At 37.6% G+C, this 72,089-nt stretch overlaps 3 protein-coding genes and 1 long non-coding RNA gene across 4 annotated transcripts; 3 read left to right on the top strand and 1 right to left on the bottom strand.

Moving 5' to 3' along the window:
• Window positions 1-11,326: 11,326 nt before the first annotated feature.
• Window positions 11,327-14,039, top strand: LOC109178508 (PI-PLC X domain-containing protein At5g67130). The gene is made up of 8 exons (XM_019328134.1): window positions 11,327-11,735; window positions 11,829-11,951; window positions 12,095-12,232; window positions 12,353-12,451; window positions 12,544-12,847; window positions 12,927-13,150; window positions 13,275-13,361; window positions 13,587-14,039. The coding sequence occupies exons 1-8, from the start codon at window positions 11,598-11,600 to the stop codon at window positions 13,770-13,772; spliced, it is 1,299 nt and encodes a 432-aa protein (XP_019183679.1). The 5' UTR covers window positions 11,327-11,597; the 3' UTR covers window positions 13,773-14,039.
• A 774-nt stretch (window positions 14,040-14,813) lies between these two features.
• On the bottom strand, window positions 14,814-16,934 carry LOC109178509 (F-box protein At5g67140). The gene is made up of 6 exons (XM_019328136.1): window positions 16,759-16,934; window positions 16,552-16,723; window positions 16,289-16,435; window positions 15,849-15,984; window positions 15,455-15,553; window positions 14,814-15,270 (listed from the first exon to the last, which is right to left on the bottom strand). Exons 2-6 carry the CDS (start codon window positions 16,665-16,667, stop codon window positions 15,058-15,060), a joined length of 711 nt encoding a protein of 236 aa, XP_019183681.1. The 5' UTR covers window positions 16,668-16,723; window positions 16,759-16,934; the 3' UTR covers window positions 14,814-15,057.
• Window positions 16,935-41,034: 24,100 nt separating this feature from the next.
• On the top strand, window positions 41,035-42,151 carry LOC109178474 (zinc finger BED domain-containing protein RICESLEEPER 2-like). The gene is made up of 2 exons (XM_019328107.1): window positions 41,035-42,069; window positions 42,137-42,151. Exons 1-2 carry the CDS (start codon window positions 41,035-41,037, stop codon window positions 42,149-42,151), a joined length of 1,050 nt encoding a protein of 349 aa, XP_019183652.1.
• Window positions 42,152-42,197: 46 nt separating this feature from the next.
• LOC109178482 lies at window positions 42,198-52,503 on the top strand. The gene is made up of 3 exons (XR_002053719.1): window positions 42,198-42,327; window positions 49,601-49,612; window positions 52,494-52,503. It is a non-coding gene; the product is annotated as an uncharacterized LOC109178482 (long non-coding RNA).
• The last annotated feature ends 19,586 nt before the right edge of the window (window positions 52,504-72,089 follow it).

Below are 72,089 nucleotides of genomic sequence, written 5' to 3'. Positions count from 1 at the left end.
AGAAGTTTTTAGAGCTGGCGCGCTTCGCGAGGGTGTTGGTGCCTACAGAGCTTGCCAAAGTTGAGCGTTTTGTTGCCGGTCTGAATTATGAGGCACGAAAAGCGTTGACGGTGAGTAGACCCAGTTCCCTCAAGGATGCGTATCTGTGTGCCGCGGATCTGTTTCATGTTCAGCAGCTTCAGAAGAGTTCGCTTGAGTTGGCTAGGAAGAGAGTTGAGAGTGGTGGTTCTTTTGCTTTCAAGAAGCCCCGACTGAGTTTTCCGGCTAGAGTTGTGTCATCTTCTTCTCAAGGACCAGTTAGGATGGAGCCTCCGGTTCAAGCTAAGTCGGTTGGTTGTCGCAAGTGTGGGAAGGTGCATCCGGGCCAAGTTTGTTATGGCCAGGCGTTTAAGTGTTTTCGATGTGGGGTTGTTGGTCAAAGAGTTGCGGAGTGCCCCCAGCTTGTCGGTCAGAGAGCGTTGCCGCCACCCCCGGGAGTCGGAGGAGCATCAGGAGGGAGTTCGAGTCGTGGAGCTGTTGGAGTTAGGCCGCCTGGGAGAGTTTTTGTGATGGCGCGTTCGCAGGCGGAGTCGGAGGGTCTGGTGGAGGAGGAGTTAGCAGGTAACCCTTGTTTTGAGTCTATCCTTGTGTCCCCGAGCCTTGGGTGCTATCTTGTGTTTCGTAGTTGTCTTTGTTTGGCAATCCTTGGCTTGTTTCCCTTTGGATGCTTAGTATAGACTCTTTTCTTGCTAAGTGTTTTCTTTAGTTGGCATCTTGTTTGTGGTAGCCATCTATTCTTGAGTTATTTGTGCTTAGCCCAATTCTTCCACCTTTGGACTTGGTTGTTTTTACAACAATTCCTTGTGTTTTTTCCTAAATTTTCCAAGTATTCTTTGATTTGGAAAAAAATAGTCAATCCCTACCAAAATCTTTCCTTGTGTAGCCTAAAAGTTGAGCTTAATGTTCCTTTGTAGCCTTTGAGTTTCGAACCTTAACCTATTTCTTTTCTATCCAACCTCTAAACCACTTGAGCCAATTATCTTTCTTAGAACCTAACCCATTTTCATTCTTTTTAAACCTTAAATTCCACTTTGTTCAAAATCCCCAAATTTAATCATCTTTTTCCCCAATCTCACCCAAATCCCTAATTTCTTTTCCCAAAATTCTCTTCATCTTTTTTCTTTCTCCCTACCCGTGAGCTACCCGACACACCACCCCACCCCGTCGTTCCTTCGCAACCCGCCACCACCAACCTGCCCATCGCCGTTCGCCGCCGCCTCGCCGCCGGAGCTTCGCCGTCCCGTCGCCACCGCCGTCTGCTGTGCCGTGTCGCCGAGCAGCCGCGAGAGAGAGAGAGAGAGAGAGAGAGAGAGAGAGAGAGAGAGCCGCGAGAGTGTGGTAGAAGAAGAAGAAGTTGTGGGTTTTGTTTGTTGAGCTTTGGATCATCTTTCACCATGCCTAGAAGGTCAAGCTTGGCTATAAAAGCGGAATGGGTGGATGCCCACTACCTTGTGCTTGAAGGTAAAGCTTTTGACCCGGAATCTTTTCCAAGTTCCTTGTTGGATTTGCTTAAGTTTCAAGGTTTGCTAGATGGTTTTCTCGTCATAAGGGCCGAGACTTACCCGAGTTTGGTGAAAGAGTTTTACCGTCACATGGTTGTGACAAAGGAAGGTGAAAGGCTTGAGATCACCTCTAAGGTGAGAGGTGTGAAGGTTGTGTTGTCTGAGAAGATGTTAGCCCAGTTGTTGAGTTTGTCTGCTTCTGGAGTGGCTCAGTACAGTGGCCATTCTTGGGTTAGTACGGATACCATGGGGTACCGTGACTATTTGAGTTATCTGTTTGGCCGTACGAGTGGTTTCACTCAAGCTTCGAGGCCGGAAAGGAAGTGGTTGTCTGCGGAACAAAGGATCTTGGTTATGTTGGTGTCAGATTGTTTGTTGCATAACAACAACAAGAGCAGTTTGTTGGGTAAGTTGGAGTGTACCTTTGCTTTCTGTTTGAAGAATATGGTTAAGTTCAATCTGCCTGCTTTGATGATGCAACACATGGTGTTTTGCCGGGATCACAACCAGAAGAGTTTGCCGTATGGAATGTTGCTAAGTTGGATCTTGGTTAAGAAAGGTGTTAGTGTGGATGGTTGTTCCTTGAAGGCTGTGGGAAAGATGGTGTTGGATACCGCCAATCTCCGGAGTTGTAATCTTTTTCAGTTGGATAGTGGTGAGTACATCACGCTTGAAGAGGTTGCTAGGAAAGCACCTGTTGAGAGAGCAGAGTTAGCTGCTGAGCTTGAGATTCATGCCAGGAAGTTGAGCCTTGCAGTTCAGAGTTTGGGTGGTGACGAAGAAGTTGAGGAGGAAACAGATCAGGAAGAAGAGGAAGGAGCACCGAAGACCGCTGAAGCTGAAGTAAGTGAATCAGACGGTGAGGAACGCCGTAGAAGGGAAGAAGTTCGCACCAAGAGAGGGCAGGATGTCGCCTCTTTGCTTCGTCAGCAGAACAGTTTGATCGCCGAAGGTTTTGCGTTTATGAGGTCGCAGTTTGCCGCAGTGCATCAGAGGCTGGATCGGTTTGAAGCTAGTTCTAGTCACAGAGTTGAAGCCGAAGAAGAAGAGTCTGAAGAGGCCGAAGAGTCGGAGAGTGAAGAGTTCTAGTGGTGTTGTGGTAACCCCGTTCGCTTTTTCCTTGTTGTTTCTTAGCCTTTGTAGCTTGGTGTTTGGTTGTTGTGTGCTTTGTGTGCTTGCTTGTTTTGTTTGTTTCCTTGTTGTTTAGCTAGTTTGTTAGTTGGTGTTTGGGTTAGTAATTTAGTTCTTGTTGTTGTCTAGAAGTTGGTTGTTGTGTTGAGGTTAGAGTTCTTGATGCCAATCTATCTGTTTGTTGACCTCTTACCTATCCTTGAATTCGTAATGTCTTTCTCTTTGCCTTGTAACTTTGTGAGAACTTTTGGAGTTTTTGACCAAAAGGGATATTCTTGAAATTCTTGTCACAATTTTGTTTCCTTGTTACCTTTCGTTCTTAATTCATTGTACCCAAGTTTCGGGGACGAAACTTCTTTGAAGGGGGAGAGGATGTGACACCCCAAAAATCCACACTCCAAACCATGAATTAATTGAGTAATTAATTCTATTTCTCTTGAGGAATTGATTCCTAAAATCCTGATTTTTGATACTCAAGGACTAGTATTTGACTAGTCAATCTTTAAGTTGTGTTGTACCTTGTGCTTGAGAGGAGTTCCCTTGTTCCTTACACTTTCTAAGAGTTAGTAAGGGTATCCTTGTCTTTTCACCAAGAGCTAGTTTTGTAACCTAAACCTAGAAGACTTCTTCATTTTTCATCCCTTACATTTCCTAGAAAATATATCTACCTTCTCTCTAGAAAACAAGAGTAGCTTGTTCTTCAAGCCAAAAGAAGCCTTTGTCAAGATTCCAAGTTTTACTCCCAAGATTCAATCTTTCCTCTATTTTGGCATCTAGAAGGGTAAGATCTAAGCTTGTCTAGTCTTTTTGGTTCCATCTTAGTTGTCTTTTTCTTAAAGGTTGGATCTTTATGATCTTTTGGTTTAATCTTGAAGTGGGTTTGGCTAGTGAGCTTAGTGGAGAGCTTGTTGTGGTGTAAGAAGAGTCTTTTGGTCTTCAAGAGGTAACCCATGCTCTACAAAACCTATTTTGCTTACCTATATATGATTTCTTGGCTTCTACATGTGTTTTGCTATGAAATGTGAGAGTTTATGCATTTATATTGTGATATTGCATATCTAGAGCTTATGTTTAGGTTTCCTTTGTGCCATTGCTTGGCATTTTCCTTGGTTCAAGTCATTTTGTTGTGCTTGGTGAGATTTGGCATGTTTTGGACTTGAATTTGTGTTTGGAGGAGAAAATCCCCGAAGGGATTTGTGGTGGTACAGGGACGTACCCGCGGGCGGAACGGCGGGCGGGGCACCACCCGCCGGCCTACCCGCGGGAACGTATGCCTTGTGGGTGTTGTACCCGCGGGCGGGACCACGGGTGGGGCACTACCCGTGGGTCCACCCGCGGGGAACACGTCGGAGTCGAGTGGGATTTGTTCCCCGTGTTTTGTTTGTCTCAGTCTTTGATCTTTTAGCCTCCCGTTATTCTTTTGTGGAACTATTTGAGCGTCTTCTTGATGTTTCGTAGGTCTAGAGCTTTATGGTAGGTATCCATGTAGGATCTTTGGTGTTGTGAATCGTTCTAAGTGTTCAACATTGTGTTTCGTTGAACCGTGTGGTGTCTTGTGTGTTCCTTGGAACTATCTTGAGTTTCCTCGTTGTTGAGCTTACTAGTTATTATCCTAATGCTAGCGTCGTTGTTGTCGATGGGTGGTGACCTGTCTCTTGTTTGAGTATGTTTCGTACCTCTTTTGCAATCCGTTGCTTGTTTCTTGTGAGTGGTGTTGCGTGTGTGGCTTTACCTGGATTGCACGATTAGTGGTATGGGACGCTAGTCACCAAGGTATTGCAGCAGTCCCCGTGGTGGCCGTGACGTGATTTTATGAAGTTGTGGCTGAGTCCACGTGTTTGGGGGATAACATTGTGTTATCCGGGCATGTGTTGCCGTGAATTGGTGGGTTTTCGTTGGTGGTTATAGGTGGGGGACTACGGTCCCGGAGGAATAAGGTTGGACTTGGCTGTACAGGGGCTTTCTGGAGGTAATGGTTGGCACCGAAGGTACAAGGTTGGGGGTAGCCATAAGGTTGGAACAGGGCATAAGGAAGGCATATCAACTCATGATGTGTGATGTCACGAGGGCTTGTGTAGCCGTTGTTGTGGTGAGTTCTCTTCTCTAGTGACGTGTGCAGTCACGGAGGCTTGTGTGTGGTGTTTTGGCATGTGTTGCCGTTCGGTGAGTCTTTATCCTTGTGTGTGGTTAACCTTTGTGGTTGGGACGTGTTCTCGGTGTTATCCTTGTGAGTGATGAGTCTTGTGTTGTCTTTTAATCTTGGTTTTTGACTTATATATACGTATTCCGTTTCGAAAATGGTTTTCATATTATATATCTACCTATTTATGATACTTAACGGTATTGGTGGGTTACCAGGATCTCTCGCTGACCGGGCGTCGCCCCGATGTTTATCTTTGTATCTTTCAGGTGATGCGTAGTCGAGCGCGATGTCTAGAGCCGGTAGCTTAGCACCTGTATCTTTAGACTGTGTAGTTGAGGCCTATGTGCCAATGTCTCTAGATTGTTCTAGTTTGTTGTCTTTGGGATAGTGTTACACTTGCAGATTGTCGCCGTAGCGTATGCCAAGTGTGGTATACGTGGCATAACACCCCGTTTTGGATTCCTTTTATCCAGTTATCTTTCTATCTTCCGTTGTGCTAGTGTTTTGTTATTAATCTGCATGTGTTAAGACTCGTTTTAAGTCTTGTTGTTGTGGGGGGTGTTACAGTATACCTTTTGGGCTTTTACCCTGTTTTGCTGTTACTCCATGGCCGAGAGTCTGAGAAAGTCACTCAATCGAAAGAGATATCCCGAGAGTCCAGGCCTAGGGTTTCCTAGGCAGAAAGGAGAGATGTGAAATACTGAAAGAGTGGGATGATGTTTGAGACTTAAAGAGTTAAGGGGACGTACAGGAAAGGAAGATAAGCAGAGACTGGTCACGAAGTCACGAACCTACAGAGAATCGGAGGTAGAGACGAGGGTGATGGACTGATGGTGTCTGCTTGACTCACGGACTCACGATCCCATAGAGAGGCGGAGACGGAGCTGCTAATATGGACAGATGCTCAGAGGCGGAGAGGCAGAGGAGACGGAGAGAAAGTCTCTGGAGTGAGAGTGAAGGGGAAGGGTGAGCGGCGATAAAATGAAAGCTGAAGTCTCTGGAACCCTAACCTAATATTTATATACCTAGATACTTCGGGTTTCGGGTCGGATTCGAAATTTAAAACAAGGACCCGAAACCCGAATTGAATAGATGACATTTTGCTTAGTTTTTAACGAGTTCAACCCGTCTGTGTTCGAATCCGAACCGAATTGGGTCTGACGGGTCAAACCCGAATTATGCCCAGCCCTAGCTAGATGGATACGAGGACCTAGCTTAGATAGTTAGTATTTGTTGGTTGGTATGTGTGCCTTGATTTGTTCTCAATTATGAATTTATGATTGTATGCTTTGTTTAGTTAGTTTAGCCTGTGCGTCTAGGTTCTCAGACCTAAACGTGTCATAGCACCCCGATACTTATGTTGTTAGTTCCTCTTTGGTTGGATGGATAATGATAGATTTGTCTTTATTTCATAAGTTTTAATTGTTTTAAAAATTAGGGGTGTTACAACGGCCGTGGAGAACCAGAGGTTTGCACGGCGATGTCGGAGTGGCGCACCCCCGCCACGGGTACATATACTACGAGGAAGAAGAAAGCAATAAAAAATGACTTAAATACCCCACTACTTAACGCCAACCAAACTCCTACTTAACGGAAGGACCATTGTTGGAACAAATCTGATAGTCAAGGGTTTATTTTGTTCAAATTAAAAGACAAGGACCAATTTTAGAAAATCACAATAGTCAGAGGACCAATGCTGGAATTAATTCTTTAATTATTTATGATAATTATGATTAGAGAAAATTTTTCCCTAATCATTTGGCTTTAATAATAATAATAATAATAATAATAATAATAATAATAATAATAATATAGAGATAGATAGAGATAGAAATATAGAAATAGAGAAGAGAAGAGATAGAGGTATAATATATAATGTAATATATAATATATGTAATATTTTATAAATTAATGATATAGACATGTTATGTTGATTAATTTAATAATTATGTTGATGTTTATTTGATTTGTAATTAAAATTATATGAATTTATAAAGTAATGTGAATACAATAAATGTTCTTACACTTTGAAGGGAAAAATTTTTTCCTAATCATTTTATTTTAATATAGAGTTTTTTCCACTTTTGGTCCTATGACTTTAGTGTCTCCGTCAATTTAAGTTCACAAGTTTAATTCCTGACATAAGTAGTGCTTGACTTTGATATTTTTTTCACTTTTAGTCCTTTTGGCAATCTAAACGATTACTTTTAATCAGAATCAATAAATTGTCTTTTATATTTAAATTTAAGAGGGGTAAATAAGTCACCATCATCTTGTCTCCAAGAATAGCTTCACTGACAGGCCACAGATTGCCACTTCATCATCTCCTCTCTATGCCTCGAGCGCTAAGAACATTTCCAGGCTACTGGAGGGGTGGATGAGAGCTTCATCCTCGTCTTCTTCGTCCAAGGGGTTGACGGCGACGACCTCCCATGGCGGCGGCCGGGAGGAGGAGGAAGACCAGAACAGCCCGGAGGCGGCGGATTAGCGGGGAGCAACGACAACAATGGGGCGATCTCGAAGGAGGAGTATTTGGATTCTATTCTGATGTTTGGGAGCTTGATGAATGGAATGGAGAGTGAGAGTTGCAGTGGGAATAATAAGCAGAACGTGTAGGAAAGTAATGATAATGATAACCCTCCTCCATTAACGTTTCTTGAGAAATGGTTGTTGGATGAAAGTGCAGTGCAGGTTGAAGAAGAAGGAGGAGAGGATCAAGGTGCAGTCATGGAGCTTCCAACAATCTTTTCATGACAATAAAATATGCACTAACCAATAACCCCCAATACACCAATATTATACTTGTTCTTCCTTGAATTTGTCCAAGCCTGGCTGATTGAGAAGAATATTTTGTAGAGGTTTTGTTCACATGTGTGCTTACAGTAAGAGAGGGAGATGAAATACGGGAAGAAGAAGATAATTAAATAGTTTTAATTTTTTTGTTTATTATTTAAGTGATGGTAAAAGACTTATTTACCCCTCTTAAATCTAAATATAAAAGATAATTTAGTGATTCCGATTAAAAGTAGTGCTCAGATGACCAGAAGGACTAAAAGTGGAAAAACATTCAAAGTCACGCACTACATATGTCAGGAATGAAAGTTGTGAACCTAAGTTGACAGAGACACTAAAGTCATATGACAAAAAGTGGAAAAAACTCTTTTAATATATATAGAGATAGAGATGAGTATTTAAATGGTGGTTTGAGTTGGATTACCTAGAGATTAGTATGGTAATTGTAGATTACCTACATCGTATACCCTGAGACAGCCGGAGTCAATAAATGAATAAATGAGAATTAAAGATACCTTAGATTACGTTGTCGTGTTGACAAAATGTGAATTGTGACATGCAACATCTAAAATCTAAAAGATAAAAGGCACTAAATGATAGGCTGTCCCACCATGTGAAAACCAATTTCGTATCCACTCCTATAAAGAAGTGCCATAATGTTGGGAACACTATACCCTACGGTTTTTTTTTTTTTAATAATTTTATTTTTAAACCGTTTTTAGATTTTTATCCGGTAAATAATACTCGATACAATAAATATACGGAGTATCAATTTAGTTGTACTCTGTACTATTAGCATCATAGTTTTACAATATATTATTGAATTATTGTTATTTGTAAAAAAAATCTACTTTTTTTTTTCAATTATGATGTGCAAAAAAGTCTAGGAGTGTGAGATAAATAACTGTTAACTGATTGGGTTAGTGAGTTTGACTGGTTGATTTGATAACATTAGCTGATTATAGAAATATATTTGGTAAATTAGCTGGTAGCTAATTACATGCAAAATGAATTTCTTGAAAAGTTTATTGAAAAGAAATGTTTTGAGTATCTTTTTGAATTTTAGGCCATGTTTGGTAACATAGTTAGCTTATCAGACAATTTTGACTTATTTTACCACTATTAACCATTTGAGTTGGTTAAACAGCCAATATAAGTGTTTGATTAATTAGCTTTTTGCAACAACTTATTACTTCAAAACACTAAAATTCAAAAAGCTCATCAAAGTAGCTTTTTTTCGATAAGCTTTCTGATAAAGTCATTCTGCATGTAATCAGCTATTAGCTAACAACTAATTTACCAAACATCTTTCTACAATCAGCTAATGTTATCAACTAGCCAAACTCACTAACTCAATCAGCTAACAACTATTTACCAAACACCCCCTTAGTGTTTTGGAGCAATAAGTTGTTACAAAAAGCTAATTAATCAAACATTTATATTCTGCATGTAATGAATTGCATAGGTTCGAAATCAAACATCTATATTGACTATTTGACTTGCGGTCAAATAAACTAAAATTAGCTGATAAACCAACTATGTTACTAAACATGACCAAAGTTTCATTTCATTTCATAATTTTTAATATTAATATCATAAATTAATATAAGGCGTGTTACTTTTTACTAATGGGGTGTTTGATAAATGATTGTTAAATGATTGGGTTAGTGGATATGATTATGTAAAGAAAAGTATGAACTGTCTATTATTCTCTGTTGTTCATTACAGAAGATGTACACCCCTATATATACAAACTATAAGGTACAGAGAAAGGAAATAGAATCAATAAGAATAATAATAATGAAATCAAGATTACAAGAGAAAATATTTGCTAGAAGAAATATGTGATTTCTTGTGATTTCTGTGATTTCTTTCCCATAATGTGATTTCTGTGATTTCTTTCCTTAACACCCCCCCTCAAGTTGGAGCATGTAACAGAGAGATGCCCAACTTGGGAATAAGAGACTCCATGCGTGTCTTGCCCAACGCCTTTGTATGGATATCAGCCAACTGTTGTGTCGTAGACACATGCTCCGTTTGTATTTTGTCTAAAGGAGCGTCAATTTGGCAAGTGCATTTTTTGCACACACAAGTAGGATAACAATCCACATCAACAAGATCGTCCCACAATTTCTTCATTTTACCATAGTAGGCCATTATGGTGAGACCCCTCTGTTTGACCTCCGTCAACTCGCGCTTAAGTTGTTGAACCCGTGGCCCATTAATTACAGAAAAACGAGCCTTCAAATCATCCCAAAGAGTAGATGCAAGTTCAACATGAGAGATCGTGGAACGCAACGTTGGTTCAATTGTGTTACGTATCCAGGATACCAACAATGAATGGTTCGTCCACCAATCATCCACATCATCAGAAGTCGGTACAGGTAACCGGTATAGATCCGTCAACGAATCCGAACTTCTTTCGGGCACGAAGAGCAAGTCTCATAGATTTAGACCACTCATCGTAATTATCCCCTTTCAGAACAACTTGAGTTAGAAGCATACCCGGGTTATCGCTGGGAGAAAGATCGTATAGAGAGATACGACTACGACGTACCATCGTGACATCGTCGTCGTTGTTGCTAGCGTCCCTCTTGTCAGCGTCGACGACCTCCGTGTCTGTCATGGCGGCAGCGGCACACGGCAGGAACAATGCAAGGAGAGAGCGTCGGTCAAGAACCTGGGAATGATACCATGTAAAAAAAAGTATGAACTGTCTATTTTTCTCTGTTGTTCATTACAGAAGATGTACACCCCTATATATACAAACTATAAGGTACAGAGAAAGGAAATAGAATCAATAAGAATAATAATAATGAAATCAAGATTACAAGAGAAAATATTTGCTAGAAGAAATATGTGATTTCTTGTGATTTCTGTGATTTCTTTCCCATAATGTGATTTTTGTGATTTCTTTCCTTAACAGATTAATTGATAACATTAGCTGATTGTAAAAAAATATTTGGTAAATTAGTTGTTAGCTGTTAGCTGATTACATACAAAATGATTTTATCAAAAAACTGATCGAAAAAATTACTTTGAACAGCTTTTTGAATTTTATCATTTTGAAACAATAAGTTGTTACAAAAAACTAATTAATCAAATGCTCATATTGATTGTTTAACCAAGTAAAACAACTAATAATGATTAAATAAGTTAAAATTAACTGATAAACTAACTATTTTACCAAACAATGCCTAAATCTCAATTTATGTCATTATCAATATACAATAATACAGGAGTGATGATACATGATTTTTTACTCTAAACAAAGCTGCATATTATGGATGGCCCCTCACTACCATATTTGCTCGTGATTACATCATTATTTATTTATTTATTTGGTGAGGCTATGTTTGATAGAGCGGTGAATTTAATGTGATTAAAGCAATGAGTTATTTGAACCCCTTATCGTTTTGATTGAAATTTCTGCAATAGACTGATCTAGAAATTATAATGACATCTGAACGTCCATTTGGACAGCAGTGGACTGTCACTCTCCTAAAAATCAATTGTTTCAAAATCGATAAATATAATGATGTTGTTGAAACATATAGCCAACTGTTATAAGTTATAACAGCCCAACCTGCTTTGTTTTTGTCCATAATTGTTGGCTTTAACAATTTCAAGATTTTTCCTTTCACCAAAAAAAAAAAAAAAAAAACAATTTCAAGATTTCATTTTTAGACGAAAACATGAATGATGAATAAAATAATGGCGTAAAAAAGTAAAGTAGTTGCTGGGAGAGGTAAAGGAACACGAAAATTGGCATCTTCTGCTCCCTCTATCTCTCTCTCTCTCTCTTTCTCAGTTACACTCATCTTTTGCTTTCCCTATCTGCTTCATCATGCGACACTTCTTTTACTTATAAACTTAATAATTAAGGGATTTAAGGCTGCTCCTATAAATACTATGACTATGTCGTAGAATCTTTTCTCATTTTGTGATTTAATCTGTGTCGGGGTTTCGCGGCGGAGCGCATTCTCAGCATGAAGAATCGCCGGAGAATCAACTGCGGAGGAGCTCAAGGTCCCTCTTCAAAAGGGTACCTTCTTCTCCTATCATTTATCCTCTCAGATGTCTTCTTCATCGCCCCATCTGCCGCCTGCTTTAACGGCAATTGCCAGGTAACCGTACATTTTTTTTTCCCCAGATTTTGCTGTGAGGATTTTAGCTGAAACTTTCTTGATTTTTTTTTTATTTTTTTAATTTTTTTGCAGCTTCTTGATTCGTGTGCTTCGGCCACGGACTGTGGGGCTGGGCTTTACTGCGGGAATTGCCCGGTAATGGGAAAGAATCAACCTTTTTGCATAAGAGGACAAGCCACTGTACCCACTTCCATTGTGAGTTCTTTTCCTTCACTGTTGCAGTGTTTTCTTTGAATTTTGTTTTTTTTTTTTTGGGTTTTTTTTCTGGAAATGACAGTAATGGGATTTGCTCATTTGCTGCAATACTGTTTGTTGCATGGCAATGGTGATTGGGGCAGATCAGTGGGTTACCCTTCAACAAGTACTCATGGCTGGTGACCCATAATGCCTTTTCTATAGTTGATGCTCCATTACTGACAGGAGCTCAGAGACTTACTTTCTGTAATCAAGAAGACACTGTTACTAACCAGTTAAGGGTATGTGATGTTGTGATTTTGCTTAAACTTATCCTGCTGTTTTTGCATAGTCCCACAAGATCATATAAGTATGATGTTTGGAGTTGATTTGGGTGTTACTGATTTGATGGGTGATTCCAGAATGGAGTGAGGGGATTCATGCTGGATATGTATGATTTCGAGAATGATATCTGGCTCTGCCACTCGCTCCGCGGCCAATGTTACAACTTCACAGCTTTTGTAATATGCTCTCCATCTCTTTCTTATGTTATGATTTAGCATTGGGTTGTTCTTGATCAATTTCTGTAATTTTAACTGATGGGTTTTCTCAGGAGCCAGCGATTAACACGCTTAAAGAAATAGAAGCTTTTTTGTCTGCCAACCCTTCTGAGATAGTCACGATTATAATTGAGGATTATGTACATAGCCCTAAAGGTTTGACGAGAGTGTTCAGTGGTGCTGGATTGGACAAGTATTGGTTTCCAGTGTCTAAGATGCCAAAAAAGGGCGAAGATTGGCCGACTGTAAATGATATGGTTGAGAAAAATTATCGCTTGCTGGTTTTCACTTCTGATTCTTCAAAGGAGGCGGCTGAAGGAATCGCTTACCAGTGGAGATACATGGTGGAAAATGAGCGTAAGTGCTAACACGAATGTCTCATTTTCGTGATTCTATGTGTATATATTGTGCTTAATCATACAGCGATGCTCCTCAGCTGGAGATCCTGGGGTGGTGCCTGGCTCGTGCTCCAATAGAAAGGAATCAAAGCCTCTTAATTCGAGAAGTGCCTCGCTCTTTCTAATGAATTACTTCCCTACAATTCCTGCTCAAAATGAAGTTTGCAAAGAACATTCTACTCCACTAGCTGATATGGTTGGCACTTGTTATAAAGCAGCCGGGAATTTGATGCCAAATTTTGTGGCAGTAAACTTTTACATGGTAAAGAAATTCACACCGTTCTGTTTAATGGCTATCATTATCATTGACAAGAGTATATAACATACTGAAGAATGAAAACAACGTTTTTACCTCTCACACAATCTATTCTAATTGACCACTACAGAGGAGCGATGGAGGGGGTGTTTTTGATGATTTGGATCGAATGAATGGTCAGTCTTTGTGCGGCTGCACTACAATAACTGCTTGCCAGGTTCGTGGTTCCTGAACAAATTTTCAGAAACGAAAGCATATATAGTTACTATTTGGAAACTTTTTGTGCCCACTAGATTACTAGTAGCGAATACTACCTTTATTACTTGCTGCATCGTTTGGAACAACCTTTGTTAGAGGAGGAGTGTTTGTTAGATGTTTGTACAAAGTACTGAGTAATTGTGTGAAAGAATATTAAGATTACTTGTTAATTGTCATTTGGCAGGCAGGAGAACATTTTGGAGTTTGCAAGAATGTTGCTGCATCTAATACAACTCCAGGGACAACTGACCCTGCAGGAAGCTTTTCTGGGTCTGTGCAATTGACAGGGTCTGCTTCAGCCATCAAAGTCGAAAGTATATTTTACGCGTTCTTTCTCTTCTGGCCTGTGGTGTTGTTGTTTCTCGTATGATTAGCGGGAAGTGATCGAGTTCTATGGTAGAATGTGTTGCTGCATTGTTGAGTGCTGGTTAGGCCTTCACTGTGTAAAGTTTTGAGTCAGAAAGGTACTCATTTTGGCCTGTTAAAACTAGAAAACATTCACCTTAGAATGTTAAGGCAAAAGTCTAGGTAATCAGTGTTATAGTTTAGCAGAGATGGCTACAGCCTGCAACAAGTAAACTGTACTCAACATTATCCAGATTTGTGTTTATAAAACCCCCATGATTTTTCATTTCTTCAGAAGTCTCTTTTTGGTGACCAAGGAACCCTCAACCGCTACCTGAGGGTGTGCACTAAGTAAACATTGTCTTGTAGCTCTAACCAACAAAGGACCACAAGGAAGTAAACCAGCCTAGGTTGTCCATAACTGATCGGCTTAAACCAAGAAGGCTATTAAGTCGAACTTGGAATCTGAGGGTGTGCAATTGTGCACTAAGTAAACCCCACCTTGTGACCCTAACCAGCAAAAGATCACAAAGAGGTAAATCAACTTAGATTACTCATAGAGTCATAGCTGATCAGCTCAAAATAAGAAGGCCATTGGGTCGCTCCTCACTAGGAGGAGAACTTGGAACCTTGGTTACTAAGTCAACAGTTTGACCGACTTGATTGGAAATGTCCCCTTCATGAAGTCTTCTTCTCTCAAAAGGTTGAATCCCCAACCCCAAGGACTCCCACATCCGGCCCGACAGAGCATTTGGGAGGATGTAAATCACGGTGACTCAATGGCGACTCAATGGCTTAGCAAACAGGGCCAAATGTCGGTGCGCACAAGGGATCTGCATACTTTGAGCATAATCCCACACTGCCGCCGCCGAGGTTCGAACTTTAGTCTCTTCTCCCAAATATTGCCTACTGAACCATTGAGAAAAAAGCCCGTGTGGGCTTCATGAAGTCTTCTTTGTGATTGGATGTGGATGTGCTTTCTGTATCATAAATATATATAGTGTATAACTCCAGCACAAGAAAACTTCAGTTTCAGAGATGATGTTAGGCCATGCTTCCTGTAATGGATTGCCAATAGAGATTTCATTTCAGAAATATAACAGAAACCCAAGGTCTGAATCTGCAAATATTTACATCACACAGGGTTGCATCTGTTTGCTTACACATTGTATTGGAATTGGGGGATACCAATAGAACAAAGAAATGGAGAAACAATCTGTACAAATTAATTGAAAATATCATACTTGAAGCATCAATCAATCTTATTTACACAGAATGGGTAAAAGCTGTGATCACTGCTGATAGGCAGCTTAAAAGACAGGCCACATTGAGACCCTGTCAATGCTTGGCAGCAACCCTTTGGGTTCTATCTGAAGAGCTGGGCTTATGGTAAGCAAACCAATGAAGCAATCCACAGGTACCCTCATCCCCCGAACATTAATCGATTCAAGCTTGCGACATTTATTTACAAGAGCTATGAGTCCGCTCTCAGTTACATGGCGACAACCCCATAGACCAATATTCTGCAAATTTAAACATGTGAAAAGAACGGGATCAGTTGCTACGAAAGGGAAAGATTTTGTGAACCAACAACCTTGAGAGTTTGATCATAAGGTAGTGAAGAGAATTGCTGGAATAGGGCATTTAAACCATGACCATTACCAAATATTTCCAAGTTAACTTTAAGAAATGATACTGGGATTTCACCTTTAAGTGCGGGCAGCTGTCTGCAATGGCGAACAAGGATGTGTCTGTTATAAATGTAGCGCCAATATTCAGATGTTGTAGAGAGCGAGCTCCCGAGATCTGTTGAAGGAAACACAGACGAGTAAAACCAGGCACAATATACTTTGAAGCTTAAGAATGCAGCTAGCTAAAATGGGTAGATAACAACAAAGCAGAACCAAAGATGCAGCCTAATCCTCTTCGTTTTATAAGAAGTTTTCATTTTTCAAGACATATTCGCCTAGTCGAACAGCTAAAATCAGAGCGATCTTATTAGTATTAGGAATTTATGCATCCTTGGAACAATAGAGGTCTGCCATTCATCCAAGACATCATAGTTTTCTTCATGGGGAATTCATCCAAGACAAGAACTTACCAGTTGAACAACACCTGCGTCTGTGATCCCTGTCGATCCCCACAGAGACACCGACGAAAGATTGCTAATACATTTCGCCATAGACAATTGATACAGCCCATGATCTGTTATCTGGCAACCCCAACAGCTCCTTGAACTGAAAGAAAATAAACAAATCAGAACACTAGAAAACAACAACATTTCTGATCACTCCACAATCTCCAACCACCATTAGCCAATCCCAGCAAATGTGCAAAGAACTAATACAGTTTAGAACAACATATCTGCTAATCAAGGTTCATATTTTTAAAGGGCAACCCCAGCCAAGAATGCAAATCCCACATTTCAACTTTAATTGAGACTAATAATTTGTCACAATATGATAAAAGAAAGCATCATGGTACAAGAAGTATTGATTGCTGGAAAATGCATATCAGGAGAGAGAAAGATGGGATTTTTACATATCAAGCTCTTTAAGACTGTAAGCATGGAGAACAAGGCGAGTGGCGGAATCATCATCCACTTTCCACCCGGAAAAGCTCAGTCTTTCTTTCCTCGCCAACGATTCTTTAGCTCCCTGCCTCCATTTCTGGCTCACACTGCTCGCCCTGTAAATGCCAAAAACAGTCAAATTCGGTCAACATCAACACAAAACAAAAGAAACCAACAAAGCAATCAAAAAAAAAAAAAAAAAAGAGGAAAAGGGAGAAGCAAGAAAGATTACTGAGCCAAATCTTTGAAACAGGTGAGAAGAGTTAATATATGAGCCAACAGGTCAATGGGGAGGCGATCAATCTCCGCCTCTTCCCCGTCTTCCCTTCCTTCTACTCGTCTCCTCATGGTTTCTCTCGCAAAAAGAATCAAAGATTGAACCAATTTAGGGAGCTAAACATAGAGCTTTGATGCAAAAAACAAAAACAAAAGGCTCCGAATATAATTGTTAAAGAATCGTGGATAAATGGCGCTTTCAAATGCAGAGAGATATAGGGAGGAGAGAGAAGATGGTGGGGGGAAGAAGAATTCAGAAAGTGTGGTCATATTTTCGTCATGTTATGTACATGTTTTTTGAACGTATCTCCAAAACCAGGTAACGAGGTTGCTTTTAGAATCTTCCGACTGAATCTGCGGACTACGATTCTCATCTCTTTTTTAGCTTTTACGTTTATTATTACTATACGAGCGTTGATTTTGTTTGGCTAATCACGTTTTAATGTGCCTTTTCTTGTTTTGGATGGTTTTCGGCATCCCACGTGGCGTCAGCTGTCTCTCCCTCTCACAAGAAATCCCCATTCCTTCTTTTACTTTTATTCATTTTAGGTGTACGGGTAAAAACGTAATTATAATAAATTAGATCGGTTAGTGTCCACATTATGATAGAGAGAATGATGTTACAGTATTAATGATCAGAGTAGAAGGTAGGAATTGTATAAGGCATGTTTACAAGTACAACAAAGATCGTCGAGAGATCCAACTTGGAAAATCAAATTGCTTTGATCAATGTATTTATAGGTATTGTTGATATGGCAATCTTACTATATACTTATGATCCGGGTAGTAATTAAGCTTGTAATTTTTTCTTGATTTCGAGAAATAAGTTGAATAAGTAACTGGACTTTAGCAGAGGAACTCTAACGAATCCAGCTAGAAGAGATCCCTAAGATACTTTTCATTGTCTATTTCCTTGTGCTAACAATTCTCGCATCATATGAAGTGTGAGACTAGTGATGGGGTTATAGGAAAAACCTAATATATCTATAACTTGAATATCGATTGTTTTTTTGTTTTTTTTTTTTGTTTTGTTTTTTTTTTTTTTTCAGTCTAGATATCTTAAGGATTCATAGTCTTGACATATATGTTGATTATGCAACTAGACTTTAGCATATGAACTTTCTCAACCTAATAAAGCTCAACGTGTCAAAAGGCTCTTATTTAAGAAACCTAATTTTTTAATTTATTAGGGGATTTGGAAAAGGTTAATCCAAAATGTATATGTGTTGTTTTAGTTTTTAGCAGTTCGGAGCAAATTGCTGAGTTATGAAATAATATTTTTGGTGTTTTGATTAAAGACAAAATGTTAAAATGACAAATTTTTAAAAATTTTGGAGAATTTGTAAATAATCAAACAAGATCATTTTCCAATAATTATTATGTCAATTAACAAATTAATTGTACATATATTAAGATTCGTTTGGAAAGTAGGAAAATGATTTCTGAAAAATGAGATGTTTGGCTGCACATCAGAAAATTGTCTGTGTATTTGATTCATTTTTCAAAAAATGCCTTTGTGTATTTGGAAAATTGTATTTGAGTCATTTCAAAAAATGTCTTTGTGTATTTGGTTCAGTTTTCAAAAAATGAATAGGAAAATGAGTAAAATTGTATACTTGAACATTTTAATTGTTATATATCCAAAAAAAAATATTTTTATTTTTTTTATTTATAATATAACAACTTTTATTTTAAATTCCATGCAATATATGTTTTGGCTATATTCAGTGGTGGTGGGCGGCGGTGGGTGATTGGCTGCTCCACTGCTGCAAACGGAAAATGACTTCCTCAAAAAAAAAAAAAAAAAAAGTCATTTTCTAGAAAATTCTCCTCTCAAGCCAAAGACTGAACACCCAGAAAATGATTTCTGGAATCGTTTTTTGGGTTTCCAAACGCACCTTTAGGACATCCTCAATAGTGAGGATCTTGGTGTAGCTTTTGAGGAGTTTTTTGGAGGTGTGATTAGGAAAGAGAAATGAGTGAAAAGGGAAAAAAAAAAAAAGGAAAAATAAAAAACTGACAAAACCCACCCAAAATCCCCCAAAACCCCCAAAATTCTTGACAAAACCCACAAACTTGCAGGAGCAACCCAACCCCCTCCCTCTCTCCTTTCTCCTCTCTCCTCCACATACCCATTTTTTTCTTAATTCTTGTGCAAAATCCCCTTAAAAAAAGAACGTAAAATAAAAAAGAAATAGAAATATGTCACAATAATATTTTACATCATCAATTAAAAAAGGAACGAGAATTACGTAAATTGGAAAATGAAATGAATATTAATAATTGACTGAAAATTAAAAATTGAAAAATGAATGGAAATTAGGTTAATTAGAAAAGGAAATTAATATTAATAATTGACTAAAAAAATGATCTATAATTGACTAAAATGGAAAAGAAAATGACCAAATTATTGCATTTTAATTTTTCACAATAATATTACACAGTAGAATAAATCAAATCACAATTATATCATAAATCTTTCACAATTTAAACAATGGAACGGAAATATTTCAATAATAATATTCTACATCATCAAGTAAAGGAAAATTAAATATGGAAAGGCAAAATTCAATAATAATATTCTACATCATCAAATAAAAACAGAACAGAAATTATGTAAAATACTAGTCTCTCTCTCTCTCTCTCTCTCTCTCTATATATATATATATATATATATATATATATATATATATATATATATATATATATATATATAAAATAAAATAAAATTGGTGACTACTTGATTTTTCAAGAATATATTCGGCTCATCAAAACTTTACATTTTATTACTAACAATTTCCTCCTTTTTGATGATGCCGAAACTCCCCAAGTCATTTTGGCTTTGTCAATTTTTGAAAAATAATTTCTTTTAAATGATTTTATTTCGACTAGCCAATTGACGGGTTTAACAAAAATAACTTATGGTTGCAAAAATCGCGCCTAGGCGCGCAGCCGCCGCCGCGAGGAAGGCCGGAATCGGCTTCCTCCGCGGCCGGCCGGCTAGGCGGCCGCCTAGACCGCCTAGCGGGCTGAACCGGCATTGAATTTTATTTTATTTTATTTTATTTTTTGCATTGTAAAGTGGGAAAAGTTCGGGAAGACATAACTTTTGACTCGATTGTCCGTTTTGGACAATTTTTTTTTTCAAATCGCGTATTTTTTCCACTAATTTCTCAAAAAAAAAATGCTTCTTTTGCTCCTTAATTTTAGTTTTTTTTTTAAATGTATTTAGATGGTTTAAACAATCTTTTGAACACTTTTACAACCACTTACGTAAATAGTTTGTAAGAAATAACTATGGAAACCTTATATTTTATTACTAAATTTTGAAAATTTTTAATTTTTAATTTTTTTAATTAAAAAATAAAAAAAAATAAAAAATCGGCGCCTAGGGGGCGCCTAACGTTTTTTGCAACATTTTAAATAACACTTAGAGATTTTAAAATTGGACATTCCTAAACGTATACTTGAGACTTTGATCGTGGGGTTTGCATTTTTCATTTTAGCTTTCTTTTCTTCCCCCTTAATTTTATCTTCTCATTTATACGTGACATAAAACACTAGGTCCAAATTAAAATCTTGAGACATACTAAAAAAATAAATAAAAAGCTAAAGCAATACTAGATAAGTATGGTACTAAATAGTCATGCATAATCAACCCATTAGCTAGCATAAAAATGTACCAAAAGATAGTTATGTACTAGCTAGATATTATGTACACCAAAAAGATGAAAATGCGTCAAATATTTTTACCTTCCTCTCAGCTTAGCATTGATATATCCCCTTAACTTCTTGAAATCATTTTCATAGCTCTTGTTTTGATATGGGGTTGTCACCTGTCCAATCACGTAATGGCCGTATGCTTCCCTTATGCTTTCTCCTCTCAATACACCTGCTTCATGCCAAGTAATGCACTCATCAAACGATCGGCCATCACACATTTGCTCACTTCGATGTCCAAACTCGGTTTGTAGCTCTTGCAACTTTTGCATCCTAGTGGCAATCGGCTTTAGCAGTGGTGTAATTGGCGTGGACTGTGAAACACCTTGTGGGGTTGAACTTGAGCTAGCATGTGTACCCATGAGATAATCTATCATGCTTCCACCACGACCTTGACCTCGACCTCTACTAGTTTCTCCTCGTGATATTCCTCTAGATATTGGTGGCCGAATGAGCTCAACAATTGGTCCTCTCGGCTGTGGTGCATGGGATGTGGGTACAAAATTACTTGCAAGTCTTTCCCCCTTTTTGGCAGCATCAACAAATCTTTGGAAGCCTTCCGAAGCGGTGACTTGATTGTTTCGAACCCCATCAAGCAAATCATTGTTGACATTGGTTTGTTTTAGAAGACCTTTCATTTGTTGTTCCAAGAGCTTTAGCCTCGAATTAGTCTCGGTGCCTAGATTTCCCATTTCAAGAAATATCTTCAATATTTCACCACGCAAGTCCTCTTTGGCCGAATCAATCTCGTTCTTCAAAAGTCCTTGTCTTTGAAACAATTGCTCGGCACGATCAAACATGACTTTGTGATATCCGTCAAGCTTGTGATCCATGTTATCAATCTTGCAATCCAATCCTCCTTTTAAATCTTGAAGTGCCAACTTTACATCTCCTGCAATTTCCTCTCTCAAAGATCGGGCATTGAAAGGTACCTCCGGTTGTGTTGGAGGCGTAGGATTCGGCAATGAATCAAATAGCTCATCATGCGGAGTAGCAACAATGGGCATTGTCTCGACTAAGCTTGGTACGGCAGTGTTCACATTGGTGTAGCAAAGCAACAACGGTGTAGCATTTCTTCGGTTATTCTTGTCAAAAATGTCACATCTTGTTGGCAAGGTTGTCAAATTATTAGCTTCATCCAAATTCAAGGACACTTGATTGCTTGGTATGCTCACATCTTCATGAATGGATCCCGTAATCTCCGTAGTGGGATGAGGAAAATTAGAATCAAAGCACAAATTTTCATCCCCAAATGTAGCAGGGTACGGCTCCAATTCTGCCAAGCATGCATCATCTTCCCTTAAAATTGATCCTTCACCGAGAGCTCTTCGAACTTCTTCCAAGGAATTGATAGTAGCTCGGTGAACTTCATTGGGATCAAAATCTCCAGGGGGTGCATCCGGTTCGGCTTCAACAAGCACACTCTTTTCGGTCCTTCTTTTCTGCGCAACCTTTAGTCAAAAAACAACTGTTAATCAGAGATAATCTCGTGGCCTGCGCAAGGTCACGAGTTCCTAACTAACTTAGGACAAGTTCCTCTCTTTGCAAAGTATTCGGCCCAATGGTATCGGCCAATTTATTGTGGTCAGACAATCTCCAAAGTCTCCAAGTTCTTGCACGCTCAAACTCCTCAAGCAACACACTATCCGCTCCAATAGTGGGTACATCATCCACACTACCAACCTCCACTCTATCAACCGGTAAGGGTAGATTGTTTGGGTTTAAGGAATTTATGATAGGTGCGGGCAAGTTTGGTACAGGGTGGCTAGATGCATCTTCATTTGACCTTATGGCAGGGGTGTTTGTTGGTCCCGATAGGGTGGTGAAAGTCTAGAGGGGGGGGGGGGGGTGAATAGACTTTCAAGCTTTTTCAAAATAAATAACTCTTTGGTAACTTCAACTCTAAGTAACAAGTAAATAGAGTAAGTTTAAACTGCACAGCGGAATAATAGTATGTAAAGAGTTATGCCCAACCAATAATTTAAATACGCATGTAAGATGGGTACAGATGATATGTAAAGTGACAGAGATATCTTGAATATATAAAGGAGATGGTTCACTCAATATATAACAATAATATTCAAGATTGTAAATAAATATCGTGTCACGTCTACCGTGTAACGAACGTTACATGCAACACGTCAAACTTGCTTAGAATGATTCAATATTTAAGCTTGAGAAGTTTGAGTCACATGCATACGTAAAAACACGCTAAACCCGAACGATTAAGATTGTCTGTGAATAGTAAACGGGTTAGTCGGATAAGATAGATAAATAGAGCAGATTATGTAAGTGCGGTATGTAAATGAGAGAGGCAATTTATAGTGGTTCGGAAGTGGCGTAATCTTCCTAGTCCACTTTACTCCATTCACTTCTAGGAGTAATTCACTATTTTCCACACACAGTTACAATAGTGAATAAACGCTACACAAGCACTTCTTCCGGATGTCTTGCACACAGCTACACCCAACTCCGAGTGTCTCGCACACAGCTACACTCAACTCCGAGTATTTCGCACACAGCTATACTCAACGCCAACTAAGTGTCTTGCACACAGTTACACTCAGCAACTACGAGTGTTTTGCACACAGCTACACTCACTAGAGTATTTTGCACACAGCTATACTCTTTTTACAATTACAAATACAAAGGCAATTGTATCTCTCTCCAACTAGATTTGGGACTATTCAGACTAAGTCTCTAAGAATATTTGAGCACTTGCACTTTTGAATTTTGCACTTTGTTTATCCGTGTGTATTGCACCTCTGCTTGTATCTTCAAGTCTTCATGGCTTTTTATAGGCAATCAAATATATCCGTTGGAGTGGGATAATTTGATATTTGAAATTTGAATCGTCATAGCCTGATATTGTTGACAATAGTAGATCTTAAATTTTGATTTGATTGTCAACTTGCCTGACAAAATAATATTTTATCTCAACTTGATTTTCAAGTTGTTTCTTAAAATATTATTTTTGTTGTCAATTTGAATATCCAACGAATCTTTGAAATAAATTCATCTGATAGAATTTATTTCTAGGATAAATTTTTATATTCATGCCTTCATAAATATTTTTCCGTTCTGATCAAATATCTTCAGGCAATTTTGGACTCTTGTGGCATGTGGGCTGATCCAAAATAAATTCCTTCGAATTTATTCATTTTCTGAACATCTTGCTTCTTTGCCACATTGTGCTCCTTTGACTTGGGCACTTCTTGCTTGTTTGACTTGAACATTGTGCTCTTTCTGATTTGGTCACATTGTGCTGCTTTGAGCACATCGTGCTTGTTCACATTGTGCTCTTTTAGAACATTGTGCTCCTTTTCAGACATTGTGCTTCTTTTCAGACATTGTGCTCCTTGGAACATTGTGCTCCTTTGACTTGGGCACTTCTTGCTTGTTTGACTTGAACATTGTGCTCTTTCTGATTTGGTCACATTGTGCTGCTTTGAGCACATCGTGCTTGTTCACATTGTGCTCTTTTAGAACATTGTGCTCCTTTTCAGACATTGTGCTTCTTTTCAGACATTGTGCTCCTTGGAACATTGTGCTTGTCCGCATCGTGCTCCTTTAAGAACATTGTGCTTGTCCGAAAACTTGACTTGTAAAAAATAAATCCTTGGGGGGGAATCAATCTCAGGTGTGATCATTTTGAGTAAGGACTTCTACCATTTCACTATTAGGCTCATCCAATCATTTCTTGCAACGCCATTCCTTTATGCTTCTTTCTCGGATGAATACTCGTAGGACCAAAATTAATTTCACAAATTAATTTTGTTCTTCCTATGGTAGATTCCTTTTGACTCGATATTCTGATTTATGATGCTTGTACTAAAAGACCTAAAAACTAAGGGGATCTAAAGTACATTTGGCTCATCAAAACTTACAAAAATATTCCTATCAGTGTTAGATCCCTCATTACTCGCATCGCGAGTAATAGGTCTAATAGCTAAGGAAGGGTTTGGAGGGTTAAGGGTTTTTCTTTTTCGGGAGGGTTTTGGTATGGTGGGGGCTTTGGGTTCGGTGGTATTAGGCCTAAAAAGGTAGTTGTGGTTTAGGACTAATTTGGCTTTGGATAAGGGTATGTTTTTTGTTCTAAGAATCTCACCCACGACAAATCCATAACCAACCTCCTGTTGGAACCATCCCTCCACCAACGGTTTAGCTTTCACAATATGATCACACAACTTCTCAAACAAGAACAATCCCTAATCAACACAAATATTGTTCATTATCACATTCATAATCATAAGCTTCTCCTTAGACAACTTATCACGGCAATTATACCTGGACTCAACACACTTGTGTATAATATCCAACAAGAGTCCATATTCCCTTTTAAGATCATTCTTCTTGCTGTTTAACTTCGGAGCTAGTGGTGCGTCGGCACCGTGTACCTCAGCCCAAATGGCATTCAAATCAAAATCGTGAGTCTTAACTCTCATGTTCGACTCTACGAGATTAAATACTCTCCGAAAATCATCGACATTAATTTCCACTTCTACACCTTTCACAATAGACTTGATCGAATTATTCTCAATTTTTGCATGCAAATATAATTCGGTCACTTCATCTTTATAGAATCCAATATATCTAAATGTGCAAAAATTTAACAACCCACAATTTTCTAGAGAGTTGATAATTTTTACCCCCAAATTCTTGTCTTGGACTTGATTGGAGAAGTCGGTGGTGTCGAGGATCATTCCACTTAGGACACGGCTTGACCTCCTTGTTCCTCCGGTGGTGATTGTCTTGGTCTCCATTATACTTGGATCAACCTCCATTTGCTTGAACTTGAGTTGAGTGAATTTGGTGAGAATTTTGTGTTTTTCGACGGTGATGTCCGAATATTTTGAGGGGTTTGGGTTTTGGGTTTTAGAAGGTTTTTGGGTGAGATTTTAGTTTTCGGTGATGGGTATTTATGGGTAGAATCATAGAGAGTAGAAGGTTTTGGATGGGTGTGGAAGCAATGGAAGAAATTTTGAGCTCCTTCTTTCTTCGAGAATTCGGCCGGCGAGATGGAAGAGGTTGAGTTCAATCTTACAACCTTTTGGGTCTCCTACCCGTTAGAGAAGAGGGTAAATTCCTTGTGAAATTACAACCTTGCCCCTTAGTGGATAGAGAGACACTATTGATCTCTTTGAGGATAAATTCGACCTTCTACATGATTTAAATATGCCAGCTCAGATTTAAATACTCCATTTGTAGGTACATGACGCCAAAAATTGTGCTTCAAATAACCGCTAACCTGGAGTAATTCAGAAAAAAATCTCGAAAATAATCTGTTAGAGCAATAAATATATTCCAGATAAATATTATCACCTCGAATTCAAATTTGAATAAAGCTGATAATTTCTCTGAATGTCAGATATATTCCTAACAGACTGTAAAAGAGCAATTTCAATTTCCAAAACAATTAAATGAACCCAATTGATTTTCTATAGACTTGAACCTAACATTTCTCTTGACTTTTGAGGATTCAAAATGCATGAAAAGGTTTTGGGCGAGAAAAAAAAAAAAGGCAAGTTCATCAGATTTGAGAAAATTCCCCTATATTATATGCTCATCTAAATAGTAACCTGTTAGGAATAAAGTGTAATGGTTTTGATATGCCAAATTTGTATTTGTAGAACCCACAATTTTATTTATATAGGTCTAGTAGAGTCTTAAACCATGATCAGGAAATTATTTAATTTGCAAAAGAGAAAAACAGAGGAAGATGCATGAAAATAGAAGAAGAAGATATAAAGCCTAAAATCAAGAATTTGTCTGGTGAAAATGACAAATTGAAGAAGAAGATGAATGCTATGAATTTCACGTTGATGCTACTAAGAAAGAATTCTCAGAAGGATTTTCGGTTAAGAAAATCAAGATTTGAAGTTTGCATGAATTTGACTTGAAGATCAAGCATCTATGGAAAGAAAGGAGTACATCAAAGAAGATTGGAAATGTAACCAATTGACCGTACAGACGAGTTGGAAGATGCCTGATGTATTATACAAAATGGTTCAAGTTTGAATCTCACCATTTACAATTATACAAGGTAAAATTGAGAAGCCAAAATTCATTAAGCCTGATGGAGTTAGGCGCTAGTTTAGCATTGGGAAGGATTACAAGTCTGGGATGCAATATTACAAGTCAATTACAAAGGAGAAGTTCAAATTGGGAGGAAGTTCAAGCCAGCCAGTTTGAAGTCTGGAAAAGCGCTGATCCCGAAGAAAAGCCAGTTTGAAGTCTGAGAACACCCAGACGAAGAAGTTCAAATTGGGCTCCCGAAGAAAAGCCAGTTTGAAGTCTGAGAACACCCAGACGAACCGAAGAAAAGCGAAGAAAAGCCAGTGAAGTCTGAGAACACCCAGACGAACCGAAGAAAAGCGAAGAAAAGCCAGTTTGAAGTCTGAGAACACCCAGACGAAGAAGTTCAAATTGGGCTCCCGAAGAAAAGCCAGTTTGAAGTCTGAGAACACCCAGACGAAGAAGTTCAAATTGGGAGGAAGTTCAAGCCAGCCAGTTTGAAGTCTGGAAAAGCGCTAGCGCTGATCCCGAAGAAAACCCGGACGAAAAGCGCTAGCGCTGATCCCGAAGAAAACCCGGACGAAGAAGATGGAACATCAGATGAATTTTGGGAACTCATTTGCATGAAGTTGAAGCTCTACAAACGGCTAGATTATCTTTTCTGACACTTTGCCAGAAGATAAGATAAGATCTCTGACAAAAGATACAAGAATTCAAAAATGAGATCGTCTCTTTCCAACGGGCAAATTCTCATTACCAGCTATATAAGGATGAAGATATGAAGACTTGAAAAAGAGAACAAGAGAGCAACGAACTCAAGAGCATAAGAGAATACTAAAAGAAATCTTCAAGTGAGAAAAGAAAAAGAACTCAGAGAGCTTAAAAGAGAAAAATCCATAGAGTTCGAAAAGCAGAGCTAAACAGAGCATAAAAATCAAGTGCTATACTTGATACATTCAAAGAGAGAAAAACACTCAGAGATACAGATCTATCAAGAGAAATCATTCACGAGTGTTTAATCTTCATCAACAAGAGACCTGCATCATATTGAAGATCATCTACAGAGTCTCAGAAGTTGGAAGCAAGAAGAAAACTTGTTTTTGAACAAGTGATATTCCTACAGGAGTGTGTAGGAAGGGAGGAAAGTAGCACGGAGTTGTGAAATCCTGGATTGTCACACGGAGCTGTGAGATCCGCAACAGCAGTGTCGGAGACACTGGACGTGATTAGAGCGGTCTTTGTGATCAAAGCACTAGATCACGGAAGAGCATTTCTACCGGAGCGTAGAAGACAGGGGGAAAGTAACGCGGAGTCGTGAAATCCTGGGAATGTAGCGCGGCGACGTGAAACCCAAAGCAGCAGTGTGGTGTCACTGGGCGTGATTAGTGATCTAGTTAAGAGTTCTGGTTTCTTCGTGCCTTAGCAATTGTTGTGCTGTGCGAAAAAGTTTGAAAGTCTATTCAGCCCCCCTCCCCCCTCTAGACTTTCACCTTACCTCTTTTGGGACCAACAATTGGTATTAGAGCACGTTGCCTTTTTGGGTAAACCTGTTTATGACTGCTAGGCAGATCCATTCTACAAAGTGTGTGATTGGATTAATCTTTCATATCTCTCGTGATGATGAAGAAGAAAGATTTAGCTCAAAATCTATTATTCTCACTTGATAAATTTGATGATTGGAAAGTTCGTACGCAGGTACACTTATCGGCATTACACGATGAAATGTGGGAAGTTATTTCCACTGGCCTTATGGAAATATTGAAAACCAATACGACGTTTGTCTTATCTCCGGATGCTCCATAGTACGTACAAAAGCCAAAACCGGAATGGACATCAGATGATAGAACACAGAATAATCTTGACAATATTGCCAATGATATTCTATTCAAAGCCGTGGATGATACAATATTTCTGAAGATCCGAAAGTGTGCTACTGCTAAAGAAATCTGGGAAACTCTCATCAAGATTGGCGAAGGAGATGAACAAGAGAAAGACAATAAACTCACAATCGCCATGAAGAAATTTGAAGATTTCAAAATGCTCTCAAATGAAAGTGTTGCAGACATGGAAGCTCGAATGATCAAAGTTCTTGGAGAGATTATTGATCTTGGCAAAAATATTAGCCAAAAAGAAATTAATCTCAAAATCCTACGAGGCTTACCATCTGCATTGGATATGAAGGTTACGGCTATGCGCGATCACCGAGATCTAAAAATGTTGTCAACAGACAAATTATTTAGTGATCTAAAAGCATATGAGTTGAAATGAAGGCCAAAGATGATGATGTTCATGAAGCTTGAAATTCTACTCTGATAGCCTAACAACCGTCAACCTCCAGGTCAGTAGATAATATTGATTTTATGACTGACGAACAGTTTGCTCTTTTTGTTAAAAGATTCAAAAGGTTTATGCGAAGAAGAGACAACAAAAATGCTTCGAGTGGAAATCAAAAATTTGTTCCTCGCACAACATATGAAGAAAAAGTCGAAGAAAACAAAGATTTATGCTACAATTGCCGCAAACTTGGACATTTTAAAATAAATTGTCAATATCTGATCGTTAGCAAGTATCAAGGTAAAAATGTTGAATCTACACCGAATAAATCCGAAAGCAAAAGGTTCAAGCGCGATAAAAGAAAAGCTCTCATTAGCAACGAACCAAATGAAAATGATGAATCGGATGGATTGTCATCAAGCGATGAAAACTCAAGTCCGGAAGATGACACGGCTCTGTATGCAAATCAATTGAGTTGAGTTCAAGCGAAGATTGCTTTATGGCTCTTGGAGCAGAGGAAGAAGAGGATGTTTGGTACATTGATAGTGGTTGCTCATGCCACATGACTAGAAATAAATCATATCTAGTGAATTTCAAAGAAATCGATGGACGAAAAGTTATATTCGGAGGAAATCAAAATTATGGAATTACAAAAGGAGTTGGCACAATCAAGAAAAATGGCATAAAGATTGAAGATGTTTCATTCGTAGAAGGCTTGAAATTCAATTTGTTGAGCACTACTCAATTTTGTGATAAAGGCTATCTTGTGGAATTTTCAAAAGATAATTGGCTAATAAAAAATGAACTCACAAATGAAGTTATACTCACTGGTAAAAGGAAAAAGAACATGTACGCAAATTTCATAAGACACATTAACACACTTAAGCACATAAACATATATTTTATGAAAACATGTACGCAACCTTTTTCATGTAACCAAATACATAACACACGTACACAAATATAACATAAGCTCCAAAAAAAAAAAATTACCAAAACACATAAGATCACATAAGTAACACAATTTCACACAAAGTGCGAACACATTTCAATTTTAAGAGTTTCGAAATACTTAGCTCATTCCGATCATTCTCATTTCATGCCTTAGAGTTGCAAAACGAGATTCACACAACGGCTTTGTGAGAATGTCGGCAATTTGATTCTCCGTGGGAACATGATCGATTTTTAAATCTTTCTTTTCGACGTGGTCTCAGATAAAATGGTGTCGAACATCGATATGCTTGGTTCGCAAATGAAGCACCGAATTTTGGGTTATGGCGATTGCACTAGTATTATCGCATAAAATGCTAATATTTTCGCACTTAATCCCATAGTCCAATAATTGTTGCTCCATCCACAAGATTTGTGCACAACTCCCAGCTGCAATATATTCGGCTTCGGCAGTGCTCGTAGCTATGGAGTTTTGCTTTTTTGCTAAACCAAGATACCAATCTTCCCCCTAAGAACTGGCATGTCCATGAGGTACTTTTTCGGTATATTTTACAACCTGCAAAATCTGCATCTGAATAACCAGTTAGTGTAAAATCTCCTTCTTTGGGATACCATAATCCCACATTAATTGTTCCTTTGAGATATCGAATTATCTTCTTGGTTGCAATCAGATGAGTTTCTTTGGGCTTTGACTGGAATCTTGGACATACGCCAACCGAGTAGGATATGTCTGGTCTGCCTGCGGTTAAGTATAGTAACGATCCAATCATCCCTCGATACATCGTTTGGTCGACATCTTTTCCTTCATCATCTTTATCCAATTTTGAGATGTACTCATGGGAATTTTTACTGAAGATTTTCCATCTAAGCCAAATTTCTTGATAAGATCTCTTGTGTACTTGGCTTGATTTATGAAAATTCCTTCATCAAGTTGCTTGACTTGTAGTACCAAAAAGTAATTTAATTCTCTCATCATACTCATCTCGAACCTGTTCTGCATGAGCTTAGAAAATTTCTCACATAAAGATTTATCAGTACTTCCAAAAATAATATCATCAACATAAATTTGTACTAATAAAATGTGATTATTTTCTTGTATTCGAAAGAGGGTTTTATCGACTATACCTTTGGTGAATCCACAACTAATTAAGAACATTGACAAGGATTCGTACCAAGCTCGCAGAGCTTGTTTCAACCCATACAATGCCTTCTTTAATTTGTAGACTTGATCACCAACGTCTTTTACCTCAGAACCGGGTGGTTGCTCGACGTAAACTTCTTCTTCAAGTAAGCCATTAAGAAATGCGCTTTTTACGTCCATTTGATACACAGTGAAGTTCTTGTGCACTGCGTATGCTAGGAATATTTGAATTGCTTCGAGTCGTGCGACGGGGGCGAATGTCTCATCAAAATAAATGCCTTCTTCTTGTGAATATCCCTTCGCGACTAATCTTGCTTTATTCCTAACAATAACGCCGTCTTCGTTTGCTTTGTTCCTAAAGACCCATTTAGTGCCAATTACATTTTGGTGCGTTGGTCTTGGAACAAGTTCCCATACATCATTGCGTTTGAATTGATCTAATTCCTCTTGCATTGCATCTATCCAACTTGGATTGGCTAAAACTTCGTCAATTTCTTTCGGTACCAGTTGTGATAGAAAACATGAGAACATTGCATCCATTGTTGGTACATCTTGTTGGTCCCTTGTAGATGATCGTGTTCTAACTCCGTCTCTCGGATCTCCAATGACTAACTCATGTGGGTGATTTCTTAGCCACTTTCGATTTGGTTGAAAATTCATTAGATTCTCAGAGTTTTCTTCTTGTTGAAATGTCACTTGGTGTGATACCTCTTGTTGTGAATTGTTGACGGGTACATCTTCGAGTTCATCTACTGGGATTTCTTCCGTTGGAATTTCGGGTGCAATTTCGGTTGTGGGTGTGAGTGATACTTCGGGTGTCACATTGGATATTGTTTCAATTTGGTGAGTACCCATATCACTTGATTCTTCTACCTCCTGCAACACATTATCTTCGAAAATATCGTTAGAATTATTTAAATCACGGTTACCTCCATTATCTTTGTCATTTTTGTCATGATTTTCATCCAACACGATGTGAATTGACTCTTCGACCACCATGGTTGATTTGTTGAATATTCTGTACGCCTTGCTAGTGGATGAATATCCCAAGAATGTTCCTTCGTTCGCTCGCTCGTCAAAAGTCTTTAAATGAGACTTTCCATTGACAAGTACAAAACATTTACAACCAAATGTATGAAAATAGGTGAGATTGGGTTTTCTCCCTTTCCATAACTCATTTGGTGTTTTGTTATAGGACTTGTGGATTAGACTGCGATTTTGAGTGTAGCACGCCGTATTAATTGCTTCTGCCCAAAATCTTTTTGGTAGTCCGACGGCTGATATCATAACTCGTGCGGCTTCCTTGAGTGTTCGATTTCTTCTTTCAGCTACGCCGTTTTGTTGCGGCGTTCGTGCGGCAGATAATTGGTGTAATATTCCTTGTGAATTACAGTATGATTGAATCACTTTGTTTACAAATTCCGTTCATCGATCGGTTTGAATTGTAGCAATCTTTATGTCTTTTTCGACTTGCACTTGCTTTAATAGCTCTGGCAGTTTTGACTCTACTTCATTCTTCTTCTTGATGAATATTGTCCAAGTGTACCTGGAAAAATAATCAACAACAACTAAAATATATTTCTTACCACTTATACTTACTGGGTCTACTGGACCAAATAAATCCATGTGTAGTAGACTTAGGGGTCTTGATGTTGACTCTTGAGCTTTGGTTTTGAAAGATGCTTTGATTTGTTTTCCTTTCTGACATGCATCATAAATTTGATCTTTCTTGAACACAATATTAGGTAGTCATTCGACTAGCTTATTTCTTGTAAGCTTGTTGATGGTTTTGAAATTCAAATGATTTAGCCTTCTATGTCATTCCCAACTAGCTTCATTGGAATTGTTTGCCATCAAGCATACGGATTCCTTCGTTGTACTCCAATCTACAACGTACATATTCTTCTTTCTTGATCCGGCGAGTACGACTTTGTCGCAAAATTGACTTGTGCTGAACAAATTGATATCTCAATTATTTCTTGAATTCTAAAATGTCTAGCCCAATATTGTGATCCAATCTTCTACCCAAATCCAATCTATTTTAACCCAAACCCAAGTTAGCAAGTTATTCTACTATTTATATTTTTATAAATATTTATATTATGCACGCATGAGTAGCTCAACTGGTCATAAAGGTGAAACTTTGGAATAATGACCAGGGATCGAGTCTCACCTCCCACATTGTGGGAGCAATATGTATGTTACATGGGAGCAGCTCAGCCAGAAACCAACCCCCTATTGTCTCTCTTGTCTCCCTCTCGCCATTGAAGAAAGAAACAGTAGCTCAGCTTCACGCCTCCTTCCTCCTTCCTAATCTTAGCTCTCTGCCTCTCTACTCAAGCTAGCAACAAACAATAGATATAGAGTTCAGCCACCACCCCACGCTTTTTCCCCTCCGTCTCTCGTCTCTCTTTCTCTCGACGGCAGCTCGGCAGCAAGCTAGTGGCGTCAGCGGCTAGAACCCCCATTTTCTCCGGCGATCTCCCTCCCTCTCCTCTGTTTCCGGCGAGTAGAGCAACGCCGGCAATAGTCAGCTCCTCCGACGACCTTTCCTCCGGAGAGAAGCAGCACATCCGGCAAGATGGGTGGCGAATCTGGAGAGAAGGCAACTCCAGTGGCCTGCTCCCGGTGGTTCCGACGACATCGTGGTCTGACCGGCGTCCTTCGAAGCAACGACGAGTCCTAACCCCTTCTTTGGTTCTCCGGTACCAGCAAGGCGAAGCAACAACTCCGGCAACCTCCTTCATCTCCGTTTTCTTCTTCCTTGGCTGATGGCAGCGACGCGAGACAGAGCAGGTTGCAGTGGTGGTGTCTTCTTCCGGCAGACCTCTTTTCCGGCGAGCCGAGTAGCTCCGGCAAAGGGTAGTGGTCCGGCGACCTTCCCCTCTTCCCGGCGATGTAGCGGCGGCAGTAGTGGATCTCCGGCAGGGGAATTTATCCGGCGTCCATGGTGTTGGGGTAAGGATTACGTCATAGAGTTGATACTGTGGGTGTATTGAGATATATTAATGAATAATGATGAGGCACTTTTTTATTGACGAGATACAACAATTGCACTTATTAGAGCAACTAAAAGTATTATTGAAATGAATTCAAACGGAAGAAAAAAATTATTTAATAAGTATATTTGTGTTAAAAATATTAATAATAACTAAGGTGGTGTAGTGGTTGAGCATTGATTTGTTAAGGTGAAAGCAGGGGTTCAGTCGGCATATAATTTTATGGATTAATGACACTTAAGTGTTATGGACTAGTAATAGTAGTCATAAAACCAAAGGTTAGTGTGGTGGAGTGGTTAGAAAGTTGGTTTAGTAGTTAAGAGACCTACGTTCAATTCTAATCATTAACATTTTAGTTTCCAGCTTATTACTATTATTTTGGAAGGATAAATGAAGTGTAAATGGACTAGATGATGATTATGGACATGGTTGAGTGATGATAGAATTTAGACTAAGTGAAGTAAGGATGGGATGATGGAATCAATTATGTTAAAAAGAGAAGCATTGAAGTAATTATATTAAAAATGGTTAATAATATTATTGTTGATAATAATAGTTTGAGTAACGAAGGAGGATCGGTTAATCTACAGGTTCCTCGGGAGTGAACTCAAGAATCGAATACTTGGCTTTTGGAGCTCGGTTAAATGTATAACCCCATGGATTCCCAATCTCTTTTTGACTCTGTTAAGTCGCAATTATGTAGATAGAAATGCTAGAGTATTATGTGTTTGAGTGCTCTGTTTGTGGTTCCCTGTGCAGTGATCGGGCCCTTGTGGCTCAGCTACGTGTCGTTTCGGACCGGGTGTCACGGGCCCTTGTGGCTCGGTACCTTGGGGCTGTCATGACGCACGTTTGGTCTTTGATTTCGTTGAATTTGGTTTAGAAATGAGCATGTTATGATAGAAATTTGTATTGAAATTGTTTACAGTAATGTGCAAGTGAGTTCTATCAGACTTAGACTGCCTATTTGATCTTCCTGTTGCTATTGAGTGTTAAATAGAGAAGCATGATCATCAAGTGATTAAGTTTTATTAGAAAAGTATGACTAGAATGTGTTGTATGTTCAATGGAATTTGAGGTCTATTTCGATAGTTGAAATATACAGAGTTTGATATGTTGCAAACCAAGTATGTTGTTGTGTTCTTGAGAGATCACTGTGATATTTAATTTGAAGCATGTTGTACAGTAAATTGCATTCCAAGAAAATCATGTTTTAAAAGTGCATAAGTGGCCAACGTGAGCCTAAGTATTATTTCCCAAAAATCTCATTCCACGTAGAGCATTTTTATCTTATCCTTGAGAATGAATTGAGAAGTATGTGCATGTCTTTTGCATAAGTTAAGTGTTGCATATATGAGATGCATGAGCAATATATCTATATCTATATCTATCAGTGAGGTTTTGGAAGACCCGTTTGGACTATGTCCTCTCGAATGATTTTTATGGACATTACGGTCCTAGTACATGTAACGCGGTGTATTCTCACGTTACGAGGTTGGAAACTGCCCGCCCAACTTGGAATCCTGGTCAGGGGGTGTGCACGTTAAAAGTTCGATACCTGATTCCACAGAGTTTGGGCATAGAACCAAGAGAGTGGTTCGGTGGACGAGATGAGTATTAGGCCGGCTAGATGTCGTGCCCGGATTGGTCCGTTGACGATACGGTGAAGTTCCTACCTCGTCCATTTGCAAAGAAAGCGAGTCATTGCGACTCTAAGAAAAGAAAGAAAGAAAGAAAGAAAGCGAGTCATTGCGACTCTAAGAAAAGAAAGAAAGCAAGCGAGTCCACAGAAAAGTATTCTATTTTACAAGCGAGTGTATGAGTATACTTATAGTTTGCACGTGATTGCATGATGAGAATGTTTGCACGAGATTGCATTTGAGTATAGTATTGCACTAGATTGCATGTGAGAATGATTAACCGATATTGTTTGTTGAGCATGATTGTTTTAGTTGTAGTTTGATGTCTTATATACATCTAGTTTGTAAGATGTGATCTAGAAAGCATGATGATAATTTCGTATTGGTTGATTGATAGTATGAGTTTGTTATGAAGAGTTTTGTTATGAGAAATATGTGTTGGAATATTCATGTTGATGAGTTATCTATATTTGAAGCATGACTGTTGATATTATAGGTTGCAAGCATATATTAAGTCTGTGATGTATCTACAGTTGTTACGTGATGAAATTGTTTGATTTAGTATGAGATCAAATGTTTTTCCAAAGTATATACTATAGTACTTTACAGGGTTGAGTGTGGTTATACTTAGCTTCGTGCTAACGGGTGTTTTCCTATTTGTCTATGTGTTGTTTGTAAAACCCCTTTCAGGTGGGCCCAGCAGTTGAGAGATGATCGAGTTAAACTAGTCTAGTAGATCTAGTAGTCTAAACTCTTAGTACTTTTATTATGTTGTTCTTTTGACGGATTTGTAGACTTGGATGTTTATGTTTGATGTTAGAACTTATGTTTTGAAGTCCCGGTGTGATGACTAGACATCGGGGCGCTTTTCCCCTTATGACTTTTAATGACGTGATTCGGATGTTAGTTTGATTTATAGTTTTAGTTCCATCCTTAGCCTGTGCAATCACCATGGAATAGTGGTTGTGGCGGTGACATGCCCACTAGTTTATTTAACGAATTGTTTATCCGCTGCTTAGTTTATACAATTTTGGTTTTAGAATTGTAATTAAGATTAAGAAAAGTGGGGTGTTACAGCTATGCTGACTTTTCACAAATTTTACCACTAGAACTTTATTGATTAAAGTAGTAGTAGAATTAGTCAGCTTCACAGGGGTTTGAGAACATGATGGATCGTAGCCCAATCCGGCTTTATCTCCAGCGGGTTTTTGCATGCTAACCATTTTATCCATTATTTTGGATGAATGCGTAAATGATGCGATTACTTCCCGAAGGTTATGTTCTCGAACCTCTCTAGCTTTGCACTCTTCTTGAAGTCGAATATTTTCGGCTTTCAAGTTACTCAATTCAAGTAAAGCATTTTGCAATTTTTGTGCCATTTCTTCCTTTTCAAGGATTAACAAATTATTGCGCTCTTTGACTTGAGTATGAGTGGCCATGACCTCTTGACAATCTTTCATGAGACTTAGAAATGATTCTTAAGTCTGGAAAGAGGTGTCAACTGAATTGAAGGAACTAAAGGAACTAGAAGATACCTCTTCGTCGGTTTCGTTCGCCATCAACCAATCCTCATGTTCGGATGTCTTGCCTACCAGGCATAGTATCACCGTATCTTCTTGTGATGAATCACTTTCGTCACTAGATGATTTTTCGGATTCACTTGTTTCTAGCGGATCGCTTATTAGTGCCTTCCGCTTGTCCTTTTTGAATTTCTTCTCTTTCGATTTGTATTCAACCTGTGGAGAGTTAGAGGTGTTCGAATTTTTGTTCACCTTGGGGTGTGGGGCCATAAAGTGTCCAGGCTTTCTACAATTGTAACACACATTTGTGTTATCTTCGACAGATTCTCTTCTTGATCTTCTATTTTCTCGAAATGAACTTCCTTGTGGTGATCCTTTGTTCTTTCGCATGAACTTCTTGAATTTCCTAACAAATAGGGAAAATTGTTCGTCAAATAAAAAATCATTATTTCCTACTAATGTTCGGCCATCAATGCGGATGTTCGTTCATCGCGTTCTTCTTCGACTCATGTCTTCATCTCAAACTCGTATGCCTTAAGATCACTAAAGAGTTTATCCGTAGATAATGTCCTTAGATCTCTATGGTCACGCATTGCGGTCACCTTCATATCCCAACTTGTTGGTAGTCCGCGTAACACTTTGAGCGATATTTCCTTCTGGGTAATGGTCTTTCCCAGATCCGTGATTTCTCCAAAGATTTTGATCAATCGAGCTTCCATATCGGTGATGCTTTCGTTCGAAAGCATTTTGAAATCTTCAAATCTCTTCATGGCGATGGTTAGTTTGTTGTCTTTTTCTTGTTCGTCGCCTTCTCCAATACTGATAAGTGTATCCCATATTTCTTTTGCTGTAGTGCACTTTCTAATTTTTGGGAATATGGTGTCATCTATGGCTTTGCACAAAATATCTTTGGCAATGTTGTCCAAATTATTTCGTCCTCTGTCTTCACTCGTCCACTCTATTTTTGGCTTTGGAACATATTGTGGAGCATTTGGATCTCGTGCAACGGCAGTATTGATTTGCATGATCGAGATAGGACCATTTGTGATGACTTCCCACATTTCAGCATTTAGAGTAGATAAGTGTACCTGCATTCAAATTTTCCAATCATCAAATTGTCAAGTGAGAAAAGCAGATTTTGAGCGAGAACCATATCTCTCTTCATTTTGAAGTTTTGAGATCTGTCTAGCAGTAAAAAATGACTTAAATAGACAACTACTCTGATACCACTTGTTGGTTCCGAAAGGGTGGCGAGAAGTGTAGAGAGAGAGAGAGAGAGAGAGAGAGAGAGAGAGAGGGGGGGGGGGTGAATAGACTTCTCTAACTTTTTAAAACTTTTCTTAAACACACAAGGCAAATAACACTTTGGTAATTTCAACTCTAAATAACAAGCATAAACAAGTTAAACAACTTAGAGTGTGCAGCGGAATAGATAGCGGGAAAGTGTTATGCTTGATTGTGTAGTGCTCAAGGAGAGATTCTAAACATGTAATACGTTAGAAACACTTGATATGGCACAATGATGATGTATGTAAAATTTGGCTTGCATGCGAACGTGGGAACTATCAAACCCAGACAGCTAAAGATAAGCGATAAATCGTAATCAGGTTAGTTCGCAATTAGAACAAGCATGCAAAAAATAAATGAGCAGAAAGTAAAGAGAGAGAGATTTATAGTGGTTCGGAGATGATGTACTTCTCCTACTCCACTCTTCTTCTTTCACTCCAAGGAGGAAATTCACTATTCTTCGATCACCCAGATACAATAGTGAATCAATGTCCACCGACACTCCCTGAGTGCTTCGCACAAAGCTACACTCCACCAAGGTTTTTCACAAGCTCCTCTTGTTACTCCGCCTTCCCGAGTACTTCACACCAAGCTGTACTCCTACACCACGAAAACTACGCACAAAGCTACGCTCTCACAGGGTTTTCACAAGCTCCCCTTGTTACTCTGCCCTTTACAACGAGTGCTACGCACAAAGCTACACTCAACCAGGGTTTTTCACTCTCTCTAGTTACTCCGCCATCTTTCTACACTCAGTAGAGATGTTTACAAAGAAATAAAATATTTCTCTCTCACTCAGACTTGAATATTATTCTATGTAGGGGTGTGCAAAAACCGACCCACCCGAATTACCCGACCGACCCCAACCTGTTTAAGCTCTATTTGGGGCAATCCGAACCCGAACAGCATGAACCGAACCGATGGTACAAAAATAAGTCGGTTTAGAGGAGGTGGGTTGGGGCTTATAAATTCCCCCCCGAACCCGTCCGATTACCCGAATTAGGGTAAGGGTTCGTTTACCCTAAGGTAGACGACATCGTCCTAGCGATGTATATATGTGTTGCGTCCGATGGAAACCCTAGCCATTCCACTCATTTGCGCAGCTTCCTCTTCTTTCTTCTGACCTCTGAGAACTCTCTGGAAACCCTAGCCATTCCACTCGTTCTCTCGTTCTCTCGTGAGTTTCTTCTCCAGTTCTCTGATTCTGTGAGAGTGTGAGACACTGAGTTCTCTCGTTCTCTCTGAGTTTCTTCTAGAGACTGAGAGTGATATTGTTCGGTGGAAGCTGAGAGTGTGAGTCTCCGGTGGAAGCTAGGTAATATTGTTCGGTGGAAGCCCTATTCTGGACGACCGGTGTCCGGTGGCCGGTGCAGTGGATTGTAGAGTGCTGTCACGGTCTAACGGATTTGAAGCCCTTTGTTCTCGGGGGTTTGATTTGGAGAAACGAAGTAATCTCTAAACCCTAATCTTAGACTTACTTAGATTATACTCTTATATGTTGTGATACTTTTGTGTTAGTTGTGATTGTATGATTCTGATGACTGTGACACTGTGAATCTGTTGAGAAGTTCCGGATTCTGATGTCACTTGTCCCTTAGTTGTGAATTTTTGATCCTTTGATTATGTCATTTATGTGGACTGTGACAATGTGAATCTATTGAGAAGTTCTGGATTCTGATGTCACTTGTCCCTTAGTTGTGAATTTTTGATCCTTTTATTAGGGTTTCTATGATTATGTCATTTATGTGGACTGCGACAATGTGAATTTGTTGAGAAGTTCTGGATTCTGATGTCACTTGTCCCTTAGTTGTGAATTTTTGATCCTTTGATTAGGGTTTCTATGATTATGTCATTTATGTGGACTGTGACAATGTGAATCTGTTGAGAAGTTCTGGATTCTGATGTCACTTGTCCCTTAGTTGTGAATTTTTGATCCTTTGATTAGGGTTTCTATGATTATGTCATTTATGTGGACTGTGACAATGTGAATCTGTTGAGAAGTTCTGGATTCTGATGTCACTTGTCTCTTAGTTGTGAATTTTTGATCCTTTGATTAGGGTTTCTATGATTATGTCATTTATGTGGACTGTGACAATGTGAATCTGTTGAGAAGTTCTGGATTCTGATGTCACTTGTCTGTATTGTTTGTGGAAGCCCCTAAGTCCCTAACCCAGTAACCCCTGTTGAGCGTTGGCTGTTGGATGTTGCCTGTGTTGGTGAAAATGGTGGATTGGTGGAAGCCCCAATTGTAACTACCAACTCTTAAATCCAGTAAAATGATGAGAAAGTGTTCAGGCTAACAGGTTCCTGATTACTGGATTTCTTTGTCACTTTGTTATGTGATACTGTGATTGTATCACTGTATGCCTGTATAGATTATAACTTATAAGTTATAAGTTTATGGATGTATGACCCTTAATAGTTAATTCCGTAAAGTCCCAACTATGAAATTTAGAAAAATGATGAAGTTAAGAGGTGCCTGTCTTCTGATTCTGGATTTCTCTATTTCTCTCAGTTGTATGTGACTATCTGAATATCTGTACTTGTTCAATATGTTTCCCACTGAGTAGTGACCACTATACTGATGGTATTCCATTTACTTACATGGAAAATATCACAGAGTCTGGAAGTCAACCTTCTAAATCTTCAATTGATGGGTCTACAGTGGTGGAAGGCTAAACTATTGACACAAATAATCAACAGAATGTGCAACCTACTACTGCAGTTCCTGAGAAGAAGAGGAAGATTGTTGAGTCCAGATCTCCAGTGTGGGATCATTATGAAAAAATTAAAGATAGTACTGGTGTTACTATCAAAGGCAAGTGTATATATTGTGCCAAAATATATCAATGTCAGTCTAAAAAGCATGGTACTACCTCCTTGAGAAACCACATGCTTAGCTGTCTGAAAAACCCCCACTCTAAAGACACTAGACAATCACTGTTAACCTTTCAAGCTATTACAAATTCTGATGCATCTCCTGCTACTGTTGGTGAGTTAGGAACTTGGGTCTTTAACCAGGAAGCTATTAGGAGGGCTTTGGTTGAAATGATTATAATTGATGAACTGCCTTTTAGATTTGTGGAGGGTCCAGGGTTTAGGAAGTTCATTCTGGTGGCTTGTCCTAGGTTTAAGATTCCATCTAGATGGACAATTAGTAGGGACATCAATCTGATTTATGAAGAGGAAAGATTGAAGTTGAAATGTGTTTTTAGGGGGAACACTCAAAGAGTCAGTATTACAACTGACACTTGGACTTCTATTCAGAGAATTAACTACATGGTAGTGACTGCCCATTTTATAGATGAAGAGTGGAAGCTTAAAAAGAAGATTATCTCATTTGTCCCTATTACATCACATAAGGGTGAGGCTGTAGCAAAAGTCCTTGAAACCTGTTTGCTTGATTGGGGGATTAGGAATGTGTATAGTATAACTGTAGACAATGCTTCATCTAATGACACTGCTATAGGTTTTTTAAAAAAGAAATTGATGTCTTGGGGAACATCTACTGTGAAGGGCAAGTATATTCACATGAGATGTATTGCCCATATTCTGAACCTTGTTGTCCAAGATGGCCTGAAACAATGTGATTCTTCTGTGAAGAGGGTAAGGGAGGCTGTAAGATATGTGAGGAGTTCACCTGCTAGACTTAAGAAATTTAGGGACTTGGCTGAGTGGAATGGGATTGAACAGAAATCATCTTTGTGTCTAGATGTTCCAACCAGATGGAACTCTACATATCTTATGTTACAATCTGCAATTATTTATGAGAAAGTGTTTGAGTCACTTGAAGAAAGTGATACTGCATACAAATCAGATCTGTCTGATGCTGTTCTTACTTTTCTTGATTGGGAGTCTGTGAAGAGTTTAGTGGAGATCTTGAAATGCTTTTATGATATGACAATAAGAATTTCTGGTTCTTTATATGTCACTTCTAACACTTTCTTTTCTGAAATTTCTGATTTATACTGCCTCTTGAATGGCATGGTGGAAGCTGGAGGGTCTGTGAAACTGATGGGAGAAAATATGAAGGTTAAATTTGAGAAATATTGGGGGGATATAGATAAAATGAACTTGATGATATTCTTTGCAAACATTCTAGACCCAAGAGACAAGTTAGAGTACATGGCAACACAGATGAATCACATGTATGGTGAGGAAAAAGGTAAACCATACTATGAGAAAGTGATTGCAGCCTTGAAAGAGTTGTTTAATGATTATGCTGCCTCTACTCCTGTCTCTACTCCTGCCTCTACTCCTGTCAGTACTCCTACTGATTTTTCACAGTCTACAGTTGGGAGGCCCCAACATTTGTTAAAGTCACAGATTAAGAAACAAAGATTGGAGAGTGGGGGAATGAAAAAAACTGAGTTAGAAATTTACCTTGCTGAGGCAATACTTGAAGAAGAAACCTCTTTTGACATACTTAGATGGTGGAAGTTGAATGCTGAAAGGTTTCCTATCCTTTCTAAGATAGCTAGGGATGTTTTAGCTATACCAATATCTACTGTTGCATCAGAATCTGCCTTCAGTACATCTGGTAGGGTTTTGGATCCTTTTAGGAGTTCATTAACTCCTAAAATTGTGGAAGCTTTGGTCTGTACGCAGGATTGGCTTAGGCTATCAAATACCCCATTATCAATTGAGGAAAATCTGGAGGAATTGGAGAGATTTGAACAAGGTAACACATTCTATTTTATTTTTTTTTTAACAATTTGTTATTTCCTATTTTCCTTATAATTTTTTGTTGTTGCAGAAATTAGTACTGATGGTGGCAGTGGAACTGGAAGGAGTGGTGGTTCTACACTTGCTACAATTCCTGTAATGCTATGCTTTGTACTTTATACTTTATACTGCTGTTTCTGTTTGAATGTATTCTGTAATACATTTATGCTGTTTGCCTGTTATTCATGACTCATGAGGCTTGCTTGCAGCTGGCTTGGTAACTAATTAAATTAGTTGCTGCCATTGTAAGTTGTTACATTGTTGGTAAGTTGGCACATTTTACAATTTGTTTATGTTTTATACTTTTATTATATTATGGCCATGATGAAAGCTTCCACCAATGATCTGAAAAATAAGGGATTAAGCTGGTATGTTGCTCTATCCTCATGGGGATGTTGTAGCAATTTCCCCTTAATCCTAACTTTGATATGGATAAAAAGCTTACTGAGCCAAGTTTATAAATTATAACTGTCTAATGATATTCTGTTGCTCAATAACTTATTTTTGCTATTTGGCATTTTGACTTATTGCTAACTTTGCTTAAGTTTTGAGTGTTTACAGGAAGATGAAGAACAATAGGAAGAGATTAGGAACTCTAGGAAGACTAGGAAGTAGGAACTTGGAATATTCAGTACTTTTTTGGCATGTAATTGCAATTTGCAAGGATAATTTTTTGACTTAAGTGCATATTCAGTAGTATTTTGGCATGTAATTGCAGTTAGAGTAAAATGTAATTGCATGTATGTTATATTAACTTTTTATATTTACACTGTTTTGTTCAATTTTGTAGTGCTTTTCCTTTATTTCATTATTATCAAACTATCCGAAATTGGTTCGGATATCCGACCGAACCGACCCCAACCGAAGTTCAGTCAAACCGAATAGATTTCTTTGATTAAAAAACGAAATAGGATTTAAATAATGATATCCGAAATCCAAAAGGGTTGCCCATCCGCCCACCCGAACCGCCCCGATCGACCGATGCACCCCCCTAATTCTATGAAGCTCTGTTTCTCTTCTTGGCTGATTTGAATGAATGCTTTCTTTTCTCTTGCTTGTATATCTTAATCGATCCGTCGTGCTTGTTTTCAAGTCTGTTTGGACAATTTATAGCCAATGAAAGCTATTTGCCTGTTGATCAACTTTCGATCTCGATCGTCCATCTTCGTATGTAGTTGATCAAAATAAAGTTGTCAACTTGATCTGAAATGTTTAGGCAGTAGTCATTCACCTTTTGTCAGACAATTTGAATATTTTGCCCGTTGCCATGTCTTGAAATTTGTAGCCTCCAAGATTTGAAAAAGTTTGGCGCGGCAAACTTGACATTTCTTGTCCTTCATAAATGTTCTGACATATCAAGTTGATCAAATAATTCATCTGCTGATTCTTGCTTGAGTATGGTAATATATCTCTGTGAATCAGCATTCTTCGAGCGTCTCTGGTTCCATCGTGAAAAAGTTGTTGTTCAGATAAAATTATATCAGCATTTTCATATTCACAATCCATGTAGAATGATATATTGGAACCTCTATAAAAACTTTATGGCTGTGCATGGTGAGGTGCTCTGTTTCGGTTTTGTGCTTGGTCCACCTTGCATGGTGTGTTTCTTCATTTGGTGCATAGCTTCTGTGAGACTGGTGCATTCCTTCATTTCATGATGCTTAGTCTCCTTTTTTACTTAGTCTCCACCTTGCATAGTCTCCAAGCTACTTAGTTTCCAACCTGGTTAGTCTCCCAAGCTACTTAGTCTCCAACTTGGTTAGTCTCCCAAGTGCATAGTCTCCAACGTGGTTAGTGTTCCAAGTGCATAGTCTCTTACTTGGTTAGTCTCCAAGCTACTTAGTCTCCTTCTTGGTCAGTCCCAAAGCTACTTAGTCTCCCACTTGGATAGTCTCCCAAGCTACTTAGTCTCGTCGATTCAAACTAAGGATCTTTTGGTATAGTTCACACGCGTATCATCCAACTTTTCTAGCATGATTCTTGATGATTTGTATGCAACATAAATGTGTTAAGCTATAATCCCGCTTAACTCTTCAAATAAATTATGATCTTCAAGACTTGTAAGTGTGTTGCATGATATGGGTACACCATACTTTGTGGACTCAAAACTGACTCAAAAAAAATAAAATTGGGGACTACTTGATTTTTCAAAAATACATTCGGCTCATCAAAACTTTACATTTTATTCCTAACAATATCCTAATTTTTATAAAAGGTAATTATTCTCATAATTTTTTTTTCTTTCTTTTGTGAAATTATTATTGTAATTTTATGGTAATGTATTCAAATATTGGAAGAGAACAATAATTAATATAATTAATATAATTAATGAAATTGAGAAATATAAGATTTCTTATATAGAAATGTTTGTGACAAGTTCTTTAAATTATAATTAATAAAATATAAAATATAATAATGAAATGAAATTATAAAATTAACAAAACATCAATATTTATAATTTTTTAAAATATACATACATACACTTTTTAAATTTCTAAATATAATTTTTTAAGTATAAATTTATCAATATAAATTATAATTAATGAAATTATATTATAGAATTTTTCTATATACATATTAATAAATATTTGGTGTATATACAATGTATTATACAATCATATAAGGATATGCATCCCATTAGAGTTTATATTTATTCGTACAAAATTTAGAATTTACATTTTTTATTGATTGCTATGTACAGTTCTCTTAGTTATTATTATTCATATTTTTTGAATTATAATATATATGAAATACAATTTGGAATAAATCAACTAAATTATATGAATTTATTCTTTAAATTTATCTAAATATGTACATGATTAGATATTATATTAACCATACAAAATTTAAATTTTAATTTTGTATGTTATGAAAATAGATACTTGAACAAATATATAAAAGTCCAACTATATTATTATATTGTACATTTTAACATATTTTTATTTTTTTATTTAAATTTTAAATTCATAATAACAAAAAAATTTCCGTGCAACGCACGGGTAAAACACTATATTTAAAAAATTACAATTTGATAAATATCATAAATTATAATAATTAAAAAAATTCAAATATATGAATCAATGATTTCAAAATGAAATTAATATACAGTTGTAAATAAATATAGCATGATTAGATTTACTTTAATTAGTTTTAATTTCTATAATCAAATGACTTTTTTTTATCGGTTTTTTTATGGGAGGCTAAGAAAGTGTTTGAATTGCTGGAAAATATTTTAAAATAAAAATGCATACTGATAAAAAACAATTTCAAAATATTTTATAACCTCTCACAACATGTGTAAATGTTATATTTCATTAAAATACAATTTGATAAATATCATAATTTCTGTTTATAATAGTTAAAGAAAAAAAATAAATAATTCAAAGATGTGAACCAATGATTTCAAAATGAAATTAATATACATTTACAAATAAATATAGCATGATTAGATTTACTTTCATTAGTTTTAATTTTATTAATGAAATAACTTTTATTTTTTAGTTTTTTATTAAAGACTAAGGGAGCGTTTGGGTTGCTCGAAAATATTTTTAAAATAAAAATACTTACTAATAAAAAATAATTTTAAAATATTTTTTAATCCCTAAACATGAAAAAATTTTATATTTTAAAAAAATAAAATTTGATAAATATCTTAAATTAATTATTGCAATATCATTTATGTTTACAATGAGAATACTTAAAGAAAAAATAAATAATTCAAATATGTGAACCAATGATTTCAAAATGAAATTAATATACAGTTACAAATAAATATAGCATGATTTGATTTATTTTAATTAGTTTTAATTTCCTTAGTGAAATGACTTTAATAAAAGTAAAATCATCCTTTACAACATTCCAGCTCAAATTAATATGAATATTAATAAATTAGTAAAAAACTAATAAAGCTTAATTGGTAACAAAATTTTATATGAAAATTAACAAATATCTAATGAATTGTTACGAGTTCAAAAAAAAAAAAATCTAATGAATTGTTACCAAAAATTAAAAGTCAATATGTACATAAAAATGGAAAATGGTTGCCAAGTTCTAAGAATAATTAAATTATTATAATTGTGAAAATAATGGATACAAATTCTACGTAACAAATGAGAAAATTTGTTTGAAATTATGCATAATTTTATAAAGAAATAATAATTTATTAATTATTATTCACATCAATTTATACTATTAATAAAAGTAAAATCCTCATCTTCAACATTCCTGCCCAAATTTATATGAATATTAATTAATTGGTAAAAAAAATTAATAAAGTTTAATTGGTAACAAAATTTTATATGAAAATTAACTAATATTTAATAAATTTTTAACACAAATTAAAGTTAATATGTACTTAAAATGGAAAATGGTTATCAAATTCTGAGAATAATTAAACCATTATAATTGTGAGAATAACGGAAACAAATTCTGCGTAATAAATGAGAAAATCCATTTGAAATTCTATGTAATTTTATAAGAAAATAATAATTTATTAATTATTATTTACACAAATCTATATCTATACTATTAATAAAAGTAAAATCTTCAATTAAAATGCTTTCACCCTTCTGATACGAGATTGCCCTTCAAGTTCTAACGAAAACAATTCAAGTTGATGCTCGCATATGCCATGACTATCAACAAAAGTCAGGGTCAAACACTAACTCACGTTGAGTTATTACTGAAAAAACCAGTCTTTAATCACGGTTAATTGTATGTGACTTTTTCCCGAGTCACCCATCCTGATGGTCTGATGGTCTGATGGTTTTAACTCTAAACGAGGATGGATAAAATTCCGTTACTACTACCAATATCGTCTAGAAAGAGATTTTCAATAATGTATAATTCAAGTGATTGATATAAATAATGTATAATCCGTTGCTATATATCTATATAGAAAATATATCTTCCGTATAAATAATTTCTATAACTGAGTTGCTAGACAACGAGCTAAATAGCTCAATTAATACAAATTCTAAATACTGATATATAAAATCTCTGAAGTTGCAGCATCGAATGCGTATATCTACACGTTAGCTATTAATTGGGCAATTATTTACTCGAATTCAAGCATTGATAACATCAGAAAACATAACCGGTGCAACTCAATTCTTAAATTATACTATATAATATTCGATGTTATAATTTATACAATTGTATATCGATCTAAATATTTTTAAAATATTATAACAAATTCATTCCGTGCAACGCACGAGCGCAAATACTAGTTGTTTTTAAAAGTAAAATCTTTTTTTTAAAAAAAAAAAATAATGTCAAATATTCTAAAATAAAGATCCCTTCCCTATACTTATTTCAAACATTGTCCTCAATGTTGAGAACAAAAATTATAAGTGAAACACAACAAAATGAAATAAAGGTGAAAGGGAAAGAGAATTGGGTTGCTTCCCAATAGCGCTTCAATTATTGTCTGTAGCTAGACACATGGGCATTCAAAGTCCTGCAACTCTATCCATTCAATACTCTGGACTAAGGGATCACCATCGAGGTACTGTTTTAGTCTTTGCCCATTTCCCTTAAATTTTTCACTTGTTTCTGGATTTTCAATCTCACAGGCACCATGAGAAAATACTTCACGTACCACAAAAGGCCCTGTCCACCTAGATTTTAACTTACCTGGAAACAATCTCAAACGAGAGTAAAATAACAAAACTTTCATCCCAAGTTTAAAATTTTTCCTCAAAACAAATTTATCATGGTAAGCTTTAGTCCACTCTTTATAGAGTTTTGAGTTTTCATAGGCCTCATTCCTTATTTCATCTAATTCATTCAAATTTAGTTTTGTAATTCCACCAGCCTTCTGCAAATCAAAATTTAGGAATTTAATAACCCAATAGGCTTTGTGTTCTAACTCTACTGGCAAATGACAAGCTTTCCCAAATACCAACCTGTATGGGCTTATACCAATTGGGGTCTTGTAGGCTGTCCTGTAAGCCCACAGTGCATCATTCAGCTTGATGGCCCAATCCTTCCGGAAGGATTCACCGTTTTTTCCAGAATTCCTTTGATTTGTCTGTTACTCACCTCTACTTGACCAAAGGTTTGTGGATGGTATGGAGTAGCTACTTTATGAGTAATGCCATATTTTTTCAGAAGAACTGCAAAAAGTTTATTACAGAAGTGGGTACCTTCATCGCTAATAATAGCTCTGGGTGTCCCAAACCTGGCAAAAATACCTTTTAGAAATTTCAAAACAACTTTACTGTCATTTGTCCTAGTGGCTACATCTTCAACCCATTTTGATACATAATCAACAGCCACAAGAATATAATTATAACCAAAGGAAGTAGGAAATGGCCCCATGAAATCAATTCCCCCAACATCAAACAGATCAATAACTAGAATATTTGAGAGGGGCATTTCATGACGCTTACTTATATTACCAATCCTCTGGCGTCTATCACACTTAGCACAAAATTCATATGTATTCTTAAACAAAGTGGGCCAATAAAAACCAGACTACAAAACTTTCGATGCAGTTTTCTTCCCACTAAAATGACCTCCGCAATTTAAAGTGTGACTGTGATTCAAAATATTTTGCTGTTCAAACTTAGGAATACACCTTTGAATTATTTGATCAGGACAAATTTTAAACAAATAATGCTCATCCTAAAAAAATGTTTTGCTTTGAAAAGAAAATATTTTTTTCCTTGTGAATTTAAGTCTGGGTGAAATTGACCCGAGACTAAATAATTCACAATGTCTGCATACCAAGGTTCTTTATGCTGTAAAGAAAGCAACTGTTCACCTGGAAACCTGTCATTGATAGGCAGTGTTGCAAAAATCGCGCCTAAGCGGCCATTAGCCGGGTTGAGGAAGGCCGGAATCGACCTCCTCCGCAGCCAGCTGCTTAGGCGGCGCCTAGACCGCCTAGCCTGCCGATCCGTCCCAACCTTCATCTTTTTTTTTTTTTTTTTTTTTTTTTTTTTTTTGCGCTAAGAATCGAGACTTCAGAAGAAAGTCAGAAGTTTGAAGTAGGAATTAAATCGAGACTTCGCCGAAGTCAGAAGTTAAATCGAGACTTCGCCGACCACGCCCATCCGCCTCCGCTTCCGAAGCGTCACCCACGCGACCACGCTCCTCCGCCAATCGCCGGCTCATGTCGGCAACCATGGAAGCGACCTCTGCGCTCAAATCAACGGCCATGTTGTCTTGTTGGTTGAATGATTCTATTAGAACTCGAGAAGACGCAACTCTTCTCTTCTCATGGACTGAAAATCTGAAATGCTTGAAATCTGAAAGATGGTTGAGTGTTGCTTTTTACGTTTTGGGTATCTCAATGCTTGTTGAGATTTGAGAACTACAGTAGTGTTGTTTTTTTACTTTTTGGTTATATCAATGCATGGTTGTTGGGATTTCGGAACATCAGTTGTCACACACTAATATCTTTTTTTTTTTTGAAAACTCACCATAATGTCTCAAGTCTCTAATGTTTAATTTAAAAAATAAAAAATAATTAAAAAAAAAGTAAATCGGTGCCTAGCGTCTTTTTTAACATTGTTGATAAGAATATCAGAATTAGGACAATTATTAGCTGCCTCGGGTAAACGAGATAAATGGTTAGCGACCAAATTCTCGCACCCTTTCTTGTCCTTGATAGTTAAATCAAACTCTTGCAGCAATAAAATCCATCTTATTAGTCTTGGTTTAGCATCTTTTTTAGCCAGCAAAAATTTTAGACCAGAATGATTAGAATAAACAATCACTTTAGAACCAATCAAGTAAAAACGGAATTTCTCTAAAGCAAAGACTATATCCAACAACTCCTTTTCAGTAGTTCTGTAGTTAACCTAAGCATTATCCAAAGTTCTACTTGCATAATGAATCACATAAGGCATTTTATTAATTCTTTGTCCTAAAACAGCACCTATGGCATAATCAGATACATCACACATTATTTCAAAAGGAAACTCTCAATTAGGTGCAGCAAGAATGGAAGCAGAAGTTAATTTTTCTTTCAAAAAGTTGAAAATAGATAAGCATTCATCATCAAATTTAAAAACAAAATCTTTTGCAAGCAGGCTACATAAAGGCCTACAAATTTTTGAAAAGTCTTTTATGAAATGTCTGTAAAAACCTGCATGACCAAGAAAACTTCGCACTTCTTTTACAGATGTAGGGGGAGGTAATTTAGAAATAACATCAATTTTAGCCTTATCAACCTCTATTCCCTTGTCAGAAATTATATACCCCAAAACAATGCCCTCTTTAACCATGAAATTACTTTTTTTTCCAACTTAGGGTTAAGTTCATTTTGACACACTTTCAAGCACATAAGATAAATGAGCAAGGCAGTCATCAAAAGAATCACCAAACAGGAAAAAATTATCCATAAACACTTCAACATATCTTTCAATCATATCAAAAAATATTGACATCATACACCTTCGAAAGGTCGCAGGTGCATTACATAACCCAAATGACATTCTGCGATAAGCAAAAGTGCCAAAAGGGCATGTAAATGTCGTTTTTTTCTTGATTTTCAAGTGCAATAGGAATCTGAAAATAACCTTGAAAGCCATCAAGAAAACAATAATAAGCATGCCCAACTAATCTTTCTAACATTTGGTTAATAAAGGGCAAAGGAAAATGATCTTTTTTTAGTGGCGACATTTAATTTTCTGTAATATATGCACATGCGCCACCCAGTTACTGTTCTAGTTGGGATTAATCCATTTTTTTTCATTAGTAACCACAGTAATCCCATATTTTTTTGGCACTACATGAATTGGACTTACCCATTGTCTGAAATTGGGTAAATAATACCTGAGTCCAGCAAGTTTAGGACTTCAGCGCATACAACCTCCTTCATGTTTAGATTTAACTTGCGCTGATGTTGACGGACAGGAGTTGCTCCTTCTTCAAGTAGGATTCGGTGCATACACACCGTTGGATTTATTCCTTTAATATCTCATACTATCCATCCAATTGCACTTTTATATATTTTTTTAAACTTCTAGTATACTTGTTTCTTGCTCATGTGAAAGGTTAGAAGCAACTATTACAGGATAAGTATTATTTGGACCTAATAAAGCATATTTTAAAGAATTAGGAAGAGGTTTCAGTTCCAGCTTGGGTGAAACTTCAGCTTCAATTGAGGGATGATGTGTTCCCTTGAATTGCTCCAGATAGCCTGTAACTGAACCTCTTTCACCACTCCCCTCTTTTATTGGGCTTTGGTTGAGTTCCACTTCATCAGCTTCAGTTTCTTCGACCTTCAATGGATATTCATCTAAAAACTCAGCAGAAATTATTGAATCTAAAACATCTATAACAAAACAATGACTATTGTCATTTTCAGGCAATTTCATTGATTCAGAATAGAAAATTCAACAATTTTGTTAAGCACAGTCATAGTTAATTTTCTATTCTAGACATCAATCATTGTTTTTGCTGTGGCCATGAAAGGTCGGCCAAGCAAAAGAGGCATGTCCTTCTCATGATTACACTTTTTATTTATGTCTAACACAACAAAATTAGCAGGAATTATTAATTTATCAACTTGGACCAAAACATCTTCTACAACGTCCCTAGGATATCTAACAGAGCGATCAGCAAGTTCGAGGGACATTGTAGTAGATTTCAATTTATCCAGACCTAATTGCAAGTAGACAGAATATGACATCAAGTTAATGCTTGCCCCTAAATCAAGCATTGCTTTTTCTTTCTTAGCATTCCCCACAGTGATAGTTATTATGAAACTACAAGGGTCTTCTAATTTTGGGGGCAAGTCAGTTTGCAAAACAGCACTCACGGTTTTAGACATGAAAACTTTTTCATTATGTTCATACCTACGCTTTCTAGTGTTCAATTCTTTCAAAAACTTAGCATAGGCAAGCATATTTTTAATCATGTCTAACAAAGGTAAATTTACATGCACTTTTGACAACAAATCATAAATTTCAGAAAATGATTTATCAAATTTTGAATTTTTCAATCTACCAGGAAATGGAACTGGGGGAACATTAGACTTAGGGGGCACATACGAACATGGTGTCTGTCCCCTTATGCTTTTTTGTTGGGAGTTTGCTCCTAGCATTTCATAAAATGCTAAGGTTTCCCCCGCAGTTTTTTCACCCATGGCACCTCCAGCCGCATTATCAACTATTGATTGGCAAGTTTGGGTCAAACCATCATAGAAGGTTTGGTTTTGCAGCTCCAATGGGTAACCATAGTGAGGGCATTGAATGAACAACATTTTGAACCTTTCTCATGCCTCATAGAACGGCTCGTCTTTAGCTTACGAGAAATTTGCAATTTTTCTTCTTAATTCAGAAGTTTTAGCATGGGAATAGAATTTACCTATGAATTTATTGTACACCTCCGGCCATGTCCGAAGGGATCCAGGCGTGAGAGAAATGAACCATGTCTTTGCTGCATCTTTCAAGGTGTACGGGAAACACCTCATTCTCAATTCATCCTCTGTCAGGTCATTCAACAGAAAGTTTTGGACTACCCCATAGAAATCCCTGATGAAGGTAAGGGCATCCTCGGTTGTTGAACCATGAAAAGACGGTAATTGATTGTAGTGGACCGTCTTTAGCTCATAATTCCGGCCTACATTGGTAAGCACTATACAAGATAGTGAAGTTCCTACTTGGGGCCTACCAAAGTCTTTCATTAGCCTGAGGTTGGGGTTAGGGTTAGTATTGCGTGGAGGAAGTGCTGCCATGGTTGTTGTTATTTCTTGTGGTTCAAAAATTGGATTTTCAAAAAGTAATATTTTTTTTCTTTTTCTTATCAATATGATCGTCTAAAGGTAACAATTTAGGGTTTAAAGAACGACGCCCCTGCATAAAATAAAGAAGTAAAATAACAAAAATAAATAAATAAATAAATAAAATCAAACAAGTAAACAAATAAATAAATAAGATAATCAAGAAAGAGTAAAAGAGAAATAGAGAAAACTAAACAATTATTAAGTACTTCTTTACTCTTTTTTTTTTTTTTTAAAAAAAAAACGGTAATATTAAGTAAGGGGGGGGAAACAAACTTGAATGCAAATTTAAAGTGCTAGACAAAAAAAAAGGGAAAAAATAGCAATAATAGTAAGAAAAAAACAATCATGAAATTAATAAGAAAGGGGAAAAGTAAATAAAGGGAATAGGGAAAGCAAAAAAATAAATATAAAGTGATTTTTTTTTTGAATTGAATATTAACAATTATTTAAACAAAAGAAATAAAATTGCACAGTAAACAAATTCTCCGGCAACGACGCTAAAAATTGATGGACAATTTTAATATATGTCCTCGCAAGTGCACGAGTCAACTGTAGTGGTAGTGTGCAAAGCAAGGGTCGATCCCACAGAGAATTGTAACAATGCAATTTGTAATCTTGAAAATAACTAACTTGATAATTTTAATGCCAAAAATAAATTCAAAAGCAAAGTAATTGAATTCAAATGCTTAGGAAGGTAAACAAATGTATCACTAGGAACTAGAATATCAACTTTCAACCAAAGTGGAAAAAACTAGGGACGCAATTTAAAGTCAATAATTAAAAGTGAGCTAAGTACTTGGGAATTGAAGTGTTAAAGCAGTGTGCTCACAATTTGTGAATTAAAGAACTTAAACAAAGAGCAGTACGAATTGGAGATAAAGAAAAACCAGGAAAACTAAGGGGGCATTTACTTACCGGAAATTTTTGAGAATTTTCGGAAATTGAAAATGGAAAATAGTCAAAGGTGTTTACTATTGTCTTTTGCAAGAAATCAGAAACACAATCCAAACTTGTTTTCAAAAGTGAAAACACACGCGTGAACAGTAGAGGTAGTACCATCGAATCCTGCCAGCCAGATTTTATTCTTTCTTCCTTATTTTTCTCCTTTCTTCTCTATGTTAATGTTAGTCCAACCACCCTCCATTTTCCTTCATTACTTTCTTTGTCCCTTTCACACCCACCCTCCTTCTCCACTTTACTTTCTTCTCCAACTGCTGCTTCCGTCTATTGCGATTCCTCAGGCCATTGTCTCACACCCACCCGCCATTCCTCAGGCCATCGTCTATCTCACAGTCCACATTTGAACCTGGACGGCAGTACTCCAGTCGGCAGTCCCCACAAGCCAAGTAATTTTGTTTTTATTGAACTATTGATATTAGAACCTGCACTTTCTTCTTCTCTTTCGAACCTGCACCCTCTTTTTTATATTAAAAATTTATTATTGTTATTTATTGCTTGATATTTGATATTAGAAAGTCTGGGTGTGAAAGAGGGTGTCGGGTGGTGCTTGATTCACTCCAAAAGACGGAGTCACCAAAATCATCGGTTGGATCGTGTCCATCACCACATTCTAAATATGAAGATTTTTGTTTGTATTTAGCTACGTTCCTCCCTATTTGTTGTTATCTTTGCTTGGAGTTAGTTGTTGTTCTCATTTACTTTATGTTCCTCATACCTAAATGCTCACATAAACACATACTTAATACTTTAGTGGTCTCAAACTGTTTTATTGTTTATTACATACATAAATTTAAAGAACAGTGAAGGGGGGGAACTTTCATTGGTTATCATATTATTTTAATCAATTGAATCTAAATTTACCTCAGTGAGAAAAGCATTGAAGAGTTTGAGATTGGCTGTGGTTCTGTTATCTACCAGAAGTTTGTTAGGGCTACTTTTGCCCGTGGTTCACCAAAGTCTGTTCTTCAAAGCTGATGGAAACAGGAAGATAAAGTAGAAAAGCAGTAGCGTTGAGGGTTTTTCGTTAATGGAGTATTGTTTGTTCATTCCTGTTGCATTAATGTTCTTGTGTTTCTGCTAAATAATGTTGTCTAATGTCCAATTAGTTGGCCTGTGGACATGGAATCTTAAAAAAAAAAAAATTGAATCTAATATACTTGCTATATTCAAGCTATAATAACAGTTCAAACTGAAAAGTTTAGAGCTCTTGACTTGAGTATTTTTGAGTCTATAACACATCATGTGAAAACTCTACTAATGCTTAGATGAATAACGTCACAGAAAGCAATGATGATGAGGCAAAATGGTCTAATACGGCCGTTGTACAATTTTTGAGTATTTTAAATGAAAGTGTCAAAAAAAGTACGGATGGAAAGCTTTCATTCAAGCCTTCAGAATGGGCTGAAATTGTTCGTGAGATGTTAAATTCCACTGGGTTATGCTACAGGCTCTTAAAACTTAAAGGAAAGATGAATATGTTGAAAATGATGTACAGTCAGTTTTCTGAGTTGATTGCTCATACCGGGGTAATATACAATCCATCTACCAACACTGTGCACGCATGTGAGGATACATGGAATAAATTCTACACGGTATGAAACAGAAACTTCTTGTTCTATTAGTTTATATTGATACTGAATTATTTCATTCAATTGTATACTTTAATAATACATATATTTATGGTTGAAACAGAAGCATCCTAAATTCAAGACTTTTAAGCGAAATGGTTGCAAACACTATGAGTTAATGACTGAGGTGTTTGCCCGATCTGTTGCTACTGGAGGTCTTGCCAAATATTCCACACAAAGGCAACCAAACTTTGATGAGGAACGCGATGATGAAGATGAGTTCTTGCATAGTGCTATGCCATCATCAGTTTTTACTGAAGGTGGTACTAGTTCCAAAGGGAAAAGAAGTTTGGATGATTTGTTGAATACTGTTGGTAGCACCAAGAAGAGCGGTACCAAGAAATTGAAGGAACAGTTTGCCAATGCATTGGATACTATTAGTATGAGTATTTCTTCAAAACAAGCCTGTCAACAAGCTAGAGAAGAGGCAAGTATGATGAGTATGGAGGCAGTGGGTAACCCATACAGTGTGAAAGTGTGTATTGAGATATTGAAAAACATGAGTGAGATTCCCTCTAAAGCCATTAATGCATCTATCCAGTAGTTGGCAAATCCTGACATGCGTGAAGCGTTTATAGAAATGCCACCTGAATGGCAACGTAACTGGGTGTTATCTTTCACGTGAAGCGTTGAACTTGTATGTTGTTGTTGTTCTTGTTACTGCTTAGGACTTTGTGACCTCCTTAATTTGCTAATGCTTAGGACTTTGTGACCGCCTTAATTTTCTAATTGATGACTATATCTGTAATAACACTAATGTTAGTTTTAAATGTCAAGACTATTTTTGTTTCACATGTGTATTACACTTCATATTGCAGGAGTAATGTCAGAACATGGTTATAGACTTATAGTTCTAATAGCTCTAGTGACAGTGATGAAGAAGATTATACACTAGTACTTATCATTATTGTTGCATGCTTATTGATGGACGATGTAGAAAAAACTCCATGTAGGACCTCTATCCGTTCAAGTAAAGATTGCATAAATGAAATCTTGCATGGAAATCCTGCTAGGTGTTATGAATCTTTAGGATGGTGCCCCGTGTGTTCAAAAAGTTATGTGATAGATTGAAGGGGTTGGATGCGCTAAAAGATACAAGACATATATCAGTGTAGGAGCAATTAGTAATGGGTCTCCTAGCTCTAACGCATAGAAGTTCACAACATATAATTGCTGAGTGGTTTCAACATTCCACTAGAACTGTACATAAATGTGTGAAGTGTGTCATACGTGCACTTGTACTATTGGGAAACGAAATCATCAAGCCCGTTAATAGAGGACCGGTGCAACCAAAAATTTTAGCAAATCCCAAATGGTATCCTTATTTTAAGGTATGGTTGGTAGTTGTACAAAACTTTAATAAAATTAATGCAATTATTTATGTAAAGTATCTAATATAAATATTTTACAATCTTGGTGATAAAAATGTATAGGTGTTATAGATGGAACACATGTGGCAGCTCGGGCACCTGCACCAAAGCAAAGCACATTTCGAGGTAGAAAAGGAGGAATGTTGACCCAAAATGTCATGGCGGTTTGCTCGCATGACATGATGTTTACATTCGTACATGCGGGTTGGGAAGGAAGTGCGAATGAATCTCGCATATTCTTAGATGCAATTTCAAAGCCTAGAAGTGATTTTTCTATGCCACCTGAAGGTAAGAGTATTCGAATAACTTATTAATTTCAATAATTTAACTTAGCGTAATTTAGTACTTCTTAAGTATATTCTTTTTCTCAATTGAATAGGTTATTACTACGTTGCTGATGGTGGTTACCCAAATGCACCCAGTTTTTTGGCACCATACCGCGGGGAGCGCTATCACTTGAATGACTTTATTGGGCAAGGACGGATACGAAATAAGCAAGCCCTATTTAATTATTGACACTCATCATTGCGGAATGTAATTGAGCGGTGTTTTGGAGTTTTAAAGGCAAGATTTCGAATTCTAAAGTCCATTAATGGTTACCCATTGATTAGGCAAAGACAAATTTCTCTTGCATGTTGTGCATTACATAATTTTATTCCATTGGAAGATATGGATGATCAATTAGGTATGATGTACGGAACGCAAGACATGATTTTGGATGATGGCGGGAGTAGTAGTGGTGGTGGAAATGATACCATACAATTAGATATGAGCCAACAACATCAAATGCTACAATTGCGTGAGGACATCGCAAATGCACTCTGGGCAAATTATAATCATTGATGGTGTACTCAATTTTATTTGCAATGTTTTGTAATAACATTTCGTCACGAAACAACTTATTTTAAATTATTGCAATTAATATGTTTTCTAATGACATTTTAATTTGTCACGAAATAACTTATAAATATATGTATGTATTACGTTTTTAATTTAGAAAATGGAGAATGGATTTCGATAATAAGTACAGGTAAATAAGTTTTCAATTTCAGTTTTCGAAAACAGAGAATCGAAAACAAAGAATAATTTTCTGTTAGTAAACGGGCCCTAAAGCTTGTTCCTGCCAAATATTATCTAAACCAAATTGAAATAATAAATGGAGTACAATGGAAATTTGATTATGCTTATAAAGTGACAACTTGGATTAAACATAAGCACGTAAACTAAATGCCAGAATTGATTAAACTAGGAAAAGAAAAGTTGTGTTTAATCAGAAGAATGCCATGAAAAAATTAATGTTATTGCCGCATGGAAATTATGAACACTAATCACTAGTTAAGAATCAAATTTGGATTGAGAACTAAATAAAATAAACCAATTAATTGGAATGGAACCAAAAATTGAGAACTTGCTAGTGACAATTAAACAAAATGCTAAGTGAATTAAATTGAGAGAAAATAAACCAGGAAGATGCTTGTTGTTTGGATTTCCGTCAACCGTCACACGCCACCACGAAAATCAATCTGCTTCCACCAAACTTTGCCATTGAATAGAGCTACTGTCCACCGGAATAAAATCTTCTATGATTGGAAAACTTTTCTGCGAAAATTGGTGATGATTCGTGATGAAATTCGGTGATGAATAATGACTCCCGTTTGATCGACTTGGCCTCTGTTTTATACTACCTCGCATCAACAGCTCTGTCGGAAGTCTGCGTTTGTTGTTCGCTGCAAAGGCATCTCATTCGCTGTTCAGTTGCTGACCAAAGACCGTCTCTGTTTGTTCACGACAAAAGGGGCTTCGACTAATTCTAAAGAAAACCCAAAATTTACGCTATTGGTCGATTAGCTCTACGATACATCTGTTCCTCTTCAACTTGCTCAAAGCTGATTGGAGCGTTATGTCATGGAACCGTGTTCACCATTCATGGTGAACACGGTTCCAACGGTGTTAGTACACCGTTATCTTTCTTCTTCTTTTTTTCTTAATTAATTGCGTGACTTTTCTTCTTCATTTTCACATTTTGCGGTTTCACTTTAATTTGAGGTGAACAATGATTTCGGACATTCATAAATTATGACTTCATGCCTTCACATTCACTTTGGAACCATGCCTACACATTCCCGTCCGAAATCACGGACATTCATAAATTATGAATCCATGCCTGCACATTCACTTTGGAACCATGCCTACACATTCACTTTGGAACCATGAGATTATGAATTTTCTGTTATAAGATTATGAATTTTCAGTTATGAGATTATGAATTTTCTGTTATGAGATTATGAATTTTCTGTTACGCGATTATGAATTTTCTGTTATGAGATTATGAATTTTATGAAAATTCATAATCTCATAACAGAAAATTCATAATTTGATCAACGCGCGCCGTTAACTTCACATCCGCAATTTTTTTTTTTTTGCCTAAAAACGACGTCGTTTTGCCTTGTGTTCACCATTCTCGGTGAACACGATTCCAGGACATAATTTGCCAAGCTGATTACTACTGGATAGAATTTTATTTTACCAAATGGGCTTAACATGTTTGGGTCAAGATAATGGCTGGCTACAAAAATAATACTAATTTGTAGAAAGAAACTCATAATACAAAGTAATAATAACAAGTAGAGCTGGCCAAAGTGTGGGCCCGGTCCTGGGCCTCGGCCAGCACAGCTCGGGACCGGCCCATAGTATTTAGAGTCGGTCACGTGCCGGGCCTAGTCCGGGCCGATCCCGAGCCTGGGCCAAGGCTTCTTGTGTGCTGATCCAGGGCTAGGCCCGTAATTTATTATATTGTTTATTTTTTTTAAATATATAAATTTTTTATATAAATTTATATTTTTTTGTTTAAAATGAGATTTGAAACCTTAACCTTTTAATCCTAATTTCTAATTTATGTTCTTTCCAATTAAGTTACTACAACCTCTTAGTATAATAATAATAATTAATGTATATATACACATTACACACAGTCATACACTTTTCTAAAATTAATATTTTTGTTATTAATCTCACAATTTAAAATTAACATGATTTTCTACTAAATTAAAATTTATAAATGACGTTAAATACATTTGAACTTGTAGTCTTATACTATTAAAACTTTATATAAGACTTATTGACTTAATATTATTTGATAACTTATAAATATTATAAAATGTAGTATAGTTTATAAAGTTCATTTGATTTTTACTCACTAAATTATGTTAGATGATAAATTAAAAATTTATAAAAGACTTTTAAATTGGGTTTGCTTTTAATTTATGGAGAATTGTTGCGAGTAGAAGTAAGAAAGTGTCGGATTAAGAATTTTTGTGTGATAAAAATAAATTGGATAAGAGTATTTATAGGGTAAAATGGTAAATAAAAAGAAGAAAAATAAAAAAATTTAGCCGTTCCACTGGCCGAAAGGCGAGAACAGGAGTAGCCTCTACCGGAGGCCAAGCCTAGTCTAGCCTATGACAGAGGCTACATGCGACGGGCAAATATATTTGGCCTTTGCACGTTGCAGGGATGAGTAGTAAGGGTATCCTCAATAGTTGAGGATTTTACCGCAGATTTTTGTGGGTCCCAACATCCAGTTCATCATTCACTATCTCACTCAATCACAAAATCTCTTCTTCCCATAAGTTTTAAGTTTTTCACAACTTTTTGTGGACCCATCATTTTATCTCCATATTTTAATTAGTTCTTTATTTATTACCATTCTAAAAATTATAATTATAAATTTGATAATATTATTATTGATAATTAAGAATTTTAATTTAATTAATAAATATAAATTTAATAACAATAATAACTTAAAGATTAAATAAAATTCTGACACTCTCTCACCTTTTTTTTTAATAAAATTCTGACACTGCTGACAAAATGTGGGGTGTTGCAGGAGAAAATTTTCTCCAAAATGCAACACCCCCATAAGTTAAAAGTTTATTAGGTTAGATTTTATTGTTCCAAAATCCCCAAAGATTCTCCTATTGGGGATGCCCTAAGTCTAGCAGCCACAATCAAAATTACTATTTTTTTTTTAGAATTTTAGGCATTTAGCCATGGAAGCAAAGCTGGCATGCTTTGCTGCCATAGCTGTGTTTGCCCGGGCCTGGGCTGGGCTCGTGCCTGGGCCGATTAGGGGCCTCGGCCATGGGCCGGTTCCGTGCTGGGCCTCGAATTTTTTTAAAAATAACCTAAACCGGCCCTTAACAAGGCGATTTCGATTCGAGCTAAGCCCGCCTCAGGCCCAGTGAGGCCCAAGCCCACTTTTTTCGGGCTGATTCAGGGTTGGTTTGACCTTGAACCGGCCTGTGGCCACCTCTAATAACAATCCCACTTCTTTCATTATTTAAGAAAAACTAAAAAAAAAAAAAAAAAAACATAACTAAATGTAAAAATATGAACACTAACTAATTAAAAATTATTTATTAATTAAAAATAATAAACTAAATTAATAGTAAAAAGATTATTCATCAGGAGCAGAATAATCCTTTACTCATATATAAACGTATGCGTATGTATAAACTTTATATGATACCTTATGAGGTTGTTTCTTTCTTAAAGCTTATCTAGTCCGCCCCCAACTTGAGTTATTGCAAGGAACGCTTCAGATGATGTGCATTCTAGAGATGGCTTATGGAAAGGCCCTCCTTGCTGGGGCTCGCCGGCCTCTCTCCTGAATAATTTCCTTGCACATATTCTCTGCAAGCCCCATCCTTACCTTTACCCATCGGTTCGGACAAGATGGATCCAACGTTATTTCCTCCAATTCCACAGCCGGTTCCGAGCCCCTCCTTAATTATTCTTTTTTCTACCTCCTCTTCCACAATGTGTATGGGCAATTGTTCTTACCCCATTTTTTGGAAAATTTTCTGGTAACATTCGCGGGCCAATCACTGGTTTCCATGTACTACCCCAACCCCTTTGGGTCTATGAAATTTCAAACATAGATGTTTCATTGACAGGATCCCTCCAATGCCGACTAACCCTAGCCTTCGTAGGATTATGTTATGGGCACACACCATTCTTACCAACACGAAATCCATTTCTGCTTCTCGGATATTCAATGGAGTACGCAGCTCCATGGGAGGCCGTATCGACTCTTCGGTTTCGATGATATCCCTGGTGAATCCGACAAGCGGAGTTCTAATCGGTCGGAGTTGATCATAGATGAACCCCAACTTCACGAATACGTCATGATACATAACATTTACGCTGCTTCTCGTGTCTACTAGAACTCGTTTCACCAGCGTCCCATTTATTTCCATTGAGATAACCATAGCGTCTCCGGATAAGATTCCTCTACTCGGGAGGTCATTGTTTGAGAAAGTAATTATTTCTTGTCGTTTCCTTTTTGAGACGAGTGTGTCCTCCACAAACCCCACATACTCCTTTTTGTCCTCTTTGGAGGGCCACCCTCCAAAAATCACATTTATAACTGGGTGTTTACCTTTGTCTCTTGAATCCTTTGCGGGGCTTTCATTAGGGAAATTTGGGTGACCGGGGTGTTCAATTGCTTCCATTTTCCATACATTCCCCAAGTACATTATGTTCCAGTCGGTGAAATTTTCCAACTGACCTAATTAGATGAGGGTCTCTATTTCCTTCCTCCAAGCTTGGCAATCATCCATGCTATGCCCATATCGTCGGTGAAAACGACAATATTTCTCTCGGTCGGAGGCCACAATGTCCTCGTCGTACTGGTCGGGGGCGGGGGAGGGGGGGGTGCTCTGACCATTTGACATTTCTCGACATACGCTAGTATTTCATTGGGTCGCACTTTCAGGGGGTGAGGGGAATCACGGGCGATGCCCTCACGGGACCGCGAGGTGCCCAAGGAGGGGGTTCCCTATGTATCCCTATCGGATTCTGGGTATCGACCTCTACCATGGCTTTTCCTCTCCTCATAAGGTTCTTTTCTACTTGTGGCTTTGTCCCATTTCTCTTATCTGGTTCTCCAGCTTGGTGTTTCTTTGCGGGGATTTCTTCCTCGTTCCCCTTGAGTCGGTCCCCTTCTTCTACTTCTGCATATCTATTCGCCTTTGCCAAAAGAGTGGCATATGTGTTCGGGGTCTTATGTTTCAAAATTTTATAGAGTTCCCCAGCCCTTAAAGCATCTATGAACATAACGATGGTTGATTTATCGTCTATGTCCTCTACGTCCGCCTCCTTCGCTCGCCAGCTGACTAAGAATTATGTTAAAGATTTCCCTACACCTTGTTTCACGGTAGTGAGATGTGTAAAGTGTTTCCGACCCTTCTTCCCTCTCGTGAAATGAGTGATAAACTTTACAGTCAGGTCATGGAAAGAATCAACGGTGTTACCCTTCAGATTCGTGAACCAACATTGGGCTTGACCCGACAAGGTTGAAAAGAAGGCCTTACACATCACGGCTTCCGATGACCCCATTAGCATCATGGTGGCCTGATAAGCTATGACTTACTCTTGCGGTTCCTCCGAGCCGTCAAATCGCTTGACACTTGGGGGTTTAAAGTTGGAAGGAAGAGGTTCCCTCATGATCCTCTGAGTGAATGGCGCGGCGGGGTCACCGTATCTTAGGCGCTTCCGGGAGATCACTATGTTCCTTCCACTGAAGTAATTCGGTGATTTTGGCGTCTATATTCTTTACCCAACTGTTGGGAAACGTAACTGTAACACCCCGTATTACGGCCTCTAACCCAAACTAATTATTTAATTACTTACCCTAAAAAGAGAAATTAAAATCCATTAATTAATTAGGAAGGGTCCACCATAGACCATGGACCCTCATCCCTAAACCAAACCCTTAGTCATATAAGGAATAGAATTAGTAAACCCATACCATTCATACCCTAATTAGGACTCTTAGATATATAAATAGGGACATAGGAGGCACCTAGAATTCACACCACAATAGCTCTCACCAAACAAGAATTCCCAAGAATTCCCATAGGAGAAATCAAGAAGAGGAGATCTTAGAAAAAGACCCTTTATAGCCAAGGATTCTAATTAAGGCTAAGAGGTAACCCATGTCTCAACGAAACCTATTTTCTTTGCTATAATCTTCTTCTTTGGCTCCTTCTCTATGCTTGTGTCTTGATAAATCTTTTATGATGATGATGGTATGATCTTGATGTTGATGAGATGATCTTATGTGTTGATCTTGATAATCTTGATGATTATAAGAGGATCTTGATAATTGTGTGTTGATTCTTGATAAATCTTGATGTTCTTGATTTTAAAGATAAACTATGATTTTGATGATTTGGATATGATTAGAGCCCTAGGTTAAATTGGGGATTTCGTATTATGATATTCTTGATATAATTGGGTGGGATTTTGCATGTTCGGGTGTTAATTATGTTTAGAAGTCATGTTAGGATGTGTTCAATATGATTCTTGGTTTTGATCCATTATTTGACTACGTGGTGTCGTCTTTTATGTTTAAGAGTATCTAAACATGGTTTCAGGTTCCACGAAAGATCCTGGGATCAATATATTGAAAAAGAGTCAGTGGGGGGTAGGTGGGGGTAGGGTAACCAGCCACCTACCCGCTGCCCCAATTGGGCGTTGCCAGCAGTGAGCAGCCAGCGGGTAGGCGACTGCCCGCCGGGCACCCGCTGCCCGGTATTTCGCCGCCGGCGCGCAGCCGGTGGGTGGTCCTCCACCCATCAGCCACCAGCTGGTTTTTCCCACTTCGGGATAGTGGTTTCCTCGTTTGATGTTTTCCCCGGCCCTTGAGGTGTCCCAACGGACTCCGTTTATCGTGCCTGAGTCTAGTTTGATGTTTCGGGTACCATTCGTAGGATAAAAGTGTCTTATGTATTGCATGCTAGTTAAATCGGTACCCCGTTGACCTATGTGAAAGAAGTATGAACCCCTTAGGATTATTCCTAGTATGTGGATGACCATGCATAGGTTTCATTATATGTTTTCTCCCCTTTCCCAATGTGTTAATGTGGGTTGCGTGTGCTTGCTATATGTTATGTGTGTATGATACCCCAATTTGATTGCGATCAAATAGGTTATACATGAGCTGCGGTTCATAAACTGGCTGCGGTCAGAAATACACTTTTGGGCTGCGGTCCACTGTTTGGTTGCGATCAAACGTTTTACATGAGCTGCGGTTCATAACCTGGCTGCGGTCAGAGATTCACTTTTGGGCTGCCGTCCACCGTTTGGCTGCGGTCAAATGTTTTGATGAGCTGCGGTTCATCGGTTGGCTGCGGTCAACCCCTTCGTATTGCGGTACGAGGCAGGGTGCTGCGGGGCCGTATTAGCGCTATATGCGCTGACCCTCATGTATGGGCATGCGATTGGTCCTGTGGCGCCACCAAAGTGTGCTTATGTGATAAGATAATGATTGAATGATGTGAAATAATCTTGTGACCTTAGGATATATGCTAGTATCCTTATATGCATGATTATATCTGCTGAATGTGTTTGGTCCTTACTTGTTGAGTCTATTCTCAGTTTTAAAGCTAGAGTTTCCTGAGTATATATCTTCCGGCTTCAAAATGGTTTTCCTATATATATATATATACATATATATATATATATATATATATATATATATATATATATATATATATATATATGTATATATTGTATTTTAACGCGTTGGAGTGGGTTACCAGCATTATTCGCTGAACAGATATATTTGGCTTTCAGGCACAGATGAGTAGACTCCGGAGCGCGCTAGAGAACCGAAGCTTAGATATATAGTTTCCTTTCGGCCTGCATGCCATGATGATTTATTGACATTGCTTTGAGGATATTTAGTTAGTATAGCCTGTGCATCCGAGTTCTCCAGCTCAGATGTGGCATAGCACCCTAAACTCTGATGTTTAGTATGCTCTATCTCGGTATTAATAATAGTATCACCTTTATTAAATAAGTTTTAAAAGTTTAAAAAATATGGGGTGTTACAGTAAACCTTGTTTGGGAGGAGCCCGCCACCCACTACGAGCCCCTTATGCCATCGGGGTTCGATATGTGCTCTCACCTTCGGACTCTTCAGCGGGACGGGGAATCTTCTTGGGAATCCTATTTCCCCACTTAGACTCTCGATCCGGAGGGGCCTGAGGTCCCCTTCTGCCCATCATGCTGCGCTCACCCAGGGGCGAGCCTTGCCTAACCCCTGAGCCGTAGGAAAACAATGTCGCGGGATTTTGCCTTGGGGGCTCACTGACGACACTAGCGACCCCATGATACGGGGGGCGGCCCGTACTTCTAGCGGGATGGAGTAAGCTCTCCTGGTTCCCTTATTAGCCCCTGCGATATTGACTGGAGCACCCCTGCTCCCGAAGGGGGGTAGGATCTACCTTACTTGATTTCGTGTATCCCCGTTGGCCTTACGGGGTGAAGTTCTGCTTTACGATCTGGCCATTTTGGCGTACTTGGGCTTATGCGAAAATGGATAGAGACTTGCAACGTACACTGTAGCATTCCCAACAGACGGCGGCAATGATGGTTTTATCGAAACCGGATCCACCATAAACCAGGTACAGAGAATATAACACGTGTGTAAGATAATAATGCTTTTATTGATGTGGCTTGAGGCCCAATAAGAAGGTATACAAAAACCTAGACAAAAATCTAGCCAAAAACTGCGGCTTAAATAATAAATAAACAAATAATCGAAGCACTAATGAATAAAATAACTGAATGTTACCACTACGATTTGAATTCATGCACACCAGTAGGGAAGGAAAGACCCAAACCATCAAGCTACCAGGCAGATCGTGTCTTGAGGGATGCCTCTACAAGGACCAGACCCCACCTTTTATACGGCCAGTGGATCTCCCTGCACCCTCCACGTGTACGGCCTCCGGAAGGCGTCAACCCCAGCCAGACACGCGTCCCACGTAGTTCTGTTACCAACTGCCTCAACTACCCCAATCGGCCATCAAAACGCTACGTGCCCAAGGAACATGGAGAAACCCGCAGGCCGCCTAGGATGTGGCACTACTAGCCGCTACCTTGGGTGGGTGCGCACCTCCGCGCCCACGCACCAAGGGGTGGCGCGCCAGCGAGTGTCCATGCAGGCAGCTTAGGTGGTGACATGACCAACTGCCACCCTGGGGCGGGCGTACGCCCAAGCAGGCTGCCCGAGTGGCAACATAATCAGCCGCCACCCTGGGCTGCCAGGTGCACTGCTGGGGCACGACTGACCTCCTAGGGGTGCCTCAGCCGGTGCGCTGGCTGCCCCCCTCCTCCGCCTTGCACCGCTGCCTCCCCCCTTGCACTACCTCTTTCCCTGCCTTGCTTGACACCCCGTAAATCCAAATTCTATTTAAGGATTAATTAAGTAATTAATCCAAGCTTAATTGATAGTTTATTCCTAAAATCCTGAAAATTCAATAGTTGGAGGACTAGTAATTGACTAGTCAACCCAAGTCAATGGGTTGTACCCTATGCTTCATGAATTGTTCCCTTGTCTCCTTACACTTTCCCACTTTAGTAAGGGTAAAGAAGACTTTTCACCTTATGATTGTATCCCAAGCTAACCTAGAGTCATCTTTCATTCTTTTCCCTAACACCCTAAAAAGAAAAGCTCCTCCTTCTCTCTAGAAAATAGCTAGCTTCTTCTTCAAGCGAAGTTTGGGCATTCCAAGATTCTTCAAGTTAGTCTCCAAGATTCAACCTTTCTTAATCTTGAGCATATAGGAGGGTAAGATCTTAGGTCCTTTAGTGTTTTTAGTACATTTTAAGGTGTCTTTTTCTAAAGATGAAATCTTTGTTGTCTTTTGGTGTGTTTGTGAAGTTGAAGTTGAAGGAGAGCCTTAATAGAAGCTTGTAAGGGTGTGATAAGTGAAGTTGTAGGCTACAAGAGGTAACCCATGCTTTACAAAATCTATTTTCTTACCTATATGATAATTTCTTGACTTCTACATGTGATTTTTGCTATGAAATGTGAGTTTTGATGCATTGTCTTGTGAGAATGCATATCTAGAGCTTGTTATTAGGGTTCTTGTATGGCATTGCTTGGCTATTCCTTTGATTCAAATCATATTGTTGTATTTTGTGAGATTTTGGGTGTTTTGGACTTGAATTTGGACTTAGTGTTGAATATCCCAGAAGGGATTAATTGTGGTACAGAGGTGTACCCGCGGGCGGAATGGCGGGAAGTGGCCTACCCGCCGCCCCACCCGTGGGGTACAAGTGGGTTAGACAGTGGTACTCGCGGGCGGAACCACGGGAGGAGGTCCACCCGTGGCCCCACCCGCGGGGTACAATGATGTGGTTGTTGGGAATTTGTTCCCCGTAATTCTTTTGACTCGGTAATTGATGTTTTGACTTCCCGATGTTCTTTTGTTGGGCTATTTGAGTGTCTTCTTGATGTTTCATATGTCTAGAACGTTATGGTAGGAATCCATGTAGGATTTGGTGTCTTAAATCGTGCTAAGTGTTCAACCTTGTGATTCATTGAACCATGATGAGTCTTGTACGTTCTTCGAAACTATGTTTGGTTTACCCATTTGATAAGCATGCTAGTTTGATGTTGAAATGCTAGTGTGTATGTTTTGTTCTTTCCTATTGTGGATGATAACTTGTGTTGATCATCGTTGATGTCGGATTGTAATCCTTCCTTGATTGAGTATGGTTTCATATCTTCGTTGTGATCCGTTGATTAATTCCTATGATGATGTGTGTGTTGGCTGTACCTGGATAGCACGATTAATGGTATGGGACATTAATCGCCAAGGTACAGATGTGGTCCTCTTGGTGGCCATGAAATGATATTATGGAGGTGTGAATTGGGCTTCGGGCTCATGTGATTTGGGCTTCAAGCACATGTGATTGGTGGTTGTGTGATTTGAACGGTACCCTCGTGTACTATGAATAGGTGGATTTGTTGGAGATTGTCGGAGTGGGGACGACGGTCCTCGAAGGCATAAGGTTGGACTTTGGAGTACAGGGGTCCTGGAGGTAAAGGTTGGAACTAGATATAAGGTTGGAGGTAGCCATAAGATTAGAACCGGGCATAAGGATGGAACATGGTATTTGTAACATGTGACATGTAGTGTCACGGTGGAATGTGTTGCCAATGTGTGTTTGTCTATCCTTTTCTGTTGAGCATGTCGAGTGGTATGTTACTTTGTGATCAGTAGAATACACCTCGAGTTGTACTTGTGTTGTTGTCGTTCTTGTCTTGATGTTATCTCGGGATGTTGATTCCCGTTGTCCTTGTTGAGAGTGAAATAGAGTCTTTGCAGTTGACTTCTCTCTTTACGGTTTTGAATTGATATATACTATATTCCGTTTCGAAAATGATTTTGTATTAAACTATCTATATATGCTATTGAACGCGTATTGATGGGTTACCGGCAATATTCGCTGACCGGCCGTCGTCTCTTTTCTTTATATGCTTTACAGGTCCTGAGTAGATTGCGAGAGCGTTAGCCGTGGATAGTTTAGATCCCCTGAACAGTGTAGTTAGTGTTTTGGCCTGTGTGCCACAGATGTTGAACATACTAGATGGATGGTTTAGACTTTGCCTGTGCGTTCACGTTGGGGTGAACGTGGCATAACACTCCTTGGTTTTTCCCGTTATTATTTTAAACTTCCACTGTGTTTATGTTTTATGTTATATGTTGGTTAGTTTGCCTTGCATATTAAAGCTTTAAATTTACATGAAAATCGGGGGTGTTACACTTGCACCCTCCTTCCTTGAGCCTTGTCTTGCACTGCCTTGTGTCCCACCTTGCACCCCCTTTCTTTGACGAGTTTTTGCATGTATGACTTGGAAAAAGAAGATGGGAGGGAAGGGAAAAAAAAACAGAATTGTCCGAATATATATATATATATATATATATATATATATATATATATATATATATATATATATATATATATATATATATATATATATATATACCGCGTTCAGGTGCGAATAGGTGCCCAGGAGAGAAATGCGAACCAATCAGTGCACACTACATGTTAGCACTCATTGATTGGGTGTACCTACTTTCACCTATAAGTGCACATACTTTTACCTGCAAGTGGATGTAGTTTTTGCTTACATCCATTGATCGGGTGCACCTACTTTAACCTACAAGTGCACCTACTTTCGCCTGCAAGTGCATGTAATTTTGCCTTGTTAACATTCATTGATTTGAGTTCGTTCTGTTTGGCTTCGTTTTTATTATTGCGGGGACTTCAGCGGGTAGTAGCACCATTGAAAACCACCCGCAAATATTCATGCACCTAGGTGCACTACTTATAACTATTGGTGCAACTACTTATAACTATAGGTGCACTTAGTATTGATGCTCTGTGTAAATTTATTCTACTACAAATTAAATGTCTCTCATCTCTTTTTCAAATCATCATCTCTCAACTCCTTGTCATAAAAAAATTAAAAAAAAAAAAAAAAAAAAAAAAAAAAAAAAAAAAAAAACCTAGAATGAACTATGGATGTTGATGCTCTTATAAATTTGGTTGTATGAATATGCTCTACAAATTTTTTAAATCATATCTTTCTTTTTTTTTCTTTGTGAAATCGAAACAGTGATATTGGGCGCAGTGTTGTGTGAACCATAACAAAAAAATACATTTTTAATATACTAAAAGTACATTGTTCGTGTACTGAATGTACATTATATAAACTAATATACTTTTAATACCCAATTAATGTACTTTCCGTAAATACAATATATATTTTTAATTTGATAATATGGTCCACATAATAATGATTTGTGATACTGGAAATTGATTAGAAAATGGTCCTCTGAAGAAATGGTAACTTTAAGTGAAAATTAATCATAAAAAAAATAAAATATTGTGTTTTGAATGCTACTAGCTCTATTACAATGTAGTATCTATTCATATACTTTCTCAACTTACTGAAACACAAAGAACCAATAACGCATCCACTAAGGCTCAAACTCACAATCTTCTAAATGAAAGTTCAACCTGAGTACCATTAGAACACATAGTCTTGGTATATTGTGTTTTCTTTAATTTTTCCAGTTTTTTTCTTTACTCTAACATTCAATTTTTAAATTATAATTTAGGCATTTTTGCATATATAATTATATAAATGAAGTTTGGGAGAGAGAAACCGTTCATGATTAATTGATAAGATAAGATTCAAAAATTTATGATCAATGATTAATTGAGTTTTAACGTTATATATAATGATGTTATGGTTTTTTTTTTTTTTTTTTTTTTGTTTTTTGCAAATTTTTATTGAAATTACGGCCATGCTAAGCATTACATGAAAGTGATCTTCCAACATATTTGAATATAGGACTCATTACAAGTACTTATTATTAGAAGTTTTCATTTTACAATTATAGTTAGCAGAATATGATTTTGGATTCTTTTGGGATTCCACAAGATCCAATCCATTTAGAGGGTGTTGATTTAAAATAACCAATTAGAAATTATGATCAGCGGGTGTGCGGATAATGTTATCGTTATGCTGTGAAATCATGTCCACCTTGCAAGGTGGAAACGATTTTATGTTCATAATTACTGAATTATATGTTTATAATTATAAAGTTATATATTCATAACTTTTGAACTTAATATTCATAATTATTGACCTCT

The sequence above is a fragment of the Ipomoea nil genome, unplaced genomic scaffold (genome assembly GCF_001879475.1).
Source record: "Ipomoea nil cultivar Tokyo-kokei standard unplaced genomic scaffold, Asagao_1.1 scaffold0848, whole genome shotgun sequence".
In the NCBI taxonomy this organism is placed as follows: domain Eukaryota; kingdom Viridiplantae; phylum Streptophyta; class Magnoliopsida; order Solanales; family Convolvulaceae; genus Ipomoea; species Ipomoea nil.
The sequence above is the reverse complement of the archived record's forward strand: the minus strand, read 5'-3'. Positions and strand labels throughout refer to the sequence as shown.

Coding starts and splice junctions, on each gene's coding strand:
- LOC109178474 (XM_019328107.1), top strand. CDS start 41,035: ATGCTTAGCTGTCTGAAAAACCCCCACTCTAAAGACACTAGACAATCA.
- LOC109178508 (XM_019328134.1), top strand. CDS start 11,598: ATGAAGAATCGCCGGAGAATCAACTGCGGAGGAGCTCAAGGTCCCTCT. Junction 12,233..12,352: donor CTGTTACTAACCAGTTAAGG/GTATGTGATGTT, acceptor GGGTGATTCCAG/AATGGAGTGAGGGGATTCAT. Junction 12,848..12,926: donor ATACATGGTGGAAAATGAGC/GTAAGTGCTAAC, acceptor GATGCTCCTCAG/CTGGAGATCCTGGGGTGGTG.
- LOC109178509 (XM_019328136.1), bottom strand. CDS start 16,667: ATGAGGAGACGAGTAGAAGGAAGGGAAGACGGGGAAGAGGCGGAGATT. Junction 16,436..16,551: donor TGTTTCAAAGATTTGGCTCA/GTAATCTTTCTT, acceptor TGGCATTTACAG/GGCGAGCAGTGTGAGCCAGA. Junction 15,271..15,454: donor ACAGCTGCCCGCACTTAAAG/GTGAAATCCCAG, acceptor TTAAATTTGCAG/AATATTGGTCTATGGGGTTG.